At 41.9% G+C, this 52,915-nt stretch overlaps 5 protein-coding genes across 7 annotated transcripts; 1 reads left to right on the plus strand and 4 right to left on the minus strand.

The window, feature by feature from the left end:
* Positions 1 to 5,997: 5,997 nt before the first annotated feature.
* Positions 5,998 to 10,688, plus strand: LOC134446176 (rano class II histocompatibility antigen, A beta chain-like). The gene is made up of 5 exons (XM_063195482.1): positions 5,998 to 6,057; positions 6,319 to 6,588; positions 9,389 to 9,670; positions 10,040 to 10,153; positions 10,441 to 10,688. Exons 2-5 carry the CDS (start codon positions 6,330 to 6,332, stop codon positions 10,512 to 10,514), a joined length of 729 nt encoding a protein of 242 aa, XP_063051552.1. The 5' UTR covers positions 5,998 to 6,057; positions 6,319 to 6,329; the 3' UTR covers positions 10,515 to 10,688.
* Positions 10,689 to 12,443: 1,755 nt separating this feature from the next.
* On the minus strand, positions 12,444 to 18,825 carry LOC134446177 (rano class II histocompatibility antigen, A beta chain-like). Its single transcript, XM_063195483.1, has 6 exons — positions 18,757 to 18,825; positions 14,873 to 15,154; positions 13,521 to 13,802; positions 13,207 to 13,320; positions 12,755 to 12,781; positions 12,444 to 12,630 (listed from the first exon to the last, which is right to left on the minus strand). The coding sequence occupies exons 1-5, from the start codon at positions 18,815 to 18,817 to the stop codon at positions 12,756 to 12,758; spliced, it is 765 nt and encodes a 254-aa protein (XP_063051553.1). The 5' UTR covers positions 18,818 to 18,825; the 3' UTR covers positions 12,444 to 12,630; position 12,755.
* A 3,121-nt stretch (positions 18,826 to 21,946) lies between these two features.
* Positions 21,947 to 32,662, minus strand: LOC134446191 (H-2 class II histocompatibility antigen, A-U alpha chain-like). The gene is made up of 4 exons (XM_063195503.1): positions 32,574 to 32,662; positions 31,645 to 31,893; positions 30,511 to 30,795; positions 21,947 to 22,091 (listed from the first exon to the last, which is right to left on the minus strand). The coding sequence occupies exons 1-4, from the start codon at positions 32,629 to 32,631 to the stop codon at positions 21,967 to 21,969; spliced, it is 717 nt and encodes a 238-aa protein (XP_063051573.1). The 5' UTR covers positions 32,632 to 32,662; the 3' UTR covers positions 21,947 to 21,966.
* An 8,352-nt stretch (positions 32,663 to 41,014) lies between these two features.
* On the minus strand, positions 41,015 to 46,547 carry LOC134446190 (rano class II histocompatibility antigen, A beta chain-like). Of its 2 annotated transcripts, XM_063195502.1 has the most exons (6): positions 46,182 to 46,547; positions 43,299 to 43,577; positions 42,602 to 42,883; positions 42,367 to 42,480; positions 41,238 to 41,264; positions 41,015 to 41,109 (listed from the first exon to the last, which is right to left on the minus strand). In XM_063195502.1, the coding sequence occupies exons 1-5, from the start codon at positions 46,234 to 46,236 to the stop codon at positions 41,239 to 41,241; spliced, it is 756 nt and encodes a 251-aa protein (XP_063051572.1). In that variant the 5' UTR covers positions 46,237 to 46,547; the 3' UTR covers positions 41,015 to 41,109; position 41,238. The 2 variants fall into 2 exon arrangements, with proteins under 2 accessions (XP_063051572.1, XP_063051571.1); XM_063195501.1 differs by lacking the exons at positions 41,015 to 41,109; positions 41,238 to 41,264 and having other exon boundaries at positions 41,882 to 42,480.
* A 2,083-nt stretch (positions 46,548 to 48,630) lies between these two features.
* LOC134446192 (mamu class II histocompatibility antigen, DR alpha chain-like) lies at positions 48,631 to 51,386 on the minus strand. 2 transcript variants are annotated; one of them, XM_063195505.1, is made up of 4 exons: positions 51,305 to 51,386; positions 50,369 to 50,617; positions 49,383 to 49,667; positions 48,631 to 48,858 (listed from the first exon to the last, which is right to left on the minus strand). In XM_063195505.1, the coding sequence occupies exons 1-4, from the start codon at positions 51,360 to 51,362 to the stop codon at positions 48,734 to 48,736; spliced, it is 717 nt and encodes a 238-aa protein (XP_063051575.1). In that variant the 5' UTR covers positions 51,363 to 51,386; the 3' UTR covers positions 48,631 to 48,733. The 2 variants fall into 2 exon arrangements, with proteins under 2 accessions (XP_063051575.1, XP_063051576.1); XM_063195506.1 differs by having other exon boundaries at positions 48,767 to 48,858; positions 49,388 to 49,667.
* Positions 51,387 to 52,915: the final 1,529 nt, after the last annotated feature.

The raw sequence follows: 52,915 nt of genomic DNA on the forward strand, positions 1-52,915 counted from the left end.
TTGGCTCCCCGGCTAATAAGACAATTTGATGAATCTCTCTTCCTCTCACACACCTCCCCCCATTCACAATCAGTCACTAAAAAAAGATGTGAGCCTTTCAATGCCCCCCTCCCCCATTGGATTTGCATTGTGCATTACGGATGAAAGTAGCTAAATTCGTAATGCAAATTGCAACATTGCAACAGCACAATGTTTACCCAGAACGCGAAATACAAAGCATACAGACAAATGGCACAGAATGCTGTTTACGCAACAGATTACGCATGCGTCGAAAACACCAAGTGGTTTGTGCCGTGTAAGTCCTAGACGTTCGAGTGATGGCTTGTTTGAAAGCTATGATTCTCCAAAACAATATTCAGTTGCTCAGGAAATCATACACCTTCACTGTCCAGAGCAAATGGCAAGCTAAACGCGGGAGGTGACATTTGAATAGCTGTGCGTCATTGGCCTTTCACGGCTGTAGCTTTCCATAGGATGATCTGATTGGCTAGTGGCTGGTGTCATTCAAAAGCTAAGACCTTCGAGAACATCATTCTGAAATTGTTTTGCGCAAATTCGTGCAGCGTAGTGGATTCCTCTGCCCTCAAAGACGTTTGTAGTGAAGAAATAGAACTACGAAAGGATGCAGGAAGCCAAGAAACATTGGGGTTATCACAAAAACACAAGGATTTCAAGTAAATGGCCTGCATATCCCAAAAGTATAGATACTTGATGACTTACACAAGAGATCTTGGATCATATAAAGTTCGTTGGGAATATTGACAAACAAGGTTAGTACACACTGTTTTCGGTTGCAATTTTGATGACATCACAGACAGAGAAGATCAGCCCAATGTTAGCTATGTGAAAAGTGTTGTTCGTGGGTGGGCTCAAATGAAAGCTGACGTCTCTGCTTTCAAACGGTGTGCGGTATGACAATTATAAGCTTGTGTACTGTCTACAGGACATCAATTTCTTTCAAAATTTGTAAACAAAATGGCGTCAGTGGGTCGTGAGCGACCCAGTGGCGATTAACAGGCTAAAGGAAATGTACGAGATTTTACACTTTAAAGCCCTGTTTTCAGAACATTTTTGATGACATACAATGGAATTTACAGTAGACACACTTACTATAGAATGTGTACACTATGACAAGAGTTGCCAACTGTGTTTCACTTGTAAATGTTGTTATTAAAACAGTCCATACACCCACCCCACCCATTTTAATTGTACCTCAGAGAACAGCCATGTCTCATGTATGCAACCCCTTTTACCTCTGTATTGCAAAATAAAACATTTTTGACAGTTAATGTATGCATGGGCCAATATGCATAGATGAATAATATGTTAGATTTGTGCACTAGTGTTATTGTTGTGTGTTATTGTGAATATTTATGCTATGTGTATTCTGTGTATGTGTTGCTGGACAACTTAATTATCTACAGGAGGCCAAAGATGTAATTTGCTTTAAAATAAATAAATAAATGAAAATTCACATTGGAATATGTCTGTGTTACAGGCTTTGATTGTGATTACTTAGGTAACAGTGCGTGCTTGGACAGGTGTCCTCACACGGGGCAACAGATATGTAGTAGGTGTCACGTGAGGATTGGGATCCTCACAGCGCTTCACCAGAATATGTAGGCAAATCGCGTTTGGGGAATTTATTTAATTATGAATTAATGAATAAATCAAAATGCAATAAAAGACTAGTCTCATGAAATCTTTGAATATTATTTATCAACTTACTTGCAATTAATAGCCTTCGACCGAGCTTTTTGCCTGGGTGTCTTGGCTGACATAGTAACACAGGAATTACTGTTTTACTGTGCACCGCCAATCACACAGTGTACAAACACTCCATATTGATCTTAATCTTTTGCAATTAATTGTGGAGCACTGGGATTAATATTCAAATATTTTATGAGATTGATCTTTTATTGCATTTTGATTTATTCATTTATGAAATATTACATAATGGTATTTATTTTCCGGTTATCATTACATTACATTAGACACTTTCATTCAAAGCAATTCTCAAACAAGGGCATACAGTAATCAATAGCATACTATACGTGTGGAATATACAGGCCTGCAGGGCTTGACATAAACTTTTTCATCCACCGGCCACTGTGGCTAGTGGTTTTCCCGAGTCATTAGCCATTCAGGTATTCCACTAGCCACCAGTTTTTTTTCTTTATCATGATGGCATGAATCTAACCTAAGAAGATGAGGTGCTAAACAGGCCCGTAGGGAGGGGGGGATCGAGGAGATCGTTCGACCCCCCCACCCCATCCGCAACGCGAAAAATGTATTTACATCGAGCTGCATCTTTACAACTTGGGGAGGGGAGGGGTCGATTTTAAACGCTTAGCGTTGTTTATATTTACCAGCGCTCAAGAGTCCCAGTGAGTAGCAATATCACAGGCAAGAACGAAACTCTGTTTACTAACTTGCCGTGTCGGATTGTGTGCAATATAATGGTGTAGCCAAGCCTATTTTTCGCCCCTAATCAGAGCGATATTTTCTAGATACTGAGATCAGCGTGTCTCCTGCCTATGCTGGTAATATAGCTAAACCCACTATAACGCCGTGAATGTCACTCTTTGAAGTGAACGACAGGAGCTGCCCTGAGCACTTTTGTCTCCCCCTCCATCTCGCTATGCTTACTAGTGCAGCCCCAGAGCTGTCAGTCCCACCCGTCTAGACTGCTAGGTATCCTTTGACGCAGATAAATGTGGCAATAACATTCTCTAGTCTCTCACTTGCAGTGCTGATGATCAAGATAGATTATTTTGTAGATCTACGGTAGGGCTTGAGTCACATTCCAACTATAGGCCTAAGTTTTCAGTTTCCAAATTTAAAGATATTTCTTTAAAAAAGCACAAGTAAACTGATCAAAAACGTATCAAATGCCTATAAACTGAAAATAAGTTAGGACTACTTATGTTCCTTATTCCTAAATTCATAATTCCTGGCACTGTGGTCAGAAAAGGTGTCTCCATCACCTAAACAGCACAACCTCTGTCCTACGCGTGCCTAAAGTGTGAATCTTCAAACACGCACCAAATCAGAATCGCCTACAGGCGCTTAGTGGTAAGACACATTTCTGAAACTACTGTCCTTAAAGGGACACTGTGCAGGAAATGGTCAAAAAAGGTGTTGCAACTATGCTGCTTATTGAAATTGGGCTGCCTATTGCCAAATTTGATCTTTACAGGAAAGCTAAAAATGGCTATTTTTGGAAATTCAAAATGGCGGACCATGGAGAAGATCCCCCTTTTCATGTATGAAAAATGAAATTTTTCCAGTCATAATGAAAACTTAGTAAGTAAGTATTCATGAAAAAGGTAACATTAGTGAATGGGCAGCATGAATTCTAGAAATAAACAACTAAAAATCTCACACAGTGTCCCTTTAAATTGCCTGTTGCTCCCAAGGCCATAGTAAATGAAATGCAGTACGGATTAAAAATGTAAAAATGTATGGATAGAGTAAATGTGAGTAGAACAGTGTAGTTTTCCCTGCACTTGATGATTGTGTTTCAGGTGCAGATGTTAGCTGTGTTTGCTTTTTGTTAAAATCGTTTTATGAAAAATGCAATATATCTGCTTGTTAAAATGAACAAAACTCTCAAATTTCTATGTGCACATTAGAAAATAATTGCTAGAATAAAATATTATGTCTGATTTGAACACTTTACAATTGACTTAAATCTCTCTATTATGCTGTATTCAGTGAGTCAGGATGTGGAGGCTGAGCCAACAGCTAGTAGCAGTGGGAGGCAAGGTAACAGTGCTGGGCAGCGAGATGAAGTGGCTGAGAGAGAGAGAGAGAGAGAGAGAGACAAATTCCAGGTAAATATGGATAAGGTATATTAAAAGAAGCGTGCTTGCGTATAGGGGGCATTGGAGTAGGGCGCCAAATGAAGTCCACTTTCGGGTGGAATAAGCTGCCAGCCAAATTGGCTAGGGACACTGAAAGTATTACTAGCCACAGCCAAGTTTCACCAGCATTTGGCCCGTTGGCTGGTGCCAGTGTCGAGCCCTGCAGGCCTGTGCATTTGTAAGTATTTGTGGGGCTTTTTGTCTCTATGATGGTAGAAGAGGAGGACAGGAAGTGAATGGGAGAGAGAAATGTGTCAGGATTGGGAAATCACCTCAGTCTGGAATTAAACCCAGGTCTCCAGTTTACCAGTTTGGTGCCTTAGCCATCTGGGCCATGGCCAAGTAAAGTTTATACTTCCATGAGAAGTCAAAGGTAGAAAGGGAAATCAGTATGTGGCCCAGTCACATGAACAATACCCACCTGTTTTGTTTGCCACATGTGAGGTGAGAAGAATCCTTATTAGGCTGTAATGCAACAGGGCTAAATGACGTCGGAGCTTCAGACCATGTGAATCGTACAAGTCATTAAAGCAGCCCATATAATTAATAAATGAAAAAGAGGACTTGATATACTATATCCTCTTTTGACACCATATATTGCAAATCTGAACAATGATGGTTCAAAAATGTATTTGTTAAAGGTGTACTGTGTAGAGGCCAGAGTAGGTATTGCATGCTGCTCATTTCAACTCTGCTGCAAGGCAAGGCACGGCACGGCAAGGCAAGTTTAATTGTACAGCGCATTTCATACACAGGTGCAACTCAATGTGCTTCAAAAACAAAGGCAAAAAGAAAGGAAACAAGGAGAGAAAGAAGGAAATTAGAGTCAAAGACCATTTAAATTTTAGGATAAGCATATTAGGATAACATTAGGTATGGTAAAAACATATGGTAAAAAATAAAAATAAGAATGATATATAATTTAAGCTAGGGGAAAGCATCTGAGAACAGCTTTGTCTGGAGTCTAGATTTAAAGCTGTCAATAGTGGGTGCATTATTTATGTCATCTGGAAGCTGGTTCATCTGCTGCTTATGACTAATTTAAATTGTTTCGTGAATATTTACTAAGTAATAAACTAATATTTACTAGTATGACCAAAGTAGGCCCTGAATTAAGTTTTGCAGCTAAAAATTTCTATTTCTGGAAATTCAAAATGGCAGACAATGGATGAAATGTGCAATTTTCCCAGTCATAATAAATAGCCTATACTTAGAATTTGTTGGTGGTGGTAAGTATTTGTGAAAAAGGTACGATTCGTGAAAGGGAATCATGAATTGCAAATAAACTAGTTAAGATATTACATAGTGCACCTTTAAAGCAACTATATCAAAGACCCAGAGGGAGCTATTGTCTCATATTGATGCCTATACCAGAGAGAGTAGAGAGAGAGAGGTTCCATTGGCCCATTGTTTCCGGGTTCTATTATTGCAAGGGGGAGGGGGGAAATCCCCCTTTAGGCAGACCTAGGCAGACCTAAGGACTGTTCTATTCGATGGCAGGAGTATTATGACACAGCCCTTTAGGCAGACCGCAACCTGGTCATGTTAGGTGTCCATAGCAACCTATTACATTGGCATATCTCTATATACTTAAAGAATCTCTGCCTATACTGTGTATGTGAAGAGGGATTCCATCTTTTACTTTTTGTAAACGGTGGTGGTTGGTGATTATTTTCTTTCAATTTTGTGCATGATAGGCTTTAGTTAAGGAGTTAGGTAAGTCACCGGAAGATTCACATGATTTTATTTTGAGGAGTTAAGGTAGATTTCTGATTTTGAGTTAGGCTTTTACATCAGGGTTTTTTCCCCCCTCCAATACTTTTTTGAGTTACGTGACATCTTGTTTTTCAACCAGGCATTAGACGCGTTTTTTGTTACCTTGAAAACGTGAAGAATTAAAAATCGCCACCTTTTCTCCCCATTCCTGTTGTAATTTATGTTCCATACCGATATTTTACTTTTAATGGGTTTTTAACAAGGGCACTTATATTTCTGTGAGCTATTAGTTGATCAGCTCTCTATTCCCAGTTACACTTCCTTAAGTCACATGACATGCTGCCTGGTTGCTTCATTGCCATGAGATAAATACTTTGCAAACACTTGAACTCATTCAGTTTGAGGAAGAGCATGTTCCAATTAAGACTGTGTTGTCATTGTCTTTGGCTGTTGGCAAGTCTCATTTGTCAAGCAGGTAAGTAAAAAGAACCAAAACAAGACTGAAAAAAAGTGTATTTTAATTTGTATGTGTATCTGTGTCAGACAACTTTGCTTGATTGCAAGAAATTGAATGGTGTTTCCAGTACAGTATGTACACGAAACTTGAGTTTGTATCTTGTGAACTGTGAACATTTTTTTTAAACAAGAAACATATGATATGATGTATACATAAATAGTTACTGCACATAATTTTGTGAAATAAATAATACTTCACAGTATATATCTTATATTTCAGATGGTTACTGCATGTACAGATGGATGAGGTGCTACTCCAACACAATGAATCTGACCGACATGGTTTATGTCGGGTCTTACTTTTACAACAAAATGGAGTTTCTGGTATATAACAGCACAGTGAGCGAGTATGTTGGATACTTCGATGTGGGCATGCAGTGGGCAAAACAGAAAAATGAAAACGCCGCGCACATGGAGTATCAGAGAAACACTTCGTACAGACTGTGTAACATCAACGCTCGTTTGCATCGGGAGTATCGCGCCATTGTTGGTGAGCACATCAACATTATAGGCTATAGAGTATAGAGTATTGTGTCATTTATTGTGAATATTTGCACTCAATCACAGTGAATTGCCATAGTCATATGAAAAACAAGGTGAAGTGCAGCACTATGGTATACAACAAAACGTCTCAGTACTCTCAAGGCTAAAATTGAGAATTGCTGATACTCTATACTGAGTATTACTGTGTATTACTGCCAGGGGCGGCACTATGGGGGTGGGGGTGGGTGGGCTTAGGGCCCTCCCATATTGGTGGTAGGGGCCCCATTTCAAACTTGGCAGGCCATTTGGGGGGCCTATTCCTTAACAAACATTCACACAGTGAGGAGAGGCAAAATGCTAAGCAGCCGTTCACGTGAGCGCACTTTTTGAGAGACAGCAGTCACCAAACAATCAGAGGTTGCAGAGCGATCCTCAGCTGTGCGTGCGGACAGGAATGTACACACAAGAAACATAGGAGTATTGCCAGTGCAATTACCTGTGTGCAATTGTTCCGCCATTCATTACTGTAACAAAAAAGGCCATGTCCTCAATGTAGAAGACTATTAGCATAGACTTGCCATTAGGCAAACCTAAGCAATTGCCTGGGGCCCCAACCAAATCTGCCCTGCATAGGGGGGCCCAAACTGTCACACCAGTCACGATAATCACACAAAAAAGTAGGCCTGATCTTAATTTGCCACGTATGTAAAGTAATTGAAGATATATATGATACAAAACACTAAAAAAGCACAATCACTCCTTCCTTGACAGTTGGTGACGTGTTTAAAGAATGATTTGAGGGCCCCATGTTTATGTTTTGCCTAGGACCCCAAACTGTCTAGATCCGCCCCTGACTACTAGGCTGCATATTGATCATCACCCTCCCACTATCACTGTAACAGCTCAGGTGAAAATGATGGTACATACAGTATATTGCTGTTTCACAGCACTGATTGAACTTTCCTAGGCCCTAGTTGTTATTATTGCATATTGTTGTATAGTCTTTTGGTTATTACTATCTTGGTAACAACTAGCTTATAACAGAGTTTCTGCATTAAAGGGTTAAATATAGAGATGCACCGGATCCAAGATCCGGTTCTGGATCCGGCAGGATAATAGGGTTTTTCACGGGATCCGGATCCGGTTCCAGGATACAGGATCCGGTAGCCGAGGCTTTTCTGTCAAAATAGTTTGAGCCAACGTGATAAAAAGGGCCCACGTGTGTGACTATAGTCTCTTTTCCATTGGGTTCCGCGTTCCGGTGTGGGCTTTATAAATATTCATGAAACTTGACGGGGGGGTCGATGGTGCTGTCTCGCACGCATTTCCATACAACAGGGACTAGAACTGGGCCGTATGATCAGCTGCTGCAACTAGCCGCGACAACACCGTGTTTTCACGCCATGGTGAATCTAAGCCCTAATCTAAACAATAGGACCTATATAGGACTAAATATAACCAGCGATCTCCTTCTCTTAGACCCATAGACATGTGTTTGGGCTTGTTCGAAAGCTGAGATTCTTAGCTTTTTACAGGTTTTCACAGAACGTTTTTATGTTCTTTCAATCCAAAGTTACATAACTTCAAGCGAAAAAATAGCGCTTTCCAACCATTTTTTTTTTTAACTCGTCATTTTTTCCCCGAACAGCCAGCGATCACCTTAACCTAGACCTACAGACATGTGTTAGCGTTTGTTCAAAAGCTGAGATTCTTAGCTTTTTACGGCACGTGTTTATGTTCTTTAAATCCAAAGTTATTTAACTTTAAGCGGTCGCCACTTCAAGTAAACAATGGCGTTCTCCAGCCGGATAGAGAGGAAATCTTTTTTGCCATGGCTGTGTTCTTTGTTCCCTCGAATAAACCACAGTTGTCTTTTTCATTCGAAATTTTCATTTTTACATTTAACAGCAAACTCGCCATCCCTCTGCAGGTTCATATATGAAGATATGTGCAATAATGAAAAGGGCTATTTTAGTGTGCCCTATTATGCATGGTGGTAAAAAATAGGCTAATAATATAACTCCTTGGCCAAGGACTGGAGTTAGGCTACTTTAAAGAACATGATAAGAGCAAATTTTCTCTGTTTACTGTAAAAACTGCCGACAGAAAAGCGATGTTGATTTTTAAAGTGCGTGGGTGGGGATAGGTGTTTGCACATGCCGGTAAATCCTAACACAGCAACATGTAGCCTAGTGGAACTAAGCTCCGCACGCCTCGAACCACGTCTTTCTCGATTCTATAATCACCCCTGTTTGAGCCCTGTTTGAGCTGATGATGGGTGTGTATGGGTGGAGTAAATGCAAAAAGAAAACGAAACCACGCCCCAGCAGTGCGCAGCCCCGTTCTAACAGGGCTAGTGGAAAGAACCTATATGTGTTTCAACCGTTTCATAGGATCCGGTATCCGGTTCCGGATCCGGCAGGATCTTAGGCAGTGGATCCGGTATCCGAAAGGATCTTAAAAATCAGGATCCGGTGCATCTCTAGTTAAATATGATGGTCAAGTAATATATTGCCATATGCCTACTCCCCTACCCCTTCACTCCCATTCCAACAGTTCAGTTTAAACATTTTTATTGGACAGTATTTGATTAAATGTAGGCTATTCGTTGTTTAAGCTGTTATTGGACTGTATGAAATTAAATGTGTTGGTAAACTGATATTTCGCCACACTGCCCACTCCCCTTCCAATTGTTTGCTAGATATTATTGCAATATTTAAGTGGTTATTGGTTAATGCTAGCATCAATAATATTAGTAATATACTATGTGTTGATATTTCACAACACTCCCACTCCCCTTCCCACAGCTCAGCCCGATGTGAAGCTGAGTCTGGTGAGGTCATCAGAGAGGAACAAGCCTGCCATGCTGATGTGCAGTGCCTACAACTTCTACCCAAAGCTGATCCGCGTGACCTGGTACAGGGATGGCCGCAGGGCCACCAGCGATGTCTCAGCCACGGAGGAGCTGGCGGATGGGGACTGGTACTACCAGATCCACTCCCACCTGGAGTTCACCCCCAAAGCTGGAGAGAAGATCTCCTGTGTGGTGGAGCACGCCAGCCTCAAGGAGCCTCTGGAGGTTGTATGGGGTGAGGACTTGTTCAGCTGTATGATAACCACAATCAGGGCCGGATTAAGGTGGCCGGGGGCCCCTAGGCTACAGGTTGCTGTAAGCCCCCACGGAAGGCAAATTTTGGGACAATATTACATATGCCAGGTGTTTAGGATGGCACGTCTGCCAATTGTGGAGAGGAATTTTTCAATACTGCATCTTGTCACAATTATGCAGTCGTTTATCCCCTCCCCCCCCCTTTTTTTTGGCCAATTGGGGGCCCCCTGGCATGTGGGGGGGCTAGGCTGCAACCATATCTAGCCTGTGCATTAATCCAGCCCTGACCACAATAACAACAATAACCAGCAATCTTATATCCTGTTTGTATGTGTGTGTTCTCTGTTAGAATCCTCCATGGCCTCGTCAGAGAGGACCAAGGTGGCGATTGGGGCTGCAGGATTGATGCTGGGACTGCTGGTCTGTTCTGCTGGACTGCTCTACTACAGAAAGAAGACTCAAGGTTAGCATCAGAAATTACCACAATATAGAAAATAATTGCATTTCAAGATATAGTATAACAGTGTTTTAAACTCACTATAGAAAAACAAAGACGTACAATGCAGTGGAGTCTGCGTATGTTGTTTGTTGTTATTTTTATATTTGTTTTTTTTACATAGACGTAAGTGTTCAGTCTTACTTAATTGACTAAGTGATCAGTAATGATAGAGTGCTTACTGTATGTGTGAAACTGTACTTGTCCTTGTAATTCTGACATTTTTTAACATTTCATTATTCTCTCCTGTCTAGAGTGGACTGCAGAGCACATTGCAACAGCACCTTTAGCTACTGACAACCTGCCTTGTGATCTTACTCGCCTTTAAAGGAAACATACAATATGTTACACTTTAAAACCCTGTTTTCAGATCATTTTTGGTGACAATGTAATGATACAATGTATTTTACAGTAGACACACATGTAGGTCAACTATAGAGTGTGCACCAGTGGTCACCAACCTTTTTATGCCTGAGATCTCCAACCTCTGCCTAGATGGCAAGCAAGATCTACCTGAAGTGTTGACAGAAATAAAAATCCAGTCAAGACTGAGTCAAGCTGAGGCTTTTAATTTAGCCTTATTTTAGCTGAATTTGATATCAGAAGGCTGTAGTGATATGGGAGTCAATGTGATGGATGTGATAACTGAACATGGTCATGTATGCTTTGTAGGCCTTATTGGCTGAATATAAGACAACTGAATATAATATCACCCCCCCACACACACACAGAGTTTTTTTTTTTTAAACTTAATTTTGTTTCACATAGGAGTTTTTTAAATAGCAAATGCTGCTTTCATTGAGTTGGAGAAGTAGATGCTTTTGTTTTCCCATGTTTAAATAGAATACAGCCGTCTCCAAAATTGTTGTCGCCTATCCATCTGTTTGGAATAACAGCTAATAACCTGACTTTCAATTAATCACTTGGCTTCAGAAGTCACTCATATGAAAGCTACAACCCTCCCAAATGAAAATGTATGTACAAAAATAAATTTCATGCACCAAAGAAAGATTGACCCTTTAATGAACACACACAGGGCAGATTTTCACAAGACAAAAGTTTTGTCGCCTATCGAACATAATGTGAAAATGAGCAGATAAGTCACATCAAAACACTTCAAATACGCAGATCGGGTGTCGTACTTATTCAATTAATCACTCTCACCTCTTAAAAAAATCAACTTTGGCCTTAGGTGTATGTCTAGGGTCATTGTAATCATGGAAAGCAACACAATGAAAAACAATGAAGGTCAATGAGAGATGGTGACATATATTCGTAGAGCAATACATGTTTAACTTCATGATTTAATCAATGATAAAAGCCCTCAAACACCTGCAGCATGTATGCAGCTCCTCATAAGAGCTGTATCCCTACCATGTTTCACTTTATGCACCATTTTCCTTTTTTCATATTCTTCTTGGCTGTACATTTCACAATATAATTTCCATTAACACTTAATTAATTAAAAGAGCACAGATAGCCAGCCTACTCAGCATAGAGGCCCTTTCCAGGTTGCAATATGAAGAGAGACACTAACAACACAATATACTTAAATAGTTTAATAAAAGTGCAGTGCAGTGCAGTGTATGTTTCAGGAGTGGGTGTCAACAGGGTCTGTTCTAGGGGCGGGTCAACCAGGCAATTGCTTCAGGCCACACCCAAGAGGGGGCGGTCACATTGCAAAACCCTGGGCCCAAATGACATTGTGACATTGCCTTAAACATGTTAAAATAGTTTTAAACATATTAAAATTGTTTAAAAGTGTTATTCACATCACTAGAACATGTCAAACTAGTGTTAGTTATTCTAAGCATTTATTTATTTATTTATTAAAGGGACACTGTGCACGAAATGGTCAAAAAAGGTACTGCAACTATGCTGCTCATTGAAACTGTGCTGCCTATTGCCAAATTTGATCTTTACATGAAAGTTTACTAAGTAATAAACAAATATTTTCTAGTATGGTCCAAGTACAATCATTTTTGCAGCTAAAATTTGCTATTTTTGGAAATTCAAAATGGGTGACCATGGAGAAGATCCCCCTTTTCATTTTTGCAATTTTTCCTGTCATAATGAATACTTAGAATTTGATGCTGGTGGTAAGTATTCATGAAAAAGGTAACATTAGTGAATGGGTAGCATGAATTCTGGAAATAACAAAAAATATCACACAGTGTCCCTTTAAGGATTGTATTACGTACTATGAATGTATCATTCTTAGGCATAGTGGATTTTACAAACGGGAGGTAATATAAAAGTTTTTATTTCAAATCCCAATTTACTTTGTATACACCCGCAATTACAGCAATGTTTCTATGGGGATATATTTACTAACATACAAATGGTTAGGAAAAAGGCAACAGAAACAGTTGTCAAATTGAACCGTATTCCATTACTAATTTGTTGATAAGGTCTTGATCGATGTTGAGCATGCAGGGACTTGGCTGTAAACAAACAAACACAAAATTAAAAGGCATATGGATGACAACAGAGTCCTCCCTGTATCCCAAAGCTTATCGTAAAAGTTTTTGAAGAAAAGTGTTTGTTTGACATCAATGGTAGACTTACTCTAAGAAGAAGGAACCAATATCCGCACTGTCAAAAATAAACAATGAAAAACATATAATGACTCCAAACTCCTTGGTCACACAATACAATCTGATACTGTTATTATTTTTTAATATTTCTTCCAAGAACTTCCAGGTTCTTCCGAGGACTAATTTGTCACTACACGTAAGGTGCTGGGAACTTTTCAGGGTTCCCTCCTGGTGGCAAACAGAAGTTTCTTAAAGGAACTTCTAAAATGTAATGAGCATTTTAACCCATTAAAACCTACAAACTCATCTGTAACACTCTGGCACTACACTCACTACACACATCTACACTACAACATTACACACACTACACAGCGCTAGACTCTGACACTACACACTTCTACATTACACTACAGTAACACTACACACTTCTACATCATAACACTACACAGAGCTACACTCTAACACTACAGTAACACCACATACCTCTAGACTTCCTCTTGTAGTTGATGAAGCCAGCAGCAGTGACGACGAACCCCAGCACCAGGCCTGCTGCCCCAATGGCAATCTTATTCCTCTCAGGCTCAGGCATGGAGGAGTCTGGGGGAACATTCAGGCATATTTGGCTATTTATATTTGCGTACTCTGTGTGTGTGTGTGTGTGTGTGTGTGTGTGTGTGTGTGTGTGTGTGTGTGTGTGTGTGTGTGTGTGTGTGTGTATGTTTGTGTGTGTGTGTGCGTGTGTGCGCGTGCATATTTATATATATGTATGAAAGAGTGATGATGATGATTGTCCTCACCCCAATGGGCCACAAAAGGCTCCTTGAGGCTGGTGTGGTGCACCTCACAGGTGACCTTCTCTCCAGCTTTGGGGGTGAACTCCAGGTGGGAGTGGATCTGGTAGTACCAGTCCCCATCCGCCAGCTCCTCCGTGGATATCACACTGCCAGTCACCTCCTTGCCATCTTTGTACCAGGCCATCTTGATCATCTTGGGGTAATAGTCATAGGCACTGCACATCAGGAGACCAGGCTTATCTCCAATGGAGGGCTTCCCCAGTCTTAGAGTCACCTTGGGCTTAACTGTAAGACGTAATCATAGGCATCATGGCTTTAATACAGCATGACAAAATAAATATTTTGTAATTGTATTAAAATTCTGATATTACCATATGATGCTTCAAATGTAGACTTGTAGATCGTATCATTTAGTATTTAAGCACAGGGAGCCTCACAAAATGTTAAATGAAGCAACTTTTTAAATTACATTCACTTTGAGATTGTGGGATTTTCTTCTATGGAACAATGTACTGTACATGTAAAATAACTGGCAAAACGGGCCAGTATTTTCTACACACCTAGATATTCATTCTGATTGTGGAAAATTGTTACACATGATATGCTGTTACTTGTTAACAGGCTGTGTATACTCAATAGTGCTTAATTTTTGTGAAATTATATTATTCACACAATATTTATAAAATTCCCTAAAATATTTATGCAATTCATACTTGTCAATGTTATACAATTCACATTGTCTACATATTGCTCGGGTTTGAATCAAAAATCTATATCATCATAATCATAATTTGCATATGTACTGTAGGCTATGTAGTATAATCTCGAAATGGAAATGTATTTGCCAATCTAGGCAAGACTAAATTATAGCTACAGTATTATTCAATGTAGGCCTAATGAAACAAATTATTGCATGAAATTATTAAACTATTTAAGATTGAACCGAAACTGAAATATTAGAAACTGAAATAAAGACAGTCCACATGAGCCTACAAGAAACAAAAAACTTGTCACTTATACAGGCAACAGGCGATAGAACTTTGTAGGCTACCAAAAATGTTCATTCAGAAGTTGACGTTGCTCTGTAGGCCTATTTTATTTTGCCTACTTTTCGAGACCCTGATGTCTTTTTCTCTGTCGCTTGAAGTAGTAATATAAGCGCGCTTAGACTTTTAAAATAGAAGAGAATGAAAGACAAAAAAAAAACACACAAAAAAACCCTGCCGCGTTAAGTGTTAACAAAATTGTCGGGCAATAATGACCTCAATAGTTAACAGACTGTTAACGCACTGTTAACACGTTAGCGTTGCCTTGCCGTATTATTTACATCAAACAATGAGTGATTCTTTCCTCACCTGACTTTGTCAGAATGTAAGTAATGTCATTCTGGACATTATACTGGCAGATTATGTCCTTCTGAGCCCTTTCGATCTCCAACTCTTCTGTGTCGTTGTTCCATTGCTCTGCATGATACACTCCAAACTCAGTGAACCCCACATACTTCCCCACTGTGTTGTTGAACGTTACGACAGGAGCCTTGTTGAACCAGTACGTGTCAATATACTCCAAGTCACTCAGGTCCCAGGAGCTGAAGCGACACTGGCGCACACGATAGGTGTAGTATCCATCAAATCCATCTGCAGATAAAAAAACATTGGCAATCAAACTGCATTCATAATGTGTTTGTGTTTTACATAATTTGCGTAATAAAGCCTGATTACCTATATGTAGAGCCTTGTTATAGGCCTACAAAGAAAAGCTCAATATATTGATACATTTACTGCAATATAAATTCAGAATACTAGCCTAACGCATGTCTTTAAACATGGAAAATACTGGTTAGCTTCATATTGAGTTGCTGTTAATTACAATGTTCTCTTTCGGTCAGATCGTTCGACATCTCACTATGGGATACGCCTCTCTGCGTGACCATTCGCACATAACCACCACGCATAGCTCATTTCCGTTATTCTGATCTCTTTTTGCCCATGACGTTGCCAGGTCCTGCAACTTAACTGTCCACCAAACGAGCTAGTAAAGCCGTTTCCAGGCATCCAGAACAGGTATTAGATTAGATTAGATAACATTATTAGTACCCAAAGGTAGATTTGGTTTGCAGACAAGTGATCTCCACACATACAAGACAGAACATCTTAAACATTTAGGACACACTTATACAAGCATTCCACACCTTTTCAGGATACCAAAAAGTTGTGCATCCTATTGAAGGGACATGGAGTCACATAGTGACAAAAATGGTATCTTATCTAGGCCTATAGGACCTTTATACATTAAATGATATACATACATAAGAAAATATAAATATGGTAAAACAATAAAAACATGATAAAATAAAAATAAAATCTTCAATCACTGTCTATGTTTAGAGGCTATATTGTTTATTTCTCTAATGGCAGAGGGGACAAAGCTTCCTCTGAAGCATTTTGTTTTGCTGGCGGTTTGGCTGTATCTGTGACCGGATGGCAGGAGCTGGAATTCCCTATATATTGGGTGGGAAACATCTTCTAAGATTGACTCAGCCATCCTCAGCAACTATCTGTTGTAGAGGGCTTCAGGGCTAAGCTGTGGCTCTCCAATGAGCCTGCTGGACCGCTTGACCACTTGGTTGAGGGAGTTTTTGTTTTTAAGGGACAGGTTGTTGAACCAGCATGCCAGGCAGAAGGATAAAATAGATTCAATAAAAGCAGGATATAAAAAAGAGTCCATAAGGTTCGGTCAATGTGAAAGTAAGACAATTTTGTCAGACAGTACAGATGCTTGTTGGCCTTCTTAAAGGGGCATTCCACCGGTGGAGACATGAATATGTATTGAAAGTGGGTCATATAATATAGTAGAATAGTAGTATAAATTTCTAATTTGGTGCCTTCTTGGCCGAGAAAAGGCAGAAAATGACTTTTTAGTGCTTGTGGATTTGTGACAACAATCCCCATAATGCACTGCCATGTTCAAGTTTCACAGGCTTCACCCAGTTATTTGGGACTCTACGCATCATCCCTCACTCAGCTTGCAGGCAGTGTTGCCAGATTGGGCTGTTTCCTGCCCCATTGGGCTGCTTAGGATAGCCGTGTGCAGGTAAAAATGGCATTTAGCAGAAAAACCTGCCCAATTTTAGCCATAGAAATCAATAGAATTGGGCGGGATTTTGAGCTTCTAGGCGGGTTTTGACCATTTTTAGGGCTGGAAATCATCAGCCTCATCTGGCAACCCTGCTTGCAGGTGCATCACAGGTGCATCACAGAGTCAAATGATAGCAAGAGAGAAACACACATTTTAAGACTTAACATTCACAGGTGATCCCACTTGGTTTGGCTAAAACTTGGTCTCATCTCATTGCAGGTAATTGACCCCACCCCCTAATTGTAGACAATTAGATAGCTTGCCAACTTCCAAAACAAAACAAAAAAGCGAAAAAACAATACACAAAGAACATTGTCAATAAAACCACAGCTACAATTATTACAAGACCAGAGCCGCGATGCTGGAGCAATTTGTTACAGAAAGCAAGACATATTGAGTTCCTCATTTATGCCATGAGACTCCACTGAATTTAGAGTATGAATCCAAAATGCCTTTCTAGAATTTTCTAACCACAATGCATCAAACGGGCAAAGTGCGCATGCCCACTGCCTAGCAAAAATCGTACTGCGTCATCACGAACGAGCCCACTGATCTGTGATAGGTCTGTTAGAGCATTAGGTCCAACCCCCTCTGGGCGGGGTTGAAAGGGTGGGGAAAGGCTTAGTCTCAACAGAAATCCACCTCTCTTTCACTTCCTCCTACAATGATGCAAAATGACGATTTTTACATCATTGTAGGAGGAAGTGTTAAGAGGTGAATACGGATTTCTCCTGTCTCAGGGGGAATTGAGAGAGTGTTGCATGACCATTCAAAAGTATGACTGGGTGTCTAGCAATGGAAAGCCTAATGCAAATGCGTGGAATGTCCCTTTAAAAACAGCTTCACAATTTGCCTTAAAGGTGAGCTTATTATCAATGACTGTTCCGAGATATTTGTATTTGTCCACAGTCTCCACTGCCTGGCCATTTATTTCCGTGGGCTTCGGCGTCTGTGAATGCTTCCTAAAGTCAATTATCATGTCCTTTGTTTTCATAGGTATCTCCACCTAGTTTAAAGGTGAGCTTATTATCAATGACTGTTCCGAGATATCTGATTTGTCCACAGTCTCCACTGCCTGGCCATTTATTTCTGTGGGCTTCGGCGTCTGTGAATGCTTCCTAAAGTCAATTATCATGTCCTTTGTTTTCATAGGTATCTCCACCTAGTCGACAGAGTCTTGATACTCTGACCGAGTATCTTTCATGTCTTCTTGTTACTTTGTTCGAAAAACTTTTTCACGCCCGTAGTCGAACATTTTCTGCTGATTCACTCACGAAGATTTGAGACAGTCAGAGCACGTGGAATACTGCAGGATTCTATCTCGATAGGCCCCTCATGCTCGGACGACAGGATCAGTTGCGATCTGGACAGCTTGTCTCTAATTAGCATGAAATGAACTGAGACTCTTTTTGACACGGACAAGGAAAGAAGAGAACTTTACACCAGCCTATCTGCCAGGGCATGTCAGCAAGATCAGTGGGGTTACAACTGTAATCAGAGAGAGCGAGCATTCGCTGAAACTGATTCAGATGACATGCTCTCAAATAGTGTTAAGAACTTGTGCATTCTGAACACTATAACCCCTGAGGGCATTTGGAGAGTGTGAAGCACCACATATCAACACGCTGACAAAGATGCCTTATCCTCAGGCCTGGGGAAAGGCATAATAAGGTGGCTACTTCGGTTTCTGTAACCCCAATGCCACATGGGCTCAGAGAGAGATGGTTGGCTCAGAATAACGGGGATGATTTATGCATGTTGGTTATGTGCCACTGGGCACGGCATGTAACTGGGCTCATTGGCCTAGGGACAGCATGATTGAAGAGAGATTCGGCAAATGGTCATGCAGAGAGGCGTATCCCATAGTGAGATGTCTCACTCATCTCCCTCAGAGAACCAGGGATCCAGACGTAACCTTTAGTTCATTAATACATAATAGTGGGACTACTTCAGGTGTGCATATATAGACAGTTAATCAATACCCAATTTAGCGCGTCACAATGGGAGATTCCAGACTGCCGTGGTATAAAGTATTATATAACATAGAATAGAATAATGTGTATGTGTATAGGCCTACTTGAAGAAGTTGAATTGAGCTTACCTGCTGCTAAAAGAGTTGAAAAGGTGATCCCCACACAAATGAAAAGCTGTGTTAGTGACATCCTGCAGCAATCTGAAAGACACAGAGGAAGACAAACAGTATTGAGAGGAGCACATGTAGAAATGGACCAATCAGTGTAAAGCATTATGGCATTGCATCAGTTGTTCCTATGCAGTCTGCGTTTTGAATGGACTGAAATTCAAAACGAAACATGAGTGTGTGTGTGTGAGTGTGTGTGTGTGTGTGTGTGTGTGTGTGTGTGTGTGTGTGTGTGTGTGTGTGTGTGTGTGTGTGTGTGTGTGTGTGTGTGTATTGTGTATTAGTGTGTATTGTGTACACACTAAGTGACAGTGAAAGAGGTACACACTAGTGACAGTGAAGAAGTGACAGGGTGTGTGTGTGTGTGTGTGTGTGTGTGTGTGTGTGTGTGTGTGTGTGTGTGTGTGTGTGTGTGTGTGTGTGTGTGTGTGTGTGTGTCACTCTCCAGCCTTAATCTATGCTGCACACTGTTGTGGCCCTGCACATTCCACCCCATGCATGCCCTCTGGTGGTCAATGCACTGAAACTCCACCAATCACCAAACAGCCAATCACTGGCCATATTGTAGCTGTCTTCAATGTTTCCACTCCTCTCATCAGCCTTGGCTTTAAATCCATGCCATGCACTATTCTCATGGCAAGATTGTTCACTGTCCTGGAATTTGCCCCTGAAAGACCACAATTGTACCCTCACGGTACCTTTATTTCTGAGACTGTGAGAAAGGGCTGGGACTCATGACTCCTGAATACCTTTATGACTTCACATGGGGTTTGGTTGTGTTGTAGGGATTGTTTTGGTCACATACAACACACAAAATTCCGCAAACCGCAGTCTCTGGAGATCCCTGCCTGCCCCCGGTGGGCCCAGACCTGAACCATATACCACACAGACATGCACAATTCAAAGTGGCGTCTTTAAGTAAATTGGTCAAGCTGAAGGACGGAGGGAACAGATCTATTAGATGGCTGATGACAGGAGAGATTACCACTGCCATCACCCCCTATACGCATGAACGGCCATCTGGGTACTTTGCTTGTCAATGTGCGTTACACACCTTTGTGGGGGAAAGCAAACCGAATGTCACATTAACATACATGCTGCATCGTGTAGCCTAAATGAGCACAGTCCATGCTTCAGTCGCAGCTATTTGGCTATATTATGTGAACAGCTGGCAACACAACGCGTGTTCAGTATGTTGCGTGTGAACAACGCTAGTCTACAGGTCCTTGTCTTTCGTTGATTCTTTGTGATTGCATTGCCTTTTCCCCCAATGTTTTCCCCCTTTTTCGGGCGTAACGCACATGGAAAACTTCTATGACAGGTAATAGAGGTTTACTAGCCTAGTTTTTTGTTTAAAAAATTAACCCTTTTCTTTTCTCACAGGCTGTGCGATTTGTATTCATGAGAGCATGACAAACTTTGATTTATTTTAATTAAACCATTTTGCCCTTTATTTTCAAGCTCTTTGGTTAACCAGAGTATTTAAAAGTATAATATCAAAATGATAAAGATTAGAATCTGTTTTTTACACTCAATTCACAAACTGTATTATAGAGTAAATATTTCACAGACTGTCAATTAATCCTCAGTAGCAAGCTGATAGACACTCACAGACATATGAAATGCAAGTAGGTTACAATATGCAAAAGTAAAATAAAAAATAAAACAAAATGATAATGTACAATGGTGTAAATGTGACCGGGTGTTGCGCCTTATGCCTACTGTTTTGCTGTTTTTATGTCCACACATGTAGCCTACACGCGTTAATGAACACACATGCACTCATTAGCGCACACATATACACTCCCTCCCAGTGGAGGGAGCACTGATACTAACCTGACCCTGGTTTTCTGTAACAGGAAGCCTGAACCACATGACAGATAAAAGGAAGAGGAAAACTTCCCAAAATGTTTTACCCAGAGCATGTTGCTCTGTTTGTAGCTAAGGCTGCAATGTCTGTCGGAGCTTGAAGAAATGGATCCCGTGTAGCTTAAGGCTGCGGGCAGTGTATAGTATGGAGAAGTTGAGCCGGTGAAGCTTATGGCTTCAGTTGTTTTGCACAGGGCGGGTAGTAGCAGCCCCCCATTGTAGCTTAAGGCTACAGTTGTTTTAGCACAGAGGTGACTCTGGTTGTAGTGCAAGGCTATCGCCAACAGAACCACTTGATGCTCAACATTTGCACAGTCCCATTGGGAACGCCAACGCCGACAAGCAGGTCGGCTCCAGGTAGCTACTGTTCTATTTATCTTGCGCATGTAGTGGTGCCTCACAGCCTACGAGTGATTTGTGCTGTAGGAATAATGCTCATGTCCCGAAATGTTTGCATTTACATTGAACAGGGGAAGTGTTCACATGCTTCACCCAGCACATTCTCCACGCCAAGGAGTACACTAGGACCTCGCCGTGCCAGGTACATAGTGTTTTATTCAGTGTTTGTAATGTTTTAATGTATGGAATATAACAATGTGAAGGGCGTCCTTTGCACACTGTGTATTTATGTACTGTGTATTTACTGTGTGTCTTTGGTTTGTTTCAGCGGCACCTGTGACTTCAGTGTTGTGCCGCTTTCTCCCCTTGTAAAAAAATACCTCCAAGCCAGGTCTTTTTAAACTGTCTTTTGTGTATATGGCCAGATTAAGTTTTGGTTACCTTTCTTATCTTTTTTGTTGAACTGCTCTGGGTAGCAATAACTGTTTGCCTCTAGCTTTCAAGCATACTTGCAGCAAGGGTCCACTTGTGTGTCAGCACCTCAATGTGTGTATAACATGGTTTGCTGTGGATTACTGAGCCGCGTGGCTCTCACATGAGTGCAGTGTCTTCACTATTTGCCAGAACTGGGTTTGGGGGGTCACCTAGGGTAGTGTAGTAGTGGGGCCCACTGTGTATGTACTGCTACCCAGACAGTCAAATTGCCCTTTTCTTTCTTTTCTTTTTTTATATACTTATTGTAAATAATAAAACAATTTTCTATTTTTCTCTAAATCACTGCCTCTTGGATCTCTGTATTGGTTAAACCCTGCACGGGGAACTCTATGGTGAAGCAGACCACCTTCACCATATTACAATAAAGGCATTGTGCAGAAGTATACATAAAGTGGAGGAAGGTGTAGAAGGTCATAATGATTTTATTCATTAAATCTTAATGAAAAGAAAGACATCTAGACTGGCATTTCAGTTGCACTGGTTTCCCTTGACCTGCAAGAATGTTCCGGTAGCCACTCCCAGCAGCCCCAGGGTCAGACCCACTCCACAGAACACGGACGGACCCACACTGGCCTCTGGAGGAACCTCAACCTCTGTCAAGCAAAAGCAAACAGCATTTAATTGTATATTTTCAGTCACTGTACATTCTAAAAATGTTACAAGTATGTACAATATAGACCAAAGGTTTGGATACACCTACTCCTTTAATGCATTCTCTTTATTTCTGTGGATAATTACAATTGTACATTGTGGATTTTCACGTAGGCCTAGGGCATCAAAACTGTGCATGAACACATATACAATTATGTGCTTAATAAAAAAGTATCTATTCTAGCTGCTGTCCAACAGCATTGTCAGCTGTCTATCCACCTGACGTCAACACAGCACAACCGATGGTGCCACAGGTTTCAATAAGCTTATTTTTGTTTATTTTTAAGTAAAAACACCCAATCAGTTAAGTCAATCTTAATGGAACACAAAAGTCCTCCAAAACTCAGTAGAATTTCGAGACATTTAAAAACTAGTTTTAAGCACTTGTCAATACAAGCATTTTACAGGCATTTTCTTTATCTGATATTGAGTCAGTATCAGATCAAGAAAATCTTGCTTGAATTGCAACTCAGATTGACCTAATTGACTGGGTATTTTTACTTGAAAATACACAAAAAACTAGAAATGCACTCAGAGAGCGCAGACCTCCGCCAAGGAAGTTGAGTTCCTTTTTAGACACATTAGATCTATGTGTGTCATGATATGGTGTCATTCATGTAGATGTAGACCTGTTCAGAAAATTGAACCGTGAAGTTGTAACCAAATTATATCTGTCTCCATTATAATTACCATGTCCTCTGGTTAGCTGTGGCCTGCTTAGTTCACCTGTGATTGTGGTAGGCCTATTGGCAAAGTGATTGTCTGTGATTTGCAAATGCTTATTGAAGCTCACAGGTTGCTATTTGTCACATTTTTAACATTTATATAAGAAAAAAAACATGATAGACAGAATGCCTTTAATACCTTTTTAAAAAACCTATCCCAAATCCAGAGAAAACATGGTTGTCAAGGGTACTCCATCCCTCCCAGATCCGCATTTCACAGAGGCTAATAATAACTTTTAATAGTCCAACGATTTATACAATTCTTGTTAGGAGGTAGCCTAGTTTATTTGCATGTTTCACGGATGACTCTTTGAGCGCGTCGCTGAGTTCACTGACGCTGTCATTCCATACCCGCAAGCGTTGTCAATAGGATTTTCTGGTCATTACATACAATTTAATTTGCCTGTTAACAGATGACTTGCTCATGGATCCATTCATTCATCCCATGTTTGTTCACCAACTAGGCCTAGTTGAAAACTTTACTTCGAGCTTGAAAGACGTGCCCCCTTTCCTTAGTTGCCAACGAGTGACAGAGTGAACTGGCAGTGACAATGTTGCCGAAATTTTCGCCATAGGCCTATATTTTTTTTTGAGTCAGAAGATGGAGTACATGGATCAATCAGTGGATGAGCTGTAGACCTATTGAACTACAATATAGGCCTATATATATAGGCTTATATATTTTAACAGAGTTATGTTTTTTTAAGAGATAGTTAAAATTGGAATAGAATGAGTTAGGATTTGGAAAGCTATTGCGGGGAGTGTTGTGCGCGTGTGTCTGATGCTTTTGCTTACGGGGACTTCACGTTTCACAGAGGTAGTAACTCTTTAAAGGATAGTTCCGGCGTAAAATGAAAGTTTCACCATCGCTTTCCCATGCCACATAATGTATATATTTGTAACAGGTTGGACTAGGTCCCCTGTTAGTGTGCATGTTGTAATTGAAAACAGCTGCCCGTGTGGGCGAGGGTGGAGCCCTTCCGGTTAGTATAAATTGCCTACTATGTTGTCTGTTAGCCAGGTGTGGCTAACCTCAGTACCGGTTGGCGCTTGGGGAAGCCCTGTACGCTGGGTGAAGTAGGTGATGTTGGCGTGTTGGGTGTTGGACCCACACTGGAGCGCGTAGAGCGCAGCTGAAATGCGGACGCCAGGTTGCCGCATGTAGCCTAACCGGCTCGAAGGTAAGCCCTTCTGTGTGCACCTGGCGATAGCCAATTATGTTTGTACTGTGGCTAATGAGATGTTGTTTCACTGCAGCATTGCATGGTGAAGCAAGGGTCAACCGTAGACTTCCAAGCTCGGTCCAGTGCTTCCCAATTGCAACTGAAGGTAATTTCTAATTAACCGTCACTCTGTGCCTGTGGCTTTCATGCCACACCTTGCTCATTGATAATGGCATTTCCCTGGCATTAACCCAGTCTGTCTTGTGCTTTCTAGGTTGAGCACATTATTGTCAATTGGCTGGGGTGGGGGACGCCGCCGTCTTTTCCCGGTGTTTGTGTTTGTTATTTTGCCTTTTACCACCACGAGCTCTTTTAGTAGTGGCAGGTTGTTGTTCCTTTGCGCAGGTGCGCGACGCTTTCGTCTTTCAGCCATACGGTCTGACACGGTCAGCTCCAGTCACCCACCCCTTAGACAAGGGATGAGTGATTGGGGACTGGCCGGTTGAGATTTGTAGCAGTATCGTGTAAACTTATTGGTGAGGTGTAGATCCCCTGAGTGGTATAGTAAACTCTCTGCCAAGAGGCCTGATTTGATAAACATAGGCTACCTCTTCACTGTGAATCATTTCAGTGTGCTGTGACTTATTTTGTTTATTTTGATTATGTTTTGTGTGTACAGTTTTGATTGATTGCAGTGTTATTTTGCATTCGCAGTGCAGTGTGTAGTTAACACACTCAGTAAATTACCTGTACTAGGCCTACTCAGTGCTCTCGCACTTAAGCCGTCACCGTTTCACGATATGTAGGCTACCTGTATTGACTTCAGTAGAGTTAAGACTCTGTTTGTGTATATGGACTCAAGTGAACTGCCTGCTCATTTTGAACACGAATAAGACTGAAAGCAGAAGAAAATAAAAACTATTGTATGTGCAACAGCTGTGTCATCCTTGTCATCTAGAACCTGTCGGGGAAAATTGTATTTTTAACATCTGGGTTGTCTCACCCTTAACGAGACTGGCGTAGTCACCTTTTAAAACCTAATTGCTTAAAAGTTAGTAATCCTACCAACCTCCACTCTGCTACATTTTGGCGTAGTCGGCAGGATGACCTGTGAGGCACAGCTGTTGGTTAGAGCTCGTGGTTTTCTTTTTTTCTTTTTGTTGTTTTACTGGGGAAAGACGGCGGCTGCCCCCTCGGCGGGCGACACCGCGGCGGGCACCCAGGGCCCAAAATGATTGAACTGGCGGAGCTACAGGAGATGGCAGCGCGGAACCAGCGGCAGCTGGACCTGCTGAGCCAATGGGTCGACGCGCAGCCAGAGTCTCCACGGTCGCCGCTCACGTGCTGGAGGTGCCATCAGCCAGGGCACCTGGAGCGAGAGTGCGACTGGCCACGGGTTGTTGCGCGGCCCCGGTCTCCACGGCCACCAATCAAGTGCTGGAGGTGCCACCAGCCAGGGCACCTGGCACGGGAGTGTGATGGGCCACGGGTCTCTCGTCGTGTGCGAACCCCGCCGACAGTCCAATCGGAGAGTGAGCAGCGCCGGGGCACCCCCCAGCAGCCGACCAGAGGACCAGCCAGGACTGGGCTGGATAGCCACACCTCGGGCGGAGGCCGGCCGCTCTCTGGGGACTCGACCATGGCCACTCCATCGCCATCCGGCGTTTTATTGTTTTGTGTGTGTATATGTGCCGTGGTGGTTATGTTGTTGTTGATAAATGTGTTGGGTATGTGTTAGGTGTGCGCGCAGGTGTGTACGTGTGTGTGCATATGTGTGTGTGCGTGTGTGTGTGTATCCCCATCATAGGGTGAGCTACAGTGCGGCACCGGGACGGTACCGATTCAAAGCTGGGGCGAATGTAACAGGTTGGACTAGGTCCCCTGTTAGTGTGCATGTTGTAATTGAAAACAGCTGCCCGTGTGGGCGAGGGTGGAGCCCTTCCGGTTAGTATAAATTGCCTACTATGTTGTCTGTTAGCCAGGTGTGGCTAACCTCAGTACCGGTTGGCGCTTGGGGAAGCCCTGTACGCTGGGTGAAGTAGGTGATGTTGGCGTGTTGGGTGTTGGACCCACACTGGAGCGCGTAGAGCGCAGCTGAAATGCGGACGCCAGGTTGCCGCATGTAGCCTAACCGGCTCGAAGGTAAGCCCTTCTGTGTGCACCTGGCGATAGCCAATTATGTTTGTACTGTGGCTAATGAGATGTTGTTTCACTGCAGCATTGCATGGTGAAGCAAGGGTCAACCGTAGACTTCCAAGCTCGGTCCAGTGCTTCCCAATTGCAACTGAAGGTAATTTCTAATTAACCGTCACTCTGTGCCTGTGGCTTTCATGCCACACCTTGCTCATTGATAATGGCATTTCCCTGGCATTAACCCAGTCTGTCTTGTGCTTTCTAGGTTGAGCACATTATTGTCAATTGGCTGGGGTGGGGGACGCCGCCGTCTTTTCCCGGTGTTTGTGTTTGTTATTTTGCCTTTTACCACCACGAGCTCTTTTAGTAGTGGCAGGTTGTTGTTCCTTTGCGCAGGTGCGCGACGCTTTCGTCTTTCAGCCATACGGTCTGACACGGTCAGCTCCAGTCACCCACCCCTTAGACAAGGGATGAGTGATTGGGGACTGGCCGGTTGAGATTTGTAGCAGTATCGTGTAAACTTATTGGTGAGGTGTAGATCCCCTGAGTGGTATAGTAAACTCTCTGCCAAGAGGCCTGATTTGATAAACATAGGCTACCTCTTCACTGTGAATCATTTCAGTGTGCTGTGACTTATTTTGTTTATTTTGATTATGTTTTGTGTGTACAGTTTTGATTGATTGCAGTGTTATTTTGCATTCGCAGTGCAGTGTGTAGTTAACACACTCAGTAAATTACCTGTACTAGGCCTACTCAGTGCTCTCGCACTTAAGCCGTCACCGTTTCACGATATGTAGGCTACCTGTATTGACTTCAGTAGAGTTAAGACTCTGTTTGTGTATATGGACTCAAGTGAACTGCCTGCTCATTTTGAACACGAATAAGACTGAAAGCAGAAGAAAATAAAAACTATTGTATGTGCAACAGCTGTGTCATCCTTGTCATCTAGAACCTGTCGGGGAAAATTGTATTTTTAACATCTGGGTTGTCTCACCCTTAACGAGACTGGCGTAGTCACCTTTTAAAACCTAATTGCTTAAAAGTTAGTAACCCTACCAACCTCCACTCTGCTACATATAGATGAGCCATTCTGGGCAATGCCGCGCCGTAATGGAGTTAGCTAATTTTAAGCTTTTTGGCGAAAAACGCAGCCAATGCATCACGGCGGGGCCAATTATAGTCCTATTATTTTCTGATGTTTCCCCGCTATAAACAACTTCAAAAACGATACACACTTCATCACAAAGGTCTCGTCAATCAAACCGAGGCACAGAGACGATCATCGGACCACACAGTCTTTCACTGGCCAGTGTTTTCAGAGGTGTCTCACTGTTGCAACTCTCTGACCCGGATGCAGGCTACTCAGTCAGGTGGCTAGGTAGCCTAGGCTAAACATGGTCCGCGGTTCTTACACAGGCTGCGACCGTAAAATGAAAAGCTGGAACCCCGACCGTTTTCACCGACTGCCACTGTCTAAACCAGCCATATTACGGGAATGGCTAATAGCATCAGAAGTGGACAAAACTGACATAAAACCCGGAGGGATCGCGACTACCGTGTGTGCAGGCAGCAGATTTGAAGAGTTGTATGGAGAGTACCGGTGGCAGATGGACACTCCCAACTGAGAACCGGCGTTTGTTTAGATCACTCCCGGACGTGTAGCCCCTGGTGGTTTTATCACTCCCAGACGTTCGATCAGGTAGGCAGACTACTCTTACAAAGTAATTGCAACACGGTATAATATAACATGGATTCAACTTTGTAATAACACACCACTGGTGGTGTACTTACATCTGTAAGAGCACTTCTAGTACGACTTTATAAAACTCCTCCAGCCCTCCTCCGTTGCGTAATGGTCAATCTGACCTCGCGCGCCCTGGTCAATTAGTGTCTGCTTCACAAACTAATTCTACTCTAGCATGCTTGACATCAACCACATCGAATGCCTCAGGTCGCACAATTTCACTTGCCATCCCGCGCTAGTTTGTTTTGACAGTTTATTTATCTCCTGTAGTGGACTACATTTACTGCACCTGTATGCCTTCCCAAAACAGAGTGCTTGCTGGCAAAGACGCACGGTGTTGCACCGATTCACAGACACTCAAGATTCATGAGCCAGACCCATTTACACATGTTTCTCTCTCTTCAAACATACCTCCATAGCCATGCGCCTTTTTGGTACAGCATTCATCTTTAGACGGTTTCGTTTAGGTGTTCCATCTCCCTTACTCTTCTTGTAGTCATCATCCTCGAAATGCTCCCTCCATAGGCTACACGGTAGTAGCGATCCCAAAGTGTTGTATGTCCACTTCTAATGCTATTAGCCATTCCCGTAATATGGCTGGTTTAGACAGTGGCAGTCGGTGAAAACGGTCGGGGTTCCAGCTTTTCATTTTACGGTCGCAGCCTGTGTAAGAACCGCGGACCATGTTTAGCCTAGGCTACCTAGCCACCTGACTGAGTAGCCTGCATCCGGGTCAGAGAGTTGCAACAGTGAGACACCTCTGAAAACACTGGCCAGTGAAAGACTGTGTGGTCCGATGATCGTCTATGTGCCTCGGTTTGATTGACGAGACCTTTGTGATGAAGTGTGTATCGTTTTTGAAGTTGTTTATAGCGGGGAAACATCAGAAAATAATAGGACTATAATTGGCCCCGCCGTGATGCATTGGCTGCGTTTTTCGCCAAAAAGCTTAAAATTAGCTAACTCCATTACGGCGCGGCATTGCCCAGAATGGCTCATCATTATATACATTATGTGGCATGGGAAAGCGATGGTGAAACTTTCATTTTACGCCGGAACTATCCTTTAAATAGTCCAACTATTTATACAATTCTTGTTCGTATTTCACTGCTACGCTTTGGCTCGTTGAGGGCATCGCCGGATTCACCTGCTTGACGCGCTTTCTTTCATTCAATAACCAAATTGACAGAATATTCTCAATACTATTGAAGAGGCATCCCCTGCTCCCTATTCCCTTAGGTCTATTGAAAATCACTGTTCGCCGTTATGAATGTCTTCACCGTTCGTTATGAAATTAAGTTCAGCATATTATGCTGGAATGTTTTGTGTTGCTGGCGATATGCTATGCCTTCAGTGCGCTGTTATGAATCTCTTCACCGTTTGTTCGTTATGCAATTAAGTTCAGCATAATGTTTTGTGGTACTCAGAGACGCATCTTGTCACCAGGCAAGGCAGGCAGCCGCTTGGGGCCACTAAGCCCCTATATAGTGAATACCAGCTCACACTTTACTATGATAGTGGCAATTTTGTTTCAAATGTTCATTCCTTTGAATTTCCGCTTGGGGCCCCACATTACCCTAGAATCACGTCTGGTGGTACTGATGGATATGCTATGGCTTCAGTGCACTGTGAAGCAGCAAATCACCACGGACTATGCAGTAGTTGCAATTCGCGCGCACCTTTCCCTAAGAATTTACGAATGTTTTGTGACAGCATTGTGAACTTCAACAACCTGCAATGGTGCTTGTTGAAAGCGAGCCGTATGCGAAATACTTTCCTCACATGGGCTAGTTGATAGTGGTTGGTGTAGTCGCTCTCGGCAAAGACAGTCAGTAACTTGGGCCCGTCTCACGAACTTGGAGGAAATAGATGGGATGTGCGGGGTGCAGTGTGTGTGTGTGTGTGTGTGTGTGTGTGTGTGTGTGTGTGTGTGTGTGTGTGTGTGTGTGTGTGTGTGTGTGTGTGTGTGTGTGTGTGTGTGTGTGTGTGTGTGTGTGTGTGTGTGTGATATTCTTGCCACGTCGCGTTTCACAGAGGCTGCTTCAGTGCGCTGTGAAGCAGCAATTAAATCACCACGGATATAACACTGGTTGCAATTTGCACGCAGCAAATAACCACAGACTATGTGGCAGTCTAAAGACAATCCCTTCAGAATTGTCCAATTCACCCTCGCGCACCCCATGGTTGTATGCCAAATACGTGCGCAAATACGAACGAACGCACTAACGAACGAACGAACAAACAAACACAGAAATCGGGCGATCACATAACCTCCTTGGCGGAATAAGCTTGTTGAAACGTGTGGGTCATTAGTTGTGCCATGCTGACATTGACAGCTGACATTGCCGTTGGACAACTGCTAGAATTTACATTTTTTTACATTTTGTATACACATAAGCACATAATTCTACATGTGTTCATGTTCATGTGTTTTGATGCCCTCTGTGAAAATGTGTAGTGTGCTGTAAATAATCACGAAAATAAAGAGAATGCATTAAAAAGGTGTGTTTGGCCTATACTCTATATGTTTATGTGTTTATCACTTCTCGAATTTCATGGCTGTAAATCTGGTAGTACTTGCAATGCAATACTTTACCAAACTCCCTTGTCTGTGGCCCATCTGTCAGTGCGGAGTGCTCCACAGTGCAGGTGTAGATGTCCCCCTCCGCAGGAGTGAATCTCAGACTGGAGACCATGTTGAAAGAGCCATCATCATTCACACGGAGCTGAGAGTTCCTCACCCCCAGAGTCACGTTCCTGTTGTTCTTGGTCCATCTTAAAGTGAGCCGTGGAGGGTAGAAATCAGCTATGTAGCAGATGAGGGTGTTGTCCGTGCCCAGCGTCACATCATCTCTGGGGTAGATGGAGCTCACAGGGGGTGCTGAGGAGGACATGTAATATGTGTAAAATTATATGATTAGATTAGATTAGATACCACTTTATTATCATTACTCAGCACAACGTAGGGAATAGATCACACTTAATTTCTTATTTTTTTCCCCTTTTTGTTGATTCATTGATGGAGGCTCTTGAAGCCGAAACGTCAAAGCATGTCAGGCAGTAGTGCTGTTAAAAAGTTAAATGCTGAGTGAATTCAACATTATTGCCATTTCTCAGTGTCCCTGGTTGGGCAGTAAGGCCTACATCGCACTCCAATTGGAGTAGTTTTGTCCAGCTTGCCACCGGCGCCCTGGTCAGGGAGGGGGCGCCAAACACCACAACCGAACATTCACACAGTCTGAGCACAAGAAAAAACAGGGCTCACCGCCATCGTTCAGCATGCAACCCGTTTGTGCAACCATATTATACACTTTTTCCCATAGAGAAGAGGTGAGGTCTGCCTTGGAAGGCAGCTTCGGGCCACTGTGGCCAGGCGTCGGTATCCTGCCTTCTATCGGAATACTACCCCTAGCATATCCCGATTTCTCAAAGTCCCGAATAAGGGCTTATCTGGGATAGGCCTACTGAAGTCAGAAAAAGGTGTTTATATGTTCAAACTCAAATTCGGGTATCCCGATCATATTCGGGATAAATGCACTCATTGTAGCCTCTTTAGGCAAATTGGCCCACACCGTTTCACACTTTGCTGAGATCACTCATACTACATAATAACTTTGCTATTACATAAGGTAATGGATTAAGGCTTGGTCATTACAATTTTGGGGACACAAAGGCTCTGCACAAAAGGGTTAAAGAAAATAAATAAAACAGTGATGTGTATCTGGCTCACCTTGTGCCACCACTGGGTTTTTGTAAGCCTCTATGAAAGTTCCCAAGTTCCTTTTACAGATTCGCTGCTGTGCCTCTGCTGTCTGATATGGGTCCCCCACAAATGTAAGTGGAGGAGCAAACTCAGGCACGGTGACCACATACTTCCCAGCCTTCCAGTCTGCATGGGCCTTTTCTTCCCCATCCAACATAAACATGTACTCTCCATCTGATTCTGAGCAGCCACCTAACCAAATGTCCACATGTACAGCTGAAAAACACAACAGACATACAGTAAATGCCATTTCAGCGAGACCAATATCCTTGAGTGTATGTGTAATTGTATTTCACACAACAAGTATATTAAACTTTTTGACTAGTACATGCAGTATTACCCCTTAGAGATTGTACATGACAGTTGGGCTTCATTGTCGACATTGCTTACATTCCTTTACATTAGCTACAAATGGACAGCATAGACTGGTTATACAGAGTCTGAGTTTTATCTATAATTACTGTGCTATGATGGTATGTACAGTAACCACAGCTTCAAACCATGATGACATGTACAGTGTTTTTAAGCTTAAATCTTCAAATGCTCAAATTTCTGAAACACTGAGCAAATTCTGTCTTGGTATGTTTTACCAACCAAAAACTGGGTAATCTTTCTTTCTTTAAACATTCTCAGAAGCCCCCAATGGCACCTCAAGAAGCAGTGTGGTCGGATGGTACCATGCTCAGGGTACCTCAGTCATGGAGGATGGGGGAGAGCACTGGTTAATTACTCCCCCCACCAACCTGGCAGGTGGGGAGTCAAACCGGCAACCTTTGGGCTGCAAGTCTGACGCCCTAACCACTTACCAGTGACTGCCCTTAAAGAGCATCTTAACTCTAGTCCAGGAAGCACTTCTGAACAAACATTTTTTTAACGAATAGAGTTGGTTTACTCACTCTTGGCCTGTGTGTGGATAATTCCAATAAGGATTAGAAAGATCCCTGATACAACCATCTTGACAGGACCTCATAGGAACTCAGTGTTAGACAGAGTGAGAGCATGGTATCTAAGTAGCGACCATCTCTGGAGCACAACAGCAGAACGAACTCCATACAGGCAGCACACAGCTGAGAGCCAATCAGCTAAAAAGGTTCCTCAGTGGCATCATTTATCACTGGCAGAACAGGCACTTTAACTGTCAGCGCTTGTTTTCATGGGTGTCATTAAATCCCTGTTTTCAGATCATTTGTGATGACATACAATGGAATTTACGGTAAACATACATGTATAGAATGTGTACACCATGAATATGCTGTGCAAGAAAGGACAGCAGCGTTTACTGTTTCTGGAAGCTGGCAAGGTTTCATGTTGATAAGTCTCCTGTAGTCTCTTATAACCAAAGCGACTTTCAAAAGAGGACATAATCAAGCCAACATCACAAGCAAATACAAAGTGCACAGGAGATATACAGAACAACAAGTGCAGTTGCAAAGAGGGGTTAGTTGTTTTTTTTTTTGTTTTTTTTTTTAAATAAAGAGCAAATAACGAGTACACACACAAACACACACACACAAACTAAACTAAACTAAACATCATGTCAAGAGTCTGCCCTGGGGCAAGGCCAGCTCAAGCATTAGTCTAGTAGATTCTCTCGAAAGAGGAAGGTCTTTAGTTGTTTCTTGAAAGCTGCAAGACCAAGAGATGTGCTTAGTCTTGCTGCCTCTGGGAGACCGTTCCACCACTTGGGTACCACAAAGGAGAACAATCTTGACTGGGAGTACCTAGAGCGACTGGATGGCAGAGCCAGACGGCCTGTGCTGGATGAGCGCAGTTCTCTTCCAGTAACATAAGGTGTTGGATTTATTACTAATATAACCTTAGTAAGGACTAGTAAGCCTATATTTCTATTTATTAGTAAATAGTAAGTGGCAGAATATAATGTGTATAAGCTCCCGATACACTGTGTGAACAAACCCTGAACATTGTGAAAACAGATGCGAAATAAGGGTCCCTACTCTAAAGTGATGCATTGCTCAGCCCAGATGGCTTAGGGCCCCTGCACTGCCAAAGTCCATTGTAACCTAAGGCCCCCACACCACCCAGGCCAGCACTACCTAGCCCCCCTGATCAGCTAAGTGTAAAGGGCCGTACACACACGTCGCTGCTATTTACTAGCTTCTCGCTTGCTCGCCTACTCGCCTCTCTTTCATAGAACGTTCGCTGAAAGTTCCCGCGGCTTTAACTGCCAATGAACAGGCGAGAAGTACCGAACTCTGCCTTCCAATTGGTTACTCGCTTACTCGCCTCGCTCGACGATAAAATATTTTCATTATCCACCCACATCGCATCGCTTGTACAGTAGTTGCCGGAACACATTGACATATTGAGTTCATTCGCTGAGCGAGTAACTAGCAGCAACATGTGAATATGGCCCTTAAGGGTATAGTAAATGATTAGTGATGATGCAGTGAAGTCAACTAGATATCTCTAGTTCATGTTATCACCAAGTAAGTAACAGGAGCCTTTATATAGCAAGGATTGAACGTACACTTGTCAATGGCGGTGGGTTGGTGAGATGTAATGTTTTTCATGTACCACTGAGTTTTAATTGTAAAAAAATAAAAAAAATAAATGCAGAACATTAGAATAATAATTTTGAAGCAAAACTAAACTATTCTTTTGTGATAATTAAGTTAATGTTTGAGAACATTAGCTTCAAGAAGTGCAGAGCATGATGGGTACGCAATCTAGGCCAACAGACAACCTACCCAGCTCTGAGCCTACCTACGTCGTTAGCTCCTCCCCTCACTCGTGCAATTTAGTTGCTATCCAAACAATTTGCCATGTATGTAACAACAGAAATATTATCATTGCTGCATTGGCCATGCATTGCATTTCTGACTAAGGGCTTAACCATCATGCACTGCACTTCTTGGAGCTAAGTTTCTCAAACATTAACTTATTTATCACAAAGGAATAGCTTAGTTTCGCTTCCAAACTATTACTCATCGTTATATGCTGCATTTATTGTAGGGTTTTTACAATTAAAACTAATTGGTGTATGAAAAAATGACATCTCAGCACCCCACCGTCATTGAGAAGTTTACGTCTAATCCTTGCTATATATTGCTTCCTATTCAGCTGTATCAAACTGAGTGGAATAAGCAAGAACATTTCTAATAAAACTAGTGTGAAGTCTATTTGCCTTCGTACTATTAAAAAATAAGAAAACGAAGTGTCACAGTTTCCTGCTTTTCATTGTTTGATGTCAACTTCATCCACTCACTGTTAGAGCACCCGTGTCAAAAGATCTGGATCCACGCAGCGCTTCCGTTTTTTTCCTTTTTTCTAGACTGGTGCAGAATCAGAAAATATCTTTCGCTTTGCTTCCCGGGGGGGCTGGGTAGAGTGGGGGCCCTAGGTAATGCGGGCCGTAGGTAATGTGGGGGCCCTAAAGCCATCTGTGCTGAGCAATGCATCTTTTTAGAATAGGGACCCTTATTCCACATCTGTTTTCACACTGTTCAGGGTTTGTTCACACAGTGTACCAGGAGCTTATACACATTGCATTCTGGCCCTTACTGCTTACTCATAAATAGAAATCTAGGTCTACTAGGTCCTTACTAAGGTTATATTGGTAATAAATCCCTTATTGTGCATGAACAAGACATTTGCGAATAAATGTCTAACAACTGGCTGATTTTGCTTAGTACATGCCTTACAAGTTACTTACACAGGCATTGTATGTACAGTATAAGTGCTAATAGATGTATCCCTAAAATAAAGTGTTACCCTTGATCCTATAGTTTACCTGTTAGAACCTATGCACCCACCCGGCATCAAGAGAAAAGGCGCGGTACCTCCCTTTGAAAGAACATGTACTAATGCTACAAAACAATTGCCTAAGCTGGGACAAATAAAGCTACTTGACTTGACTTGAAAAGAGCTGCCAACTGTGCTTCATTTGTAAATGTCATTATTAAAACAGCCATTGAACTGTCCAAAGTCCCCCCACCCCCACCCTACCCATTTTAAATGTACCTGAGAGAACAAGCACGTCTTATATAAAACCCAAGTTCCCCTTCTTGACATTGCAAAGTAAAACATTTTAGACAGTTAAGTAAATGTATGTAGGCCTATATGCGTAGATAAATAATATGCTGGATTTGTGCAAAAGCTGGTGTTATTGATATAATATATAATATTGATATAATATTTATGCTTTGTGTATTCTGTGTATGTGTTGCTGGACAACTTAATTATCTTAAAGGTCATGCATATCTACAGGAGGCCAAATATGTTATTTGCTTTTAAATAAATAGACCTAAATGGATGAATGAATGAATGAATGAATGAATGAATGAATGAATGAATGAATGAATGAATGAGGATAGACAATTGACAGGGAATAAGTCTGTGTTACAGGCTTTGGCTCTGTAATTACTTGGAGTGATATTTATTTCCGGTTATCTTTATTTTACATTTGACGATTTCATCCAAAGCAACTCAATAAATAAGTACAGTAATCAATAGCATACCTACAGTACAGGCACGTGCACTCCAATACGGCAGGGGAGGCACGGCCTCACCAGCCAGACCTGAAAATGATGAGCTGCAGTAAATGTGAATAATAGTAACAATAACAGCTAGGATTTGCGAGCATCTGCACCATAACTACCATTTGAGCAGTATTTAAACAGTTTCACTCATTGTCAATCATTTCCGTGGCCAAAATCATAATATTTGCCCATTTCATGTCAAATTGCTCCGAATACGGTGAATTTGGGGCAACTCTGAACTGGCCTCACCCCGGATTGCGCAATCCCTCGTTAACAAGCTTCAGCGCATGCGCCATTTTGCTCGTTCTGTGAATGCAACCTGGTAATATTGTATTAAACGTTTTTATACACTTAATAGAAGTATGTATGGTGTGCCCTCAATTCCTGATAATGTTCTACTATTTTCTACTTGTGATTATCATTTCTTTACTCTGAACGCTTTGGCATAACGTCCACTGAAATATACATTGGTGAGGCCAGCAGTAGCCTGGCCGCAGACTCCTTCTGGCATTGAGAGTATTGCTGGCCAGTTACGTCATAGCGAATCTGAAGTTCACAATACAGTCAGTCGGTGTTGTTGGCTAGCTTGTTCACTTTGTCTGCGACAAGTGGATTTCATAACGAAACTAAGAGCATTCTCAAAGTTGGATTTCCAAGAGGAAAATATGTGATAAAGAATGGAGGACCGACAGAGCTGAAGGGTTTGCTACTGCAGGTGACGGTCAGAAGGTTATAACTACCTGATCATTTCAAAGTGAGTGGTACAACAGAAACTATTTTTTGTTTCCCCTGTGTCTTGTTTGCAACCGGCGAGAATGTGTGGAAGACCATTCGCATGGAATTGTACGACTTAACAATTTACTAAGGACTAAGGAGCCTCACGAAACACAAATCCTCGCGGCTACTCATATTCATATTCAATGCCAAATTGCTTTGGACGTTTGGGGCGTCTCGAATAGATGTGGCTTTGGGTGGACAGCACCGGCTAAAGTAACGTTAGCATGCGCAACGCCGAAGTGAAGGAAAAGAGCGGCGCATGGACCTGATGTACGAGGTTAAGGTAAGATCAGTGTTTCCTATGTGTGTGAAGCCTGTGTTTGAGAATCCGCCGTGATTCTGTCTGGTGTGGTGGTAGCTTTTGTGATCTGAACAGGATTCTCATGTGCCCTGTAACTGTTTGTAAAGTTGAGTAGGCTACAGGGTGCCGTTGAGGTAAATCAAATATACCCGTGTAACTACAAGACTCTGATCTAATTCCAAAGTGTAGGCATAACATAAAGGACAGTCCCAAAATATTTGGTGACCATATCGAAGCTTGTGTAGTAATCTCTTTAAATGTTGACATTCGCTTCCTGCCACACCTTTGTCCCACATCGTTTGCCATAGCCTCGTACAATTAGATGTAGGCCTACATTTGCACGAGAATCCGGTGCTCATCACAAAAGCTATCACACCAGTTTGTTCGCCGTGGTGCTCAGCGGTCTATATGACACCATGTTTTGAATCCTGTGTGTGTGTGTGTGTGTGTCTTCCATTGAGCATCCGCCGTGATGTGGTTTAGGCTATGTGAGACCACTGTTTGAATCCTGTGTGTGTGAGAGCAGTGGGCTGTGAAGGAGCGTACACTCTTCACTACTCTCCCCTCCTCCTCTCCTCTCCTCTCCTCTCCTCTCCTCTCCTCTCCTCTCCTCTCTTTTCCCATCTCCTCTCCTCTCCTCTCCTCTTCCCTCTAATCCTCTCCTCTTCTCTCTTCTCCTCTCCTCTTCTCTCTTCTCCTCTCCTATCCTCTGATCTCTTCTCCTCTCCTCTCCTCTCCTCTCCTCTCATCTCCTCTCTCTTCTCCTCCCCTCTCCTCCTCTCTCATCTCCTCTCCCCTCCTCTTCTCTCCCCTCCCCTTCTCTCCTCTTCACTACTCTCCTCTCCTCTGCTCTGCTCTGCTCTGCTGTCCACATTGGTGCTGAGTGTTTTATGTGAGACCACTGTTTGAATCCTGTGTGTGTGTGTGTGTGTGTGTGTGTGTGTGTGTGTGTGTGTGTGTGTGTGTGTGTGTGTGTGTGTGTGTGTGTGAGAGAGAGAGAGAGAGATCTAATAGCATTTTCTCTGCGGAAATGCAGTATGTCAAAATATGTAGGCCTACCTTATGTTAAGAAAGCTGCTACGACATATGGAACTTGTCGGTAGGCCTATTTGGCAATTATTTATTTGAAAATCTGATATTGAAAAAGTTGCCTCACCAGCCATAAATCCCAGCGCACGTTACTGCTACAGTACGTGTATATACAGGCCAGTGCATGTTATAGGTATTGGTGGGGCTTTTTGTCTTTATCATGACAGGACAGAGGAGGAAGACATGGTTGGGAGAGAGAAATGAGGCAGATTTGGGAAATGACCTTGGTCCCAAGTCCCTTGTCTCCAGTGTATCAGTTTGGTGCCTTAGCCGTCTGAGGCCGAGCCATGGCCAAGTAAATTTACTTCCATGGGAAGTCAAAGGTAGAAAGGGAAATCACTATGTGGCCTAGTCACATGAACAATCTGTTTCGTTTGTCACATGTGATGAGATAAGAATCCTTATTAGGCTATGCAACAGGGCCAAATGTTGTCAGAGCTTCAGATCGTGCCATCGTGCACAAGTTGTTAAATCAGATCATGGAATTAACTAAATGGAAAAAAAAAATTATATACTAACAATGGTGGTTCAAAAATGCTTTCATTACGTAAATGCAGGTGTTGTTTAAAGGTGCTTTATGAAAGACCCAGAGTAATTACACCTCCCAAAGTCACATGACATGCTGCCTGGTTGCTTCATTGCCATGAGAGAAATACTTTGCAAACACTTGAGCTCATTCAGTTTGAGGAAGAACATGCTCCATGTATAGACCCGTTCAGAGTCAACGTCCTCATGAATGCGTGCGCATCGTTGACTCAAACACACCAGAGATATTGGAAGGATATTACGAGAGACAGTGGTACTGCACTCTAGGGGGAGTGCAGACTCCATTCAGAAAGAACGGGCTGCTGCGCTCAGAGCCATATCTCGACAGTGGCCACTAGGAGAACTGCAGGCTTGAGTAAAATAAGGAGTGGTGATTTTGTAGTGTACGTAATACTGGGTGACAGTGCAGACCCTAAAGAGAGAAAAGCTGCCATTCTGAAGCGTGTACGTTGATGAAAAATAGATATTCCGAAAAGTACACTTGTTATGCTATTTTGAGAGGGAAGAGGCTGTTCCAGAAGCATAGAAGATGTTCATTGTTACAAGACATTAAACTACTGACTGGACTGATGACATCGCCAGGAATACCTGTGTCCGTGGTGCCCACTGCATATCTGAGGTTAGCGCGAGCATCCGTTATCACGCCTGTCGAGTCTCTGTACAAGTGAATGGAGGATGGACGATTTTGAGGCAGCGGTGCGCACGCAGCCAAATTACGTCATACCAGTTTACAAACTCTAAAGGGGTCTATAGAAGTGTTGTGATTGTCTTTGACTGTTGGCAAGTCCTCTTTTTCAAGCAGGTTAATACAAATCTAAATCAAAACAAGGCTAAAAATGTGTGTATCTGCATAAGACAACTTTGCTTGATTAAAAAAAAGAATGGTGTGAACTGTGATCACTCTGCAACAGGAGGCAGACTCGAGGTTAGCAGCTGGGCAAAATACTGTAAATGTAATAGGTTATAGTCTATTTGCAATGCCAACGGATTCATTCATATGTGATGACGTAATCATTGATTCACAAACAAATCAAACAGAACAGTAGGCAGATTGGTCTGCATTGCAGAATTTGTTTGTTGTTATTTTGTTTTTCTGTTTCTTAATGTTCTCTCCTGCACAGAGTGGACTGCAGAGCAGAATATTATACTCTGAACTACTGATGACCTATTTTGCCATCGTCTTCATCTTCAAGATCATCATCATCATCATCATGTAGTTGGGTTTTGTGAGCAGAGAGTGAAGAGGAACCTGCATGAAGAGGCTTCTGTATTGTTCTGAAATCTTTACTGTATAGTAGTTTACAGAATTACTTCACCCCTCCGGTTAAGGTAGCCCAATTCCTCACCGGTCACTGCCAAAATCAATCAGTTCTGTTAGCAAGATTCTGAGCCATCATGTAAATTAGACTATAATCTCTAGTTAAAATGTTTTAAATGATGCTCTTCACGAGCCAAAAAAATCAACCAAGGAAAAACACAACTCCTGTGTATGGTACAGTAAGAGACTTGTGCCGACTTGTGCTGACTTGGTCATCAATAGGGTTTTGGGTGTCCCATGACTGCTGTAACAACTGCTGCAGGCTGTGGTGTCCAATCAAGGTGTTGTGACCTGATTGAACTTGACCTGGTGTTAATTCAACACAAACCCTCACCTCAAACATTAGTTACGGACATGGCTCATTGCAAAGTGTTGTAAGTTGAAATATAAACAAACAACACAATATGCTTTAAAAATAGTTTATTAAAATGGTCAGATGTTTGGGGGATGTGGTGTATGTTTCAGGAGTGGCTGTCAACAGGGGCAGTCCTAGGGGCAGGCCAACCAGGCCCCCCCCGAGAGGGGGCGGTTACATAGCGTAACCCTGGCCCCAAATTACATGTTAAAATAGTTGTAAACATTAAAAATTGTTTAAAAGTGTTATTCACATCACTAGAACATTTCACACTAGTGTTTTTTGTCAGTTATTCTAAGCATGTTTGCGTAAAAAAGGATTGTATGACGTACTATGGATGTAGGCCTTTTTTAAGCATAGCAGGTTTTACAAATGGGAAGTAATATAAAAGTTTTGATTTTTAAATCCCTATTTGCTTTGTGTATGACCTGTAATACATACAAATGGTTAGGAAAAAGGCAACAGAAACAGTTCTCAAATTGAACCATATCCCATTACTAATTAGTTGATAAGGGTGTTGATCGATGTTGAGCATGCAGGGATTTGCCTGTAAACATACAAACACACGTTTAAAAGGCATATGGATGACAACAGAGTCCTCCCTGTTTCCAAAAGCTTATCGTAAACGCTTTTGAGGAAAAGTGATTGTGGGTTTGACATCAATGCTAGACTTACTCTATGAAGAAGGAACCAATATCCGCTCTGTCAAAAATAAACAAAGAAAAACATATAAAGCCTCCAAAACCCTTGGTTACACAAAACAATTTGATACTATTATTATTTTATATTTTTTTATATTTAAGATATTCCACGTTCTTCCAAGGACTAATTTGTCACATACACTGAAGGTTCTGGGAATGTTTTGGGGTTTCCCCCATGGTGCCAAACAGAAGTTTCTTAAAATAACTTTTTACGGACCATTTTAACCCTTTAAGACCTAGAAACACATCCGTGGGCACTTATGGTGCTGTACCATAATACAAGACTATCTGTAGCAGTGGGTAACACTTTATTTTAGAGATGCATCTATTAGCACTAATGCATACAATATTAATGGCTGCATAAGTAACTTGTAAGGCATGTACTAAGCAAACGCTCCGACCTACTAGGTCCTTACTAAGGTTAAATTGGTAATAAATCCCTTATTGTGCATGAACAAGACATTTGCAAATACATGCCAAACAAATGTTTGATTTTGCTTACATGCCTTACAAGTGACTAATACAGGGACATTGTATGCATTAGTGCTAATCGATGTATCCCTAAAATAAAGTGTTACCACATATCTATACTTTAAAAGCTTTGATTATTCTGTCCATTTCATTTTTTTACACCTCTTAGGTCTGGGATAATCCTTGCATGGTTAATGTGTGTTGTGTGTCACTTGGGCCAAAAATACTACACACACTTCTACACTCCTCCACTCTAAGTAAGACTAAGTGTAGTGACACTACACACTCTACTCTCTAAACTAGTTACACTACACATCTCTAACACTACACACACTACACACCTCTACACTTAAACACTACACAGCGCTACACTCTAACACTACAGAAACACTACACACCTCTACACTTAAACACTACACAGCGCTACACTCTAACACCACAGAAACACTACACACCTCTACACGTAAACACTACACATCTACACTACAACATTACACACACTACACAGCGCTAGACTCTGACACTACACACTTCTACATTATAACACTACACAGAGCTACACTCTAACTCTACAGTAACACTACACACTTCTACATTATAACACTACACAGCGCTACAGTAACACCACATACCTCTAGACTTCCTCTTGTAGTTGATGAAGCCAGCAGCAGTGACGACGAACCCCAGCACCAGGCCTGCTGCCCCAATGGCAATCTTACTCCTCTCAGGCTCAGGCATGGAGGAGTCTGGGGGGACAATGAACATCCATGTATATTTGGTGACTTATATTATTATAATTATATTTGTGTGTGTGTGTGTGTGTGCGTGTGCGTGTGTGCATTTGATGATGATGATGATTATCCTCACCCCAATGGACCACGAGAGGCTCCTTGAGGCTGGTGTGGTGCACCTCACAGGAGATATTCTCTCCAGCTTTGGGAGTGAACTCCAGGTAGGAGTGGGCCTGGTAGTACCAGTCTCCATCCGCCAGCTCCTCACTGGATATCATGTCACCAGTCACCTCCTTGCCATCTCTGTACCAGGTCAGCTTGATCCGCTTTGGGTAGAAGTCGTAGGCGCTGCACACCAGCATGGCTGGATGGCCACTACTGGACGCCTTTGTCAGTCTCAACTTCACCTCTGGCTCAGCTGAAACACAGCAGTTTCTCTGGATTATGGACCTGTACTGTATTTCATATGTTAAAATGGCTAGACTGGCAAGTTTTCTGCATTACATGTATCTCCACTGATCTGATGTATGTAATGTTGATTAATTTTATATTACTACTTTATATTTTATATTTTATGTGCATGCAGATACAGATACATAAATATTTCATTGATGATTGGTCTATTAACTTAACAATTCTTGACCACTATGAACAACATCATCTATTTTGCCCATCTCACCTGAGAGTTATGGCATTAATACATATTTTAAGTCTTAGATATGAATGATAAAAATTACTAAATACTTTCACCCGAGAGAGAGAGAATTAGGCGGTAATGATTTATAGATAGTGATTTAACCTCTTGAATGTGTTATGTTTTACCATCTACTTACCTGTCTGTGTCAGTATGCAAATAATCTCAATTTGGGTATTGCGCCTGCAGTATCTCTCCTTCTCTGCCCGCATCCGTGTTTGAAAGGCTTTATCTTTGTTGCGCAGGGCTGCAATCTGCACTCCGAATGCCGTGTAGCCCTCCCACTCCCCCAAGGTGCTGTTAAAGCGCATAAATGCAGCCTTGTTAAACCAAAGGGTTTGGGTAAACTCCAGATACTGGTCTGGGGAGGTGAAATGGCACTGATCTTCCGATGCGAAGTAATATCCATTGGCTCCATCTGCAGGCAAGACATGTCAGTATCACCGCCAGTATGAATAATCAGTATGAACTGTACACTACCATGAGAAACACAACATTGATTCATACGTATGTAGCCACTTAATGCATGTCAAACCTCCAGATGGCACGCTGTAATAGTCATTGAAAAGTTAACTACCATAGTTGGTTAGTTAGAAACTTTACCCAATGGGGATTTTTTTGTCAGCAGGTAAGGTACACAACAGGCCAGTTGTATTGCCTATGACATGATACCTCCTCTTAATGTATGTTCTCTACAAGTCTTCTGTTGTCCAGTCTTGCACTTTAAATGTCTGTATGAGCACTGTCTATGTCCATACTGTCTTATGTCCATGTATGAGTATTGTCTATGTCTATACTGTCTATGTCCTTACCTAGATTAGTCTATGTCTGCATGGGAAAGCAAGAAACATAATTTCAAATTCTTTGTATGACCAGTGCATGTAAAGAAATTGACAATAAAACCAACTTGACTTGACTTGGCTCTCTCTCTCTCTCTCTTGTTCATATCATCTGACCAGGACGCATCATACCAGCGTTATTTGCAAGATAACCATAGCACAGAGTGGTGAAGAAGCGCAAATGTGTAGGCAACATTTATTACCATATGGAATATTTTGGACGATGCTGACGGCATATTAATATGCTCATATTCACCAGCGCGCACCGATTCAGCGGATAACAACATGCCTACGGTAGTTAAATTGTGTGAGAACACCTCCAGGAAGTAGGAAGAGTCATAAAAAGAATAAATAGCCTAATAAATTTTCTTTTTTCTAAATTGATAATCGGATGAATTGCCATTAATGTGCAAGCTCTGACAAAATGTGTAGACCTAAATTGAGTGTAGCCAGAAGCCCCTACCGATTCTCGCATCGCAAGATTTGAAACGTCTAATATTGCAACTTAAGACTTGTTTTCTGGATGTGGATACTTTTTTCGTTTGGTAAAAATTACGGAGAGTGCAATAAACCTCACTGCAGTAACCTACAGCGCCGCGTTTAAGCGTTTAAGCGTTTGAGCGTTTAAGCGTTGGCTATTTATCTCACATCGCCAACAGCTGAGGTGATAACCTACACTTCCCTAATGAATTTAATGTTGTCACATTGGCAAAAACTAGCAAGCGACTGATATTGCTGTTTTCGTGCTCAAAATTAAGTGTAAGCAACTGTCGGGTTCTGTGAGGGAAGGACAGGCGCACACATGCGGAACTCTGGTAGCCATAACCAAAGAGGCTTGAGACAAGAGGGCGTACTCACGTCATAACAGCGTAGTACAAAATTATGGCGAGGGGAGTACGGAAATGTTATTCTTCTTCTACGGTCAGTACTGGACGCATCAGAGAAGCATGCAATGACACTTTCACGAGGGTCAGAATGTGGAACAGGTCATAGGACAGCGTGAAGGTATTGCCCCCAGCAATTACTGCTGACCAACAGTTGCCGTTAATTTGTCACAAATTATCCATCGTGGTGTCGTCGCCCCCAATGACCATGCGCAAGGGAAGTCATTTTCCATCCACTCGTGTCCTCAGGCAACGCCCCTGTACTACACCGTAGCCAATGCATTTCCCCACAAGAGATTGTTCTTCTGTTGAGTTTCTTTGGCCATAACCAACAGAACAGATGTCACGTGTCAGATGTCACGTCCCCACCTGCATTTTTGCTGTTTGCTATGACTAATCAATGCACCGAGTGTAGTGTATGCCACTAAATTATGCCCAAAAACTATGGCTATACCAAAACATTTTTTAAACTAAACAATGTCTGCGCAGCCAAGGAGGCTTTTCATCTTATCCGCATTCGTTCGTTCTCAAGTGATTCTCTCTCTCTCTCTCTCTCTCTCTCTCTCTCTCTCTCTCTCTCTCTCTCTCTCTCTCTCTATCTCTCTCTCTCTCTCTGTCTGTCTCTCTCTCTCTCTCTCTCTCTCTCTCTCTCTCTCTCTCTCTCTCTCTCTCTCTCTCTCTCACACACACACACACACACACACACACACACACACATGTACATTAGGTAGGGGAAGTGAATAGCACTAAGTAAGCCTATCCTATATAAAGCATACTAGAGGAATGTGCAATGTTCCCATTCTCCAACCTGCCTTTTTTATGCAGCTTTCAACTTTTTAAATATTTTTTATCCAACTTCTGCTTTTGCCTGTATGTGTACCGGTATGTTTCATATATACAGTATATACATAAAATATCTTGTATCTTGTAAGAAAGAAGGAAGTACATAAATAAATAAAAAACAACCTTAGAATAAAACCCTTAGAAGTTAAAAATGTATTCTCGATAGAATGCAATGGGCTGAAAATGAGTACGACAATACTATGACATAACACAGGTTATGCACTACTATGACATGGTCATTGCCATTCTGGTAGCAGCAAAGTTATAACCAATGAAACTACAGCATACTACTGTAAGGCATACTAAAGTAATACAGCATAAATAAATGCATTCTTTTTTACACTACATGTTGAGGGCTTGAGACTAATTCACTTTACTTTACGGGATTAATACAATATTTTTGATACTCTATTCTACATGTATTACTAAGTGTATAGAAAGTGGAAGTGGACCTACCCAGTGACAGAGACAGGATGATGAGTGCACAGACAAAGTATTGTAATGTGGCCATGATTTAGCACTCTGAGTGGCTCTGGGAAACACACTGAGAGAAAGAGAGGACTGAAAAGCACTCATGTGGAAAAGGACCAATCAGCATTCAGCTGTCAGTAGTTCCTAAGCAGAACTTCTCTTGGAAAGGAGGAAGGAGAACAGGCTAGCCTGATTCGAGACTTGACCTGACTTGACTTCTTCGAGACGCTGAAGGTGTTGCGTCACTAGAAGGGCATGGCCTGGCTAATAATAGGCATCAATAAATAGAATGTTTAGTTAGAGTGCTGTCACAAAGATTTTGTTCATGATAAACGCATGTAATGCGGAAGTCTACTAATTTAGGAAAAATGTGGTATATTAAAGTAGGCCGCTGCAGCAGTAACATACATACTAGTGCAAAAGTAGACGACATACAGGTACATACAGACAGAAGAAGTTGGAAAATATATAAGGGAGATATAAAATAGAAATATATATAACATTAAATGTTAATATAGTATTACATGGCTCTTGGTAATGTCATAGCAATTTTGTTATGATGTAGTTGAGTATTTTCAGCAAATAGTGAATAGGCCCGCTGGCGACCTGCACTAAGAAGCTACCCTCATGGCAAGGATATAGAGTAGTAGATGCTAGCCTTTTAGCATAGCCACACTCGTGTGCCATTGACCATTGTCTTGGTATGGGGTGTTTCTCACACTATTGTGTTTCTCACTACTATCAGCCTATTGCCGGTTGATGTCAGCAGCATTACCCTACTTCAGGGGTTATACTCAGGGAACCTAGAGAAGGTGGTGTTTCTTTAAAAGGTGGCTGCCTTCAATATAGGCCTAAAGTGAAGGGGAAAATCTTTGTTTGTCTTCATAGTACGGCCCTCGGATGAATTTGAAGTGGCCCTTCGAATGAAAAAGGTTCCCCACGCCTGCCCTACATAATGGCAATAATGCATTTGAGACGTTCATCCCTCTAGACAGGGGTGGTCAATGAAACAGCTATGCATGGGTGAATGTGTATTTTCTCTTTCTTCGGAGCGACTTTGCCAAAGTGGGGATTCCTGTTTAACTGGCAGAGAAGCCATGTGGTCATGGTTTACAGCCGCAATGTCTGAATTAATATTGATTGTAATCTTAGCGTCAGGTTCTTAAATTCCATGACGAGTCACCGTTGATTAAATCTGGCTGTGCTATTCTAAATATGGAACAATGCATTTTTAACCCATTGATGCCTGAAGCACCTGCAAAGAACACATGCTGAATGCCTAAGCCCTTGTTGGGAAAGTTGCCCTCAGCCTATAAAAAAACTCAATATCTTAGCCTCTGATGCACATAAAAACATGAAAAAAGTTGCATTTAAACCCTAAGACCCTCATCTTGCATTAGAATGTGTTCATTCAGCTGTAACACACCCACATTTTTATCAATAAAGCTAAAATCTCAAGAGCCTAAATGCAGCGTATATGTGTCCCCAGGCATCAAAGGTCAAATAACATACAGTATATGAGTCATCATTTCTGGTGGGTATACTGAATACCTGCGTTCTACGTAGACTACACCACTGGAATGCACCACAATGCTTTAAAAGCAGTTACCACAGGAAACTAAATTAAACAAATAGCCTAGTCTAGTGATTCACATTTAGAATTTTAGACTTTTGTTGTGCCTTTGAAATATGCTTCTATATGTCACCGTGTGGTGGTACACTAATTAAGACTTTGACTACACAGATTAAAAAGTTGATTACTAGTGGTGTGCATTGGCACTGACCTTACAATTCAATTCAATTGCGATTCGTAAGGTAACAATTTGATTCGAATCGATTCAGCCCAATTCTACGATGCATTGCAATGTATTAGATAACTCCTGATAGTAAGGCGAGAAAGTGGATCGCACTCGGGTTCTTCTTTTCTTCTTTTTATTTTTTACATAGCAGCAGAAGTGTAGAAAAAGTGAAAAGTTTTGGCTGTTGCCTTCGTCAGTGCACAATAAGGCAACCACGCAGGGGTGCATTTCTCAAAAAAAAAAGTTGTTAGCCTGTTAGCAACTTCGGTAGTTGCCAATGGGAAAATGCATTGAAAACAAAGTAGCTAATGTAGTAAGCAACTTTGGTTTCGAGAAATCCACACTACAGGCCTACTATCACTATTCCAAACACACAATGCTCCAGTCACGCACTCCTTTCTCCCAAGGAGAGACTGACTGGAACAGTGAGCTTCCCACGACAACTTAAAGCTACATATTATGTGCACATAAATGAGACAAATAAACTTTTCTGGAGACAACACCGGAGCAGCACAGATGTAATTCTTTTTTGTCTTATTATTCAAGTGCACAACATGTTGTCCACTTCAATACAAATAAATAAATAATAATACAAAAAAAAAAAATAATAACAAAAGAATTACATCTGTGCTGCTCCGGTGTTGTCTCTCCAGTGAAGACTTCCTGCCTCTCTCCCGTCGATGCACCAGATGATAAAGCAGAAGTGCGAGGAATTACCCCTTTGTTACAAATAAACTTTCATTTGCACTGGTTTGCCTTGACCTGCAAGAATATTCCGGCAGCCACTCCCAGCAGTCCCAGGGTCAGTCCCACTCCACAGAACACGGATAGACCCACACTGACCTTTGGAGGAACCTCAACATCTGAGGAGAAAGGATTGATTGATTATTATTCACTCACTCCCACAGTTTCCTTCTATTTGTACATGAATCATCAAACCTGCACCCTTAAAGGAGCAGTTCAGCCAATTTCAATATGCTGTTGTATTGCACGCGCTACCCTTTGTCTTGTCAGTACCCGGTGGCGCTGCATTTTTTTGGCTCAGCCCTTTCTGATATATGAGCTATTCTTATGGGGGCAGAGTTTGTTTACATTACAAACTTTCTTAACATAGGCCTTCTCCAAATATTTTCACAAAAGGTATCGCTGCTTGCTAGTTGACTGCTGATGTTGCATAACATTTTGGATGTTTTTTAGAATAAATAAAAAAATGATTTTTTGAAATGAAAACAACTGCCCCATTACAATGACCAGGATATTGGAAAAGGCTGAAGAAAAAAAATGCAGGGTAGTGTGAGCATTACAACTGCATGTTGAAATTGGCTGGAGTTATCCTTCAAATTATAAGATCAATAAATCAACAATTCGAACACAGGGAGGGTTTTACCGAACTCTTTGGTCATTGGCCTGTCCAGTGCTGAGTGCTCCACAATGCAAGTGTAGATGTCACTCTCCTCTGGAGTGAACTTGAGGGTGAAGAACTGAGTGAAGGAACCATCCTGACCATTCATGCGAAGCTGGCTGTTACTCGTCCCCATGGTGATGTTTTTGTTATTCTTGGTCCACGTTATGATGAGCCGTGGAGGGTAGAACCCAGTGACCAGACAGATGAGGGTGTTGGCAGTGCCCAGCGTCACGTCATCTCTGGGGTAGATGGAGCTCATCGGGGGTGCTGAGGGGGACATGTACTGCATGTGTGAAATGATTTGACAGCATGGCATTATACAGTATTGCATAACAGGGCACACCTGCCGTGGTGCGCATCTGCTCTCGTTGATTGGCAGCGGAGGCGGGTGCAAGTCTATGTGTCATTATAATTAGGGGTACATTTCAGTTTTTTGTAGAAGCGACAGAGTATGTCCTTTAAAAGCAGAATGCAAGCATTCCAACATTCCTATTGACTGTGGTGGCTATCGCGGAACCGCATCATAACTCATTTGCATAATATTCGCTGTAGTTCAACTAAACTGTCTCCAAGTCATGCGGATCACCTCTTATCACCCAAATTGCTTTTGTCTCTTGTCTTGTCTTGTCGCGACTCAATACAAAGTCAATTACTTCCGTCGCTAGAATCGCTCATGTCGCGCTTGGTCTATTCGTGCCTAAGACCATACAAAACTATGGATTAAAATAATAAAGAGGTGAACTCAAAAGTTACCAAAAGGTCTTCACATTATCATCCAAAGAGCATATGACATTTTATGATGTTGGTCATATGACTTAAGACCAAACCATTGCTGATTTATGTAAACAGTTTGTGTTAATCAAAGTTTAAAGTCTGACTGTTATTCAATGTTTAGCCTCCAAACACGAATGCAGTATTTGTCCATGTTTTTGTGGCTGAAATAAAACAGTGCTGTGAATCTGACTCACCCTGTGGTTCTGGTGGGTTTCTGTAAAACCTAATGGCAGTTTCAAGGTTCGCTTTACAGAGTTGCTGATTTATTACTGCTGTCTCATATATACCCTCCGGATACGGGGGTGGAATAGCAAATTTAGGCAGGGTCACCACTAACTGTTTAGCCTCCCAGTCAGCATGGCCCAGCTCTTCCCCATCCAGGACATACATGAAGTCTCCATCTGAGTCTGAGCAGCCATTTAAGGCAGTGTCCACATGTACAACTGAAAAACAGCACACACATACAATATGCTTATCAGTGAGGGAAATATCCGTGAATGTGTGTGTAATTGTATTTCACACAACAAGCATATTAAACTTTTCGACTAGTGCACACAGCACTACCCTTAGTCTTGGCTAATATGACATTTTGGGCTGCATTTTGGGCTGCATTGTCTACATTGCTGGCATTCATTTACATTAGCTGGACAGCAGGTGGACTGGTTATACAGTGACCAGAGGTAACTACAATAAGTCTACAGTTACTAAGTATAGAGTGATGTACCTGCATTCTGGTTGAATCAAATTTGGGGGTTTTCTTTTTAGGTTTTTTCTTTTTTCAGTAACAACGTCTAGCCACCTCATGAGGTAGGAGTGTTAGTGTTGTTTCCTTCACAAAAATGTACTTCTACTTTTAATTTTGGCCACCTCTGACAGTTACTCAGTGTTTTATCTAAATGAGTAGGCCTACTGTGATATGATAGTACAGTATGTGGTACAGCAACCTCAGCTCCAGACCATGATGACACATATTTCAAGCTGGGTTGCTGAAATTTTCAGAAATCTTTAAGTCCTGTTTCTCTGTATGGATGACCAACCAAAAACTGGGTAGTAATAGTGTGTCTTTCTTTAAAAATGGCATGGCTTACAAACAGTACATTTTCAAGTAGAAATAGAGTCGGTTTACTCACTCTTGGCCTGTGTGTGAATAATTCCAATAAGGATTAGAAAGATCCCTGATACAGCCATGTTGACAGGACCTCAGGAACTCAGTGTTAGACAGAGTGAGAGCACGACAGCAAAACAAACTCTATGGGCAGCACACTGCTGAGAACCAATCAGGTAATTAGATTCCTCTGTGACATCATTTAACACTGGATGAACAGGCATTTCAGGTAAGTAGGCCTATTTATTTTCATTTCATCAAGTGTCATTATGTAAGTGAGTATCCTCCACATTTTAGCATTTGTATCAACTTTCAATGTCAATGCTGACTTAGTATTTTTTTTACATGTGATTTGTTTTATGACATTCCTATTTCTGTTTTTATGTGTGTTTTGAGGCTCAACCTGTTACTCTATGTGAAGTGTTGCTAGCCTAGAAATCTAGACGCCCCTAGTGACCGCAAATTGAATTTGCTCCCGGTAGCAGTCTTGCCACTCCTGGTGGTTTTGCGAGGCTGAAAACCAAAACATGACAGAGCCAATCAAATCGTGAGGAGCGAGATGGGGGGCCGGGCTACCTTGTGGCAACATGACAGAATCATACAAAACTTTCTAAGAAACATGGCTAAAAACTTTCTAAGAAACAAGTTTTTACTTAATTTAAAAACCCTGAATGATTATACATTTCATGGCTGCCACAGTTTGATGTAAAAATGCACCATGAACTTATCTGACACAATCTGTGTGTTTATACCATAGGCACCTGATAAACACGAGTGGTGAACCACAAATTTAGTTTCAACTGTTGACCTGCCCACATAGCCTGGTCTGGTCAATGTCTTAAAGTTCCTCATGGTGTGTAGCCAACCCTAGCCTTGAAGCTCTTTTAATTGTTTCATGTTTTGTCCGGATAAATAAACCTTTGTGTGCTTCAAAAAGAAAGCAGCCATCTCTGTCCAGTCTATCCGGACCTGTTTTGACTTTGTTAGTCACTATTCTTGTGGTGAAATTCCACTTGTGGCGTAGTCGTGCCATTACATCTGTCTCGACACCACCAGGCTCTCCACCTGTCTCTCCTCCTCGTCGCCAAAGTGCAGGCTAATAAAGAGGATTCAAACCCCGCTCACCCAATGCAAAAGAGTGTGCTCAAGTTGGCTCTCCTAAGGGGGCATTGTCCACTTCGCCAGTCATCCTATCACCAGTCTGCTAATTACCCAATCATCCGCTCTCCATCCGATCTCTATGTTGGACAGCCTTGTTAATCAAGTTGTGATATTCTGAGAGTTAACTTCACTTCAAGACCTTGTTAAAATTATCCTCCTTTGGTTGATATTTACAAATTAAAATTACCTGATTGATCCTAACCTAGTTTCCTGTGCCCTGAGAACAAGAAAATCCAAAATGGCCAACAATTCCGATGATTGCTGTGGGGAAACACTGAAAGACTTGATATACAGCAAGTATAAAATTGAATTTGTAGTCTAGGGATAAAGATGATGAATGGATTCAGAAATAATAATGCATTTTATAAATCGACTTCAGTGGCAAAAAGACGAGTGCTCTAAAGTCTTTTCTCCAGGTAGAAGGGGTACATCTGATTATTCCAAGGCTTCATTGAATGACTGACTAAATCCAAAG

This window comes from Engraulis encrasicolus, chromosome 3, assembly GCF_034702125.1.
Source record: "Engraulis encrasicolus isolate BLACKSEA-1 chromosome 3, IST_EnEncr_1.0, whole genome shotgun sequence".
NCBI lineage: Eukaryota > Metazoa > Chordata > Actinopteri > Clupeiformes > Engraulidae > Engraulis > Engraulis encrasicolus.

Bases quoted from the DNA above. Each gene is read 5' to 3' on its own strand.
- LOC134446176 (XM_063195482.1), top strand. From the start codon at position 6,330: ATGTACAGATGGATGAGGTGCTACTCCAACACAATGAATCTGACCGAC. The intron at 6,589-9,388 runs GTGAGCACATCA...CCCTTCCCACAG, and splicing joins GGAGTATCGCGCCATTGTTG to CTCAGCCCGATGTGAAGCTG. The intron at 10,154-10,440 runs GTTAGCATCAGA...TCTCCTGTCTAG, and splicing joins CTACAGAAAGAAGACTCAAG to AGTGGACTGCAGAGCACATT.
- LOC134446177 (XM_063195483.1), bottom strand. From the start codon at position 18,817: ATGTCACTAACACAGCTTTTCATTTGTGTGGGGATCACCTTTTCAACT. The intron at 13,803-14,872 runs GTGAGGAAAGAA...TACGTCTTACAG, and splicing joins TTACATTCTGACAAAGTCAG to TTAAGCCCAAGGTGACTCTA. The intron at 12,782-13,206 runs GTATGTGGTGTT...TATTTTTGACAG, and splicing joins CTACAAGAGGAAGTCTAGAG to TGCGGATATTGGTTCCTTCT.
- LOC134446191 (XM_063195503.1), bottom strand. From the start codon at position 32,631: ATGGTTGTATCAGGGATCTTTCTAATCCTTATTGGAATTATCCACACA. The intron at 30,796-31,644 runs GTGAGCCAGATA...TGTCCTCCTCAG, and splicing joins AAACCCAGTGGTGGCACAAG to CACCCCCTGTGAGCTCCATC. The intron at 22,092-30,510 runs GTAAAGTATTGC...TTTGCTTGACAG, and splicing joins GCCACAGACAAGGGAGTTTG to AGGTTGAGGTTCCTCCAGAG.
- LOC134446190 (XM_063195501.1), bottom strand. From the start codon at position 46,236: ATGGCCACATTACAATACTTTGTCTGTGCACTCATCATCCTGTCTCTG. The intron at 43,578-46,181 runs GTAGGTCCACTT...TCTTGCCTGCAG, and splicing joins CATCCTGTCTCTGTCACTGG to ATGGAGCCAATGGATATTAC. The intron at 42,481-42,601 runs GTGAGGATAATC...TTGTCCCCCCAG, and splicing joins GCCTCTCGTGGTCCATTGGG to ACTCCTCCATGCCTGAGCCT.
- LOC134446192 (XM_063195505.1), bottom strand. From the start codon at position 51,362: ATGGCTGTATCAGGGATCTTTCTAATCCTTATTGGAATTATTCACACA. The intron at 50,618-51,304 runs GTGAGTAAACCG...GCTGTTTTTCAG, and splicing joins TATTCACACACAGGCCAAGA to TTGTACATGTGGACACTGCC. The intron at 48,859-49,382 runs GTAAAACCCTCC...CTTTCTCCTCAG, and splicing joins GCCAATGACCAAAGAGTTCG to ATGTTGAGGTTCCTCCAAAG.